Source organism: Pyrus communis, chromosome 5 (assembly GCF_041283825.1).
Source record: "Pyrus communis isolate YQ-2024b chromosome 5, ASM4128382v1, whole genome shotgun sequence".
Taxonomy (NCBI): domain Eukaryota; kingdom Viridiplantae; phylum Streptophyta; class Magnoliopsida; order Rosales; family Rosaceae; genus Pyrus; species Pyrus communis.
The window spans coordinates 319,370-387,155 of record NC_142569.1 but is presented as its reverse complement, the minus strand read 5'-3'; the positions used below and the strand labels follow the sequence as shown (position 1 = coordinate 387,155).

General features: G+C 37.3%; 10 protein-coding genes and 1 non-coding gene across 22 annotated transcripts in view; 4 read left to right on the top strand and 7 right to left on the bottom strand.

The window, feature by feature from the left end:
* The window catches only part of LOC137724435 (inositol monophosphatase 1), a 2,884-nt gene extending 77 nt beyond the window's left edge, over positions 1-2,807 (top strand). The window contains exons 1-12 of the mRNA XM_068463177.2: positions 1-185; positions 301-356; positions 463-513; positions 851-931; positions 1,055-1,158; positions 1,232-1,316; positions 1,486-1,540; positions 1,634-1,677; positions 1,883-1,951; positions 2,029-2,129; positions 2,210-2,266; positions 2,465-2,807. The exon at positions 1-185 is cut by the window's left edge and continues 77 nt beyond it. Coding sequence (XP_068319278.1) covers positions 173-185; positions 301-356; positions 463-513; positions 851-931; positions 1,055-1,158; positions 1,232-1,316; positions 1,486-1,540; positions 1,634-1,677; positions 1,883-1,951; positions 2,029-2,129; positions 2,210-2,266; positions 2,465-2,561 — 813 coding nt within the window. The 5' untranslated portion in view covers positions 1-172 and the 3' untranslated portion in view covers positions 2,562-2,807. The remainder of the gene's footprint in view (positions 186-300; positions 357-462; positions 514-850; positions 932-1,054; positions 1,159-1,231; positions 1,317-1,485; positions 1,541-1,633; positions 1,678-1,882; positions 1,952-2,028; positions 2,130-2,209; positions 2,267-2,464) is intronic.
* Positions 2,808-3,035: 228 nt separating this feature from the next.
* LOC137724434 (cytochrome b561 and DOMON domain-containing protein At5g47530) lies at positions 3,036-6,084 on the bottom strand. The gene is made up of 3 exons (XM_068463176.2): positions 5,210-6,084; positions 3,712-3,966; positions 3,036-3,613 (listed from the first exon to the last, which is right to left on the bottom strand). Exons 1-3 carry the CDS (start codon positions 5,843-5,845, stop codon positions 3,320-3,322), a joined length of 1,185 nt encoding a protein of 394 aa, XP_068319277.1. The 5' UTR covers positions 5,846-6,084; the 3' UTR covers positions 3,036-3,319.
* Positions 6,085-20,893: 14,809 nt separating this feature from the next.
* On the top strand, positions 20,894-23,216 carry LOC137725524 (uncharacterized). Its single transcript, XM_068464243.2, has 2 exons — positions 20,894-22,464; positions 22,805-23,216. The coding sequence occupies exons 1-2, from the start codon at positions 21,157-21,159 to the stop codon at positions 22,865-22,867; spliced, it is 1,371 nt and encodes a 456-aa protein (XP_068320344.1). The 5' UTR covers positions 20,894-21,156; the 3' UTR covers positions 22,868-23,216.
* A 1,220-nt stretch (positions 23,217-24,436) lies between these two features.
* Positions 24,437-28,201, bottom strand: LOC137725523 (inositol transporter 4-like). The gene is made up of 4 exons (XM_068464242.2): positions 26,653-28,201; positions 25,990-26,504; positions 25,195-25,800; positions 24,437-25,103 (listed from the first exon to the last, which is right to left on the bottom strand). The coding sequence occupies exons 1-4, from the start codon at positions 26,786-26,788 to the stop codon at positions 24,624-24,626; spliced, it is 1,737 nt and encodes a 578-aa protein (XP_068320343.1). The 5' UTR covers positions 26,789-28,201; the 3' UTR covers positions 24,437-24,623.
* TRNAL-CAG (transfer RNA leucine (anticodon CAG)) lies at positions 27,843-27,923 on the bottom strand. The gene has a single exon. It is a non-coding gene; the product is annotated as a tRNA-Leu (tRNA).
* An 89-nt stretch (positions 28,202-28,290) lies between the features above and the next one.
* Positions 28,291-31,424, bottom strand: LOC137725522 (inositol transporter 4-like). Of its 2 annotated transcripts, none has more exons than XM_088693533.1 (7): positions 31,085-31,424; positions 30,674-30,839; positions 30,484-30,554; positions 30,031-30,366; positions 29,815-29,922; positions 29,075-29,674; positions 28,291-28,868 (listed from the first exon to the last, which is right to left on the bottom strand). In XM_088693533.1, the coding sequence occupies exons 2-7, from the start codon at positions 30,804-30,806 to the stop codon at positions 28,386-28,388; spliced, it is 1,731 nt and encodes a 576-aa protein (XP_088549659.1). In that variant the 5' UTR covers positions 30,807-30,839; positions 31,085-31,424; the 3' UTR covers positions 28,291-28,385. The 2 variants fall into 2 exon arrangements, with proteins under 2 accessions (XP_088549659.1, XP_068320342.1); XM_068464241.2 differs by having other exon boundaries at positions 30,674-30,866; positions 31,085-31,195.
* A 1,553-nt stretch (positions 31,425-32,977) lies between these two features.
* On the top strand, positions 32,978-36,070 carry LOC137725521 (ras-related protein RABA5a). 10 transcript variants are annotated; one of them, XM_088693529.1, is made up of 8 exons: positions 33,018-33,167; positions 33,360-33,406; positions 33,504-33,569; positions 33,771-33,890; positions 34,127-34,185; positions 34,436-34,565; positions 34,671-35,128; positions 35,455-36,070. In XM_088693529.1, exons 7-8 carry the CDS (start codon positions 34,789-34,791, stop codon positions 35,790-35,792), a joined length of 678 nt encoding a protein of 225 aa, XP_088549655.1. In that variant the 5' UTR covers positions 33,018-33,167; positions 33,360-33,406; positions 33,504-33,569; positions 33,771-33,890; positions 34,127-34,185; positions 34,436-34,565; positions 34,671-34,788; the 3' UTR covers positions 35,793-36,070. The 10 variants fall into 10 exon arrangements, with proteins under 10 accessions (XP_088549654.1, XP_088549652.1, XP_088549655.1 ...); XM_088693528.1 differs by lacking the exon at positions 33,504-33,569 and having other exon boundaries at positions 32,978-33,167; XM_088693526.1 differs by having other exon boundaries at positions 33,015-33,167; positions 34,436-35,128.
* Positions 36,071-37,554: 1,484 nt separating this feature from the next.
* LOC137725520 (F-box/LRR-repeat protein At3g58900) lies at positions 37,555-40,264 on the top strand. Of its 2 annotated transcripts, XM_068464234.2 has the most exons (4): positions 37,558-37,859; positions 38,254-39,326; positions 39,411-39,554; positions 39,774-40,264. In XM_068464234.2, exons 2-4 carry the CDS (start codon positions 38,352-38,354, stop codon positions 40,098-40,100), a joined length of 1,446 nt encoding a protein of 481 aa, XP_068320335.1. In that variant the 5' UTR covers positions 37,558-37,859; positions 38,254-38,351; the 3' UTR covers positions 40,101-40,264. The 2 variants fall into 2 exon arrangements, with proteins under 2 accessions (XP_088549651.1, XP_068320335.1); XM_088693525.1 differs by lacking the exon at positions 39,411-39,554 and having other exon boundaries at positions 37,555-37,859.
* Positions 40,265-42,079: 1,815 nt separating this feature from the next.
* Positions 42,080-48,430, bottom strand: LOC137726869 (pumilio homolog 18-like). Its single transcript, XM_088693524.1, has 11 exons — positions 47,718-48,430; positions 47,495-47,625; positions 47,251-47,373; positions 46,985-47,129; positions 46,786-46,888; positions 45,496-46,044; positions 44,323-44,649; positions 43,406-43,922; positions 43,127-43,289; positions 42,875-43,038; positions 42,080-42,776 (listed from the first exon to the last, which is right to left on the bottom strand). The coding sequence occupies exons 7-11, from the start codon at positions 44,627-44,629 to the stop codon at positions 42,404-42,406; spliced, it is 1,524 nt and encodes a 507-aa protein (XP_088549650.1). The 5' UTR covers positions 44,630-44,649; positions 45,496-46,044; positions 46,786-46,888; positions 46,985-47,129; positions 47,251-47,373; positions 47,495-47,625; positions 47,718-48,430; the 3' UTR covers positions 42,080-42,403.
* Positions 48,431-49,094: 664 nt separating this feature from the next.
* On the bottom strand, positions 49,095-52,213 carry LOC137725296 (scarecrow-like protein 13). Its single transcript, XM_068463935.2, has 2 exons — positions 51,993-52,213; positions 49,095-51,068 (listed from the first exon to the last, which is right to left on the bottom strand). The coding sequence occupies exon 2, from the start codon at positions 50,903-50,905 to the stop codon at positions 49,295-49,297; it is 1,611 nt and encodes a 536-aa protein (XP_068320036.1). The 5' UTR covers positions 50,906-51,068; positions 51,993-52,213; the 3' UTR covers positions 49,095-49,294.
* Positions 52,214-64,213: 12,000 nt separating this feature from the next.
* LOC137725667 (uncharacterized) lies at positions 64,214-64,889 on the bottom strand. Its single transcript, XM_068464436.2, has 2 exons — positions 64,572-64,889; positions 64,214-64,484 (listed from the first exon to the last, which is right to left on the bottom strand). The coding sequence occupies exons 1-2, from the start codon at positions 64,723-64,725 to the stop codon at positions 64,336-64,338; spliced, it is 303 nt and encodes a 100-aa protein (XP_068320537.1). The 5' UTR covers positions 64,726-64,889; the 3' UTR covers positions 64,214-64,335.
* Between the last annotated feature and the right edge of the window lie 2,897 nt (positions 64,890-67,786).

Here is a 67,786-nt window from a genome sequence, read left to right as displayed (position 1 = left end):
GCCTATATATTTAGTTTAATTATTTAATCAGTCTCAGTCCACCTGTTAGCTTCATGTGCTACGTGAAGGCTCCAACACTACAATCTGAACACAAATCCATCGTCGACAGTACTCGTTAGCATCTCCGACTATTACTCAATCTGCATTTCCTTCTCTCATCAGACCGTTAATAATGGCGGCAAATGGTAGATTCTCACCATTTCGTTTAAATTCTAATAAAATCTCCAATTTCTGTCATTTTTTTTTCATATAAAATTAATTTGCAATTTGTTTTGCTTAATTTCTGGTGGTGGGTCGTAGATTCGCTTGCTCAGTTCCTCTCCTCCGCCGTTGATGCAGCCAAGAAAGCCGGCCAGGTTAGTCCCCTCCGCCCCTTTAACTAATTTTTGTTTTTATCTAATTTTTACTCAGCAGTAATTGAAACAAAGTGTGCAATCTGTGTGCTATATGATTTCATTGCAGATGATTCGAAAAGGGTTCTACGAGACCAAGCATGTGGAGTACAAAGGCCAGGTCTTTTGACTTGTTTTTCTTGTTTTTTATTAATTGGTAAATCAAATGGGTGTTTGGCAATTCGATCTTAGAAGTATAATTGCTGATTCAATGTTAGTGTAATTTTTTTTAAGTGAAAGATTTAAAATTTGATTACTTGACAAGCATCGAAGGCATGTTAGTGAAAGAATTTCGAATAACTTTTCGCCTGTGGCAGCTGCAGTTAGAATTCGAATGGAGAAATTTATATTATGTGGTTTGAGATAGCTCAGTGTTGAGTGCAAGATGTAGCAAAACGAAATTTCGTGATCAAAACCTTATTTTTCTGTTAATCTTCCAATTCTATTGGGGAGTGCAGGTGGATCTGGTCACGGAAACTGATAAGGCATGCGAAGATCTCATATTTAATCATCTCAAGCAACTTTACCCCACTCATAAGGTTTAACTCTTCATCCCCATGTATCAGCAAAGTTCCTCATTTTTGCTTAGAATATCATTGTATCTCCTAAGACCAGGTTTTTCTCTACATGCTCTCAATTATTTTAGTTGGTGTTACCTTTAGTTCATCGGGGAAGAGACTACTGCTGCTAATGGTGTAACGGAGCTGACTGATGACCCCACATGGCTAGTTGATCCTGTGGATGGAACCATTAACTTTGTACATGGGTAAAAGTCGCTTCTTGTGTTGTAGATGATTGTTTATTTTCTCTGTGCTGATTGCTTCTCGTTGCTGTTATAGATTCCCCTTTGTCTGTGTGTCAATCGGCCTTACAATTGGAAAGATTCCTACTGTTGGTGTTGTTTACAATCCAATAATTGACGAGGTTAGGATTCTTATCTCCGCTAACGTTTAAACTCCAGTGGTTAACCATGACTCTTGTTCTAATAGATGTTAGAATTGTAAGTTTTACAGCGAATAGCTTCTGAGTTGAAATATGAAAACTTGCTCTCTAAGTAATACTAGCTGAATAAAGCGTGTTAACTTATACGTAGCTCTTTACTGGCATACGTGGAGGAGGTGCATTTCTCAATGGAAATCCTATAAAAGGTGATTATTCTGTTTTTAACCATGTACTTTATTGTTTTCCAAGTGGTTACAGAATTTCCTAGTTAATGCTTAAAAATGTTTGAATTAGTGCAGTATCATCTCAGACCGAACTTGTGAAGTCTCTCCTTGTCACTGAGGTATAGAGCTCTCTGATTGATGGATGGTAGTTTATTATTGTTATACATAAATGGGCTGATTTGTTGTTTTTCTACCCTATCCCTGTGTAAAATAAAGCACACCGCGAGCGTTTTACTTAAATGATGAGACTAGAAATTGGTAAGGATAAATGTGTAAACTTCTTAATCTTAAAAACCATCATATGTTGTTGTACTGGAAGAGCAGGTTGGAGTAGAACGTGATAACGTAACAGTGGATGCAACCACAGGGACAATTAATCGCCTACTTTTTGAGGTAGAAACAGAACTTTCAAATGCTGATCTTCAGTTGTGTTGGCATCCCAATTTTAAATGAATCCCTCTTTTGAGCAGGTGAGATCTATTCGCATTGGAGGCTCCTGTGCACTGGCCCTCTGTGGAATAGCATGTGGGAGGCTTGATCTATTTTACATGCACGGCTATGGGGGTCCTTGGTATGATCTTCTTTCTACCATGCTTGTCAATTTTAGTGGTAGCCGGTAAGTGATTGACATTGGTTTTTCGTGTGCCTCAGGGATGTTGCAGGTGGTGCTGTAATTGTTACAGAAGCTGGAGGGTGTGTTTATGATCCGTAAGTAACTTTATCTTCAGCTTAAGATCATTCAAGAATTAATTTGAGTTGGAAATATAAATAGTTCTCTTTGAAGCGTGCACTACTGACAGATCGATAACATCTGTCTTTTTGTTAACAAAACTTGAAACTTGCATGTGACATCGTATCTATGCATTTTTACTTATGTCGAGAATTGGATGTAATTTTCTGCATCAGATCTGGTGAGGAGCTTGACATGACATCTCGAAGAGTAGCAGCATCAAACCCTCTGCTTAAGGAAGCATTTGTTGAGGTTTTGCGAGAATCGGAATGAGTCAGCTTCTTCACCCTATGAAATCTTTCAAGTTAAACATCCTCTCCATGAAGCATAAAATTGGATTACTGATTTGATTACATGGGTGTTAAGTTAGTATCCTTTACACCATTGAAATCGTATTTAGGGCATTTGAAATGCCAAATTAATTGTCGAACATATTTTGATGATACATCGTTGGCAATGTTTGTATTTGCTGTATGTTCTTAGCTTCAGAAATAAATTAGATGTTTGGAGTATATGAAAGTGAAGTCATGATTGAGAATGCTTTAGCTCAAAAACAGAAAGTTGAATGTAGAAACAGAAGCCGAAGGATATAATTTCCGCACTCTTACCTTTGGTTTTTGTCCCTTGATTCTCCGATTGATTCAATCCAAGGGCTTAGAAAATAGAGACAAGTGCAGATGGTGAAAAGGATAGTGCGAAAATCATTTCCTAAAAATTAAATCAAAGTCGAAGGAGAAAACACAGGTATAAGTGTCTAAGTAACAAATATATTAAATCTCCCTCTGGTAGCATGTCTAACAGAGTTCAGGCAGGGACCGCCCAAGACCTAATTTACCAAAGAATAACCTCTAATCCTGAACTCCCCCAGTACATATGTGTACACAAACACTCACGTCATCGATATACAAAAGGGTGCAACAACAAAAGTATTCAGTCAGAAGGGCCGCGAAAGAGGAGGAAGAAACTCGAAAGAGCCACCAACTACCTCTTAGAAACCATCCTGTGCGCTCTGCTTTTCGTCCCTCTGACCTCTAAGCACCATGGCCGTTGACACCGTTCGAAGCTTGCGTTTCCTTTTCAGACTTCTTCCTCTTCAATACAATATACCATGTGTAAGCTTCCAACAATGCAGCTTGGACACCTAAAGCAATGATCACGCCGATGTATGCTTTCTTCCACTTATCGTCAGGGTTCAAGATGTCGAATCCTTTGAAGATGTTGACGATGCTGAGGATGATAACAGTGTACCCGGTTGCGTGGTGGTATATGTTCCAGTAAAATCTGAACTTGTGATCCTTGTTGGGTCTCAGAAGCAAAGCAAACACCTGCATCGAGATTCAAAGCTATCACTAAGTACATGCTAGGGCGAAGATCAAAGATACATCACACATATTGTTAGGGTTGAGATGAATGTTGAATTTACCTGAAGTGTTCCAAGAGCGAAGAGGGCGATCCCAAGGTTTCTGTGCGTGTCATACTTGATGCCGGCAGAATCGTCGCCGAGTTTAATACCGGTAGCCCATCCTGCGACGCCAACGGCGTATGCCGAGGTCTGGCAAGCGGCATGAAGGTAAAACCATGCAGGGTCCGCGGACTTGAAAACTTTCAAGTACCTTGCTACCATGGCACCAAAAGGCATCAAGATTCCCCAACTCACTGCATTCAGCACTCCGTGACGCTGTAATTTGTTTCAAAAAAGACCAAAAACACTTAGGGGATTTGACTAATTCTGATGAAGTTAATGAGCAACTAAAAAGCAATTGAGAATTTCAAGGAGAGAATCATATTATATAATAAAAAGACCTTAAAGTCAAGACCTTGATTAAAACTCTAATTCCAAACATGTGACTACCAATTCGAAGAAATCTTAGCACAAGAAAGCAGATCCTCCTCAGCTACTAAAATTAAAGATTAATTTAGGTTTCAAAAAAAAAAAAAAAAAATTAAAGATTAATTTATATTTTCGCAGACGCGTACGTAACCACATGCTCTAGAGCGGATTTCGCCACTCGAGTTCTAATATCTCCTCGGTAGTTTAAATTAATTTACAGTTTAATATTTTTCAATAATTTATAGTGTGCTATCCGTCTATACCTTAAAGTCCCCACATAATTCAATTTATAGCTATTTAAGCTATTTGTGCGGGACGTTTTTTTTTTTTTTTTTTTTGTCCGGATTCAAATATCCGGCAAGTTTTTATCTAGGCCTTTTATGTACACCATCATCTTATGTTGTATTTATTCTCTTCTAATAAATGAATATTGTACTCTTAAAAAAAAATATAAACGTAATTAAAAACTATATATTTTTGTATAAAAAAAGATTAATTTATATTTCTGAGTATAGTAAAATATACAAAAATGGAAACTGTAAAATTGTCGCTAATATTTTTGGTGTCAGTCTTTAAACGTTTTTCTTTTTTCTGTTGAAGAGGATATTCATATCTTTAGCGAATGCTTTAGTATAACTATTCCGTTATTAAAAATTTATCTTTAGAAAAAAAAAAAAAATGTGAAAGAGAAAATGGGTCAATAAGGTCACTGGCTGTGAGGGTTAAATTATTTTATATTTAATTACTGTATTGCTTATGACTTTTATTTTGATTAAAATATCAAAAGTTTTAGTAAGAAAAGATTTGTGAATTTGTAGTTGGCCTTCTGCCACAGTGATGATAAAGAGTGTTGTTCTTACATCACTGCAGCGCAAGTTCAAAGTCTATCGCTCTCTAATCAAACACTTAATATAACAAGTCTATGGTTTGACAAAAAAAAAAAAAAAAAAATTGTGAATTAATTGAAAACAACAAAAGATTTGTTCAAATTTGGTAATAAAAACCCAAAAATTAGTTTAAGAAACAAACTTCAGGACATGCAGTTTAAGGGTCAGAATTAAAGACAGAAAAATTGAGTCAATTCACTTACGTTTCTCTTTCTAGTGGTTGAGCTGCTACCACCGGTGGATGCTGTCTGGCCGGAAAGCAAATCCAAAGTCCCCTTGGCGTTAAGATTGGCGGCGACGGTTTCGTGAATGCCGGGAGCGCCGTTCGAAACGGGACCCACTTGCCAGACCTGAAGTATGGTGGTAGAATTGGTAGGAAGAGTCCAGGTTGCAAATATGATCATCTCATCGTTGTTCAGATACTCCGCCGTCAAATCCGTAACCTCGTACGTCAGGTTGCCCTCCGCCAAGTTGGTCGAGTAGCTCTGGATCGGCGACGTGTACACCCTCGGCTTCCCACTGGACTGCGGCCAAGCGACAAGCGCTTGGGCGCCGGGCATGGCGGCCGACGCTTTGCTGAGGTCCGGATTGATGGCCCACGCGACCCAGCTGGAGGCAGAGACGCCGGTGTGCCTGTAGGCCATCTGGAGCTTCCCCGTTGACTGTTCAAAGCTCCAATGGAGGAAGGAGCTGAGATGCGGCAGGCTGGTGCAGTAGGTGAAGACCTTGTTGTTGTTGAATTTGTAGTTCCCGCAGGCTGTCGTTTGGGCGTAGGAAGATGGTGAGAACAAAGAGAGCAGAATGGAGAAGACCACCGCAAGCCTCAGCGTGGAAGCCATGGTTGTGAGAACTGAATAATGCTTTTGAGGGAAAATCTCAACTGGGTTTTATATATTTTGAGAAGGGGAATTCAGATATTGGAAAAAGTTGAGAGCTTGATAGAAGATCGTACTTCTTTTTCGCTAAAAGACGGACAAGGGGCGTGAGAGGAAGTTGGGGGTGTTGAGAGGGAAATGGGGTGTAAATATAAGAGTTGGTGGTGTGCGTGGAGACTTTTAGGGTTGTTGGGTAGTCTGTTGGGAAGGTTCCATTTTTCAGAGTGGTTTGAAACTTCTTATTTTTTGTATTTGTTTTCTTTTTTTTGAAAAATATACTTTCCTTTTGTTTCTCTTTTCGCACCTGCCTTCGCTTTCTTGCCCAACCTTCGTGTTCGATTTCATATTTCAACGTTTCAACAAGAAGAGGGACATGTGGGTGTTTTTGGTGATTTCGATTGATCAAGGAATCACCGATGCAAGACAAGTCGGTCGGCAGTGAGAACAAAAGGCTCTCCCCAAATCCTCCAATCCAATAACGTTTTCGATCTCAAAGTTTCTCTTCGAAACAATGTTTTGGAAACGTTTAATCTCACTAAAAAAGTTTTCTCTCTTTTTTAATTTGGTCAATCTTAAAAAAAACCTTGAACTACATCAAAAATGAAAATTTGTATTAAGAACCATATATGAAAAGGAATTCAATATCCAACCAGAATTGTTGATAGTTTACTATATCAAGAATGAAAATTAATATAAGAATGATATATGAAAAGGAAATCAATATCGAAAATCAAAATCATTGATAATTTACTATATTAAAAAAGAAAATCAATATTAAGAATCATACATGAAAAGAAATCAATATCAAAAACCAAAATCGTCGATAATTTACTATATCAAGAAAGAAAATCAATATTAAGAATCATATATGAAAAGGAAATCAATATCGAAAACCAAAATCGTTGATAATTTTCCATTAACTTTCTTTTAATTGAGCTGCAAGTAACTCAACAAAAAGTTTTGCTGAACTCTAATTAATCCTGTTATGTCATAAATTGATTAATTAATCAAGATATCACCATCAAAACAAAAGTTCATAATTCTTTTCCTAGGATTTTCATTTCACTGGTTTAGGATAGAAACTTAATAGTTAGAAGAGCCGGCTAATTAGAACAAGTGAGTATGTATTCAGTTTTAATAATCCAAATGAGAATTAAAGTAAACATGAAAACGATAATAAATTTTATGTTGTACTAAAACATTGATGCGTGGTATCTCTAATATCACGTGTCAGAATAAATTTTACATCTATTAACCCATATTACAACATGTGAATTGATTTTACAGAACCTAAACCTGACCATTAATTCCAACGTAATTACTCTAATTAGAGCAATTTCTTAGAGTGGTGCACTAAAGACTTTAGACTGACAAAGTCAAAGCGACGGCCAGGGTCGAAGTACCAGTCAAGCTGCAGTGTGTACGTGTTGAACGGGTGTAAAAAACCAGGTCCATTGAGCCGCTCAGGCGTCGTACATTTGTGCTTGCTTGATGCTTCCTCCGACTCCGGTCTCGCACGAAACGATTCGCTGGCACTACTTCCACGGAGGCGTATTGAAAGAAACAAAGGGATCGGTTGGGGTTAGGTATGGTTGAGCAGGTAAACACAAAACCTCGACAATTGAAGCCTGGCCATGCCTGGTCAAATCAAACCAAACCAAAGCCACACGGCACCGTATCATTTTGACACAACGTCCCGTTGGGACCCACAACAGCTGGGCAGCGGCCCCCAAAAGCCGTTTCCCCGTTTCCAGGTGCTCCGCATTGCCGCGGTCTTTGACGTTCGTCGTCCTTGTACGTGTTCCCGGGAACATGGCGAAGGTGGTAACAAAACCCTAATCATACGTACTCTGGAGTTCGATGTGTTCCAAATAATTAAGTTATTAGGTTTTTTTTTTTTTTTAATTTTATTTTATTTTTAGTATAAACGATATATTTTACACAAAGAGAATGAAGAGTTCGGTTAAACCACATAATAGACAACTTAATATGGTATTGAATTCGTCATCCACAAAATTCAAACCTAAAACTATACTTACAAATAAAGAGAAATAGTATCAAACCGTAATACTGATTAGCATTAAATTATTAGGTTAACTTCGATAATTATATGATTAACAGAAAATGATTACATATTTAAGACGATCTCTATAGAATTATTTGTAGTTATATGCAAATACATGTCTTGCATGTGTTCTTTATACAGGCAAGCTTAACTGATAATTTGTGAATACATAACACTTGCATAGCCCTAAGATTTTGGGGCTCGGTTCGAAGACTCAAACAGAGATCCTTCTAAAGTCTAAACTTTTAGTTAGTATATATATTTTTATAATTATTTTATTGTGTGTAAATTAATACAATGGAAAAGAAATAAATAAAACTAGCATGGTGTGGTCTAGGTACCTACATGCATTTACCATGTTTTTTGGGGTTCAAAACACCTTGTTTTTATTTATTTTTTTAACAAACAATATTATCTACATTAAAAATGAGAGAGTGGGCTTAGCCTCACAAAGTGTTTGCAATAATGTAGTTCAAATTCGCTTTTGTCAAGAATTGAACTTAAGACCTCTCACTTGTAAGTGAAGAGAAATACTATTAAAACGTAGTACTACGTGACCGAAACGTCTTGCTTTTAAATACAATTGTTTTTAAAGTAAACATAAAAGAATGTGCCCTAGGAGGTACTCGAACCTAGTTGGAATTACAAAGATAAAAAACGCAAAAACACTTACGCTAAGAACTTAATTTGATTAATTGATGCTCCTTTAGACATATACTTTATTTATACGTAAAATAATATAAAAATAAAAGAAAATTTAACGAAAAGTTTAAAAAAACTTTAGTTTTAATGAAAAATAACAAATAAATGTGTAGTGAATAGTACTATGAAAAAGGTAAAAAAATGATTTTTCGATAAAAATAAACAGTACCGGAAGTGTTTTGTTAAAACTCCCTATAATAATTTGGGAGCTTTCCGAATTAGGAGCTTTGTGCGGTGGCACAACCTCAGAGACGACTCACTTGCGTATAGCGTATAGCATATAGCATATGCATATCCGTGTTGCATGTTGATGTCGAGTATTGTTATTTTGCGTTATCATAATATTGATGCCAATTATTTGAAATTAAATGTAACAATGGTTAATTATCTCAAAATAATAGTGATGAACACCAATTAAGATTTATGGTAAGGGAATAGGAAACAGCGTGTGAACAGAGAAGCCGAGGTACGAAGTGCTTTTAGAGTCTGTAGACTTGTACAAGTCAATGGCCACTGTTGTTGATCCATATATCTTGTTTGTTATTATTTAGCTGACGTATATACATACGTATGCCTGAAGTGATGGTTTATAATAATATATACACACACAGAGGATCAGGAACAGGTATAGTCAACGCATGCATTCACAATTAACGGTGAGTTTCAGCTGAAGGAATCGGCAAGACTTGACAATGCGTCGGTCTATATATTCTGAAGACAATCATATTTGTACAGATGGAGTGAGATTTAAAAAAGAAAGGGGGAAATGGAGTTTCTTCTAATATGTACGGAAATATTGAATTGAATATATGACGATATGAGACTAGTATTCTCTGTAAAGAAGTCAAAAATGAACATATTCTGTTTATGGACTTTGTACATAGCGATAGCGTGTCTCTCTTGCTTTCCTTTTTGTTTTGAATTTGTAATTTTCTAGTATCTTCTCTTATGTAGTTATGAGTCTGCTGCACGATGCGATGACTTTTTCCATCCAGCTAGCCGATTCCAGATTGTACGCAGTAAAATCCACCTGCGGACGGGCAAAAATAAATATTAATTTTAGCCGCCGTTCATGCAGTAGAGAATTTCACAAAGTAGGAACCCTAAATATTAATAACTTGCGTCTTAAGAAGACGGCAAGGAAAAATAGAAGAGATCTTTCGTCGAAGGTGGAAGTGATTTTCACAATCCTTAATGAAAGTATAGCAAGTTATACACTCTTAGTTGTTACAGTATTCAAAATGAGATTAGCACTAGGCTCAAATGAATCATAAAGAATTAGCCCAAATATTGTGTTTAATTGTGATTTTATTTTGAGCTCCGTAATAGATAGAGGAATAAAAAACAAAATAGAAGGGAGGAATAGTTGTTTCTATAAAGGGGAGATGGACATGACATGAGCTAGCTGGGAGTGGAGTCGGCTAGGAAACAAAACTAAAACTCACCTATAGTATTTACTTTCCTGAACTAATTATAGGGATGAAGACCAAAAAAACAAACGGAGAAAGTATGTTCCTTTTGATCGTAACATAAAATAACAATAACGACAAGATCCTTTTGATCGATCAATAGATTCGATAAACACTACTGTAGATAATCTGGGCACCTATGTTCAGTCGCATGTAGGTAATAACAAGGTTGAAAGCCTGTTGCTTCCTTTCTCAATATTTTCTATGTTTTATGAAGATCCGTATCACGCTGGACATATTCAAAAGTAGGTATGTACCCTGGTCTAGTCTGGTGTGTGTTCTAATTTCCAATTACCAAATACAGAGCATGGAATCGAATTACAAAAACGACACAATTTCATACTATATAAAATGCATGCCCAAACAAAATAAATGTTTTTCCGTTACGATCCATTCCTTGGCAGCGTCAGCTGTCATTTTTTATTGGCTATTAATTAAATAGGAAGTTGGTTTTCAAAGCTTTGTTGAACTTTAACCATAGCTTAACGTGCAACATGTACCAAGTTCTTTACCGGCGGGGCCGTCCCTCCTCTCTAATTTATAACTTTAGTCGTATACCGTACTCAGTATTTGATGTTGCTTTTGTATCAAATTTTATATACAACAAGATGTAATACTTATATTGGAAAATGTTTTCCGCACTCATTTTCTCTTTATTCATGTTCTATTCATTTTTGTTTCTTGATTATCTTTTGATTTCTTCAATATAACGGCTAAATGTAAAATAAAAGTATGGAGGTAGAAAAAAATGATGGGTGAATTATATACGTGTAAAATAAGAATATTAATTGTTGAGTCTGCGCAAGATCGAGGAGTTTTCACAACATTATTTTTTTAGTCTTACTCGCTTTAGATTGTGAACTCGCTGAGGGACTACTCAACTAATCTCTCTCTAGTTGGTCAGATTATTGAGGACATCAAAGCGCTGCTTCCTACAATCATTGAGACTTGTTTTTACCCATTCTCGTTGCCAAGCTAATGAAATTGCCTACAGACTTGCTCGATACAGTCTTACAGTTAATCATGATTGTATTTAGATTGAATCCCCTCCGGATTTAATTCTAGATTTTCTCATTGAGGATGCTCCTCTGCCATAATTGGCCTTTGTAATGATCTTTTGCTCATGACGATGAATCAACTATCATTTCATTAAACCACTCAGTGCTACAGTCATGTGATATTCCTCTTCACTTAAAAGTGAGAGATCTTAGGTTCCAATCTCATGGATGATAAATTCAGTACTAAAAAAAAACTATCGTTTCATTAAAAAAAATAAAAGAATATAAGTGGAAACTTACCCATTTTAGTAAATTATATTTTATAGAAGAACTATGAAAAGAAACAATGACGATATTAGTGATGCATGCATAATCTTAGCCATCAATCTTTTTGCCTTGGTGGAGTAGGTGAGATTAAAGACTAGTTAACAGACGATATTATCTTAGCTAAGCTGAGATTAACAGCTTTCTTGTACAATAGAGCTATGACGCATTCAATGAGGAGGATGACTTGAGCCATTGAGCGTATAGGTGAGCAGTCTTAATTTCAACCAAAAACTAAAGAGCTTCGTGAGTTTTCTTACGAAGATTACTCTTTCCATATATAATAATTAAGTACTCAGCAACCTATTAGTAATGTCCATGTATACTTGGAAATCCCTCGAACCAGAGTAGTTTAACACTTTGGCTTAGGATGTTAATGTTTTTATTCAAATTTAATAATATTTGCATTTCGACAAAAAATAAAATAAAATAAAATAATCCATCCAACTAAAAGCTGATTCTCCTCACCTATTGTTTCTAGAGTTCAAATCTTCTGCACTTTGTTTGTATGTAGCCTTCCTAGGCCTCTATGATGACACGATCATAAACTTAATTAATATTAATTATATTATCATAAATTTAATATGTATCAATTAATACTAGAAACTAATGTAATATACAAAATGATGCAGAATGTTTCAGCTTCTGTTTCTATTCTTTCTCAATTATTTAGTTGAAGCCGTCAACGCTTCGGTAAGAATGGCATTCCCATTGGTCTGACTTTTATTTGGAAGCCTATAAAGCCATCATCACGTCAGAATATGGAAGCTGTACACCGTACTCCCCATATCACGTGAAAATTAAGGTTTCGGAATATGAAATTAGGGTTTTTTTGATGTAGAAGCGCTTCTTGGTCATAAGGCTTTTTTGGAGAAGAGCCATACATGTTTTTCTTCATATAGCACTTCCAAGTTTGTTTAAAAAAAAAAAAACACTTGGATTTAAAAAAATATATATTTTTAAGAAAAATATATAAGATTGTTTTGAAATAGTTGAAAGCGATTTTTGACAACGTAAAACGCTTTTGACATAAAAATAAGAAATTGCTACTAGTTCATAAAAACACTTATGAAAAGTGCTACTAGTTCATAAATTGCTTCTTCACGAAGCTTCAACGTGTTTGTACTAACAACCCTTAAAGCAAAAATGCTTGAACACAAATATTTCCTACAAAACAATACGCAAAATCACTTCGAATAGTTTCAGCTCATTAAAAAAAAAAAAAAAAGAAAGAGAGAGAGACGCAAGACCCATTGTGTGCTGCCCTAGGGTTACGCAATACAACGTATTGTCTTCAGCATGGGCTTGATCGAGATAGAATAAGTCATGATGGGCTAAATTGCAGGCCCACGAAATTATAACCCAGTTCATAGATAGGCCCCAGCTCGACCTCTCCCGAGTGCACCCAGTTGGGTCAGTCCGGGCCCATATAAACTCAGAATTCAAAGTTAGCAAGGAACTGTCCAGATCTATTCTGTAAAACCCAAAAGGTCATTTGATTAGACAAGGTGGACCATTTGCCAGCAGTGAGAATCATTATGGCTTCTGTCGAAAGTGATTACTATACATCCACTTTTCAAGAAACCTAATAAACACGATTTCAATTTGCAACATCCCACACAAACAAATTATCAAACCAAAAAGAAAGTAATTTCCACGCATAATTTCTTTCTTAATTTACACACTGATATATTTTTTCCGATTTAATTAAATAAGTCAAATAAAATTAATAGACGAAAAAAAAAAAATGTGTGTAAAAAATTAAAAATTACTTAGAAGAACAAAATAAAAAAAGGACGTGGATTTTCATGTTTCATGTTTAGGACTGTTTGTTTTTGGTGAATAAGGATCAGAGGATCTGATGAATAAAGAAGAAATGTGTTCTTTGGGATTTGCGCATGCGAGGCCAAAAAGTTAGGTACCAAGTGCCAACCAGAAGAGGAGAGAAGAGGAGGGGAGTCGTAGATTCCAAGAACCATGCATAATGCATTTGAAATTTGAAGGCTTGAGCCTCCTATTAATCTATTAAGTTGTAGCTTTCGGACGGGTCAGCCATCCCCATCTGCATGCCCATGGGCCACATCTGTGCCCAGCGGTTCTACGAGCAGCTTTTCTTGTACGGAGGAGGAAAAATTTTCATGCACCCGAGATGCAATCAAAGAATTTCATGTTAATCACAAATTAACACGTGAAATAAATTATAACACATAACATTGACAGTGTAAGTTTCTCTTATGACCTAAAGCCAGACATCGTTGTCTCCTAAAATACATATTTTGAAAGCAAGAAAGGGGCTTTGGTCACGGCCGTAGTCACTGTACCCTCTAAGTTTAATTAACTAGCTATATGCATGGCAGCATGGCATATTATGAATTTATGATGAAAGACAAACGTACGTGATTACTTATCTTTCAGTTTCCTTCAAGTTTCAGCTTTGCCATTCTCAGGAAATGACCAAAACCTATTTACCACGATGATTCGCTTCGCAAGTTATGTCAAGAATTGGCATGCAGTATGCACTACTACTAAACAGTTCCATTTCCAAAAGCACTCTTAATTTTAAACGTATCAAAAACAGGTTGGTGGCTACGTTCGATTAACACCAGCAGTAAGCTTATCAAATACTACTATTGTGTAAAAAAGGAGGAAGACTTCTGACTACTTTATTTATGACACTTCTTATAAAAATACAAAATTCTTTGTATTTTAATTTTACGTGACGATTCTAATTAATGTGAGAATTACCCTAATATGACATTTTTACTGAAAATTTACTTGGTAAAAAGGGGTTGGGGCTGGTAGCCTAGACTCTCTAGTCACTAGAATATTTAAACTATGTTTGGATGGGAGACTTTCAAATCTTCATGTGTCGTTGAGGCCAATTTAGTTAAAAAAAAAAAAACAAACAACAAAATGTGATAAGACGACTAGAAATGCAAATCCAGTGCTTGCAAGTAGTCATTTGTAAATGAGTCTCACATGCTTTTATAATGATCATAAATTGCTTTTTTAATCCTCTGTATCTGACATTTTATAATTCTTTTCTTACTAACTTGGTCTCAATTCTTTACAACTTAGAAAGTCCATCACACAAGTGTCTATATATATATATATATAGGAAAACCTTTAAGGGAAGGGATCTCTATTTTTTTTTAATAAAAATGGAGATTAGTTGTAGAGTCCACACCACATCAAATTTTAACGATTTTAACCTTATATTTTTCAAGTTGCACCTCATAGATCATCCTTGTAAAGTATTAGCCAAATTGAAAATGTTTAAGACATCTAATTGAGTTCAAATAAATTAACGAATACTTTGTTATATAAGAAACAATGAAATTTTATCTTGATAATTAAATAGGCAAATGATTTCGGATTGAATTGAATTTTTGTAAGGATGATTTATGAAATGAAACTTACAAAATAGACGGTTCGGATCATTAAAGTTCGAAATAGAGTGGATCCCACACTTAATCCTTATTTTTGGAAAAAAAAAGAGAATTCTTTTGCATAAAGGACTTGTGTGTGTGTGTGTGTGTAGCCACACAGTTCATCACAGAAATACAGCCATACAGTTTTACAGATTCAGGTAATCTTCAAAAGACACGAATGAAAGATTTGAAGTAGGGAGTGAGAGGACTCATGGGCCATGCATATCATTAAAGATAAACAAAAGTTACAACTTCATCGATTAGTTTGGCAAAGGAAAGCAATATTTGCGGATTCCAGGCGCGTGCTGTGAAAAGTGAATATATACGTAGAGTAATGCTAGTGATATTAAATATGTAAATAAAATTTGCAAACAAAATAATATATCGCTAATAAGAATAAGCATGTTTATCAATGCTTAAGTAATATTCAATCATCAACTTATATGTTATTTAGTTTACAAAATTTTATATACAAATTTTATCTCTCTAACATTACCTATATATCATCGCATGCGGTTAAAAACTTAAATATCACCGACTTCAAGTAATGTTTTCATTCGATAACATCAATCAAACACGTGTATTAATAGTAGTTAAGCTTTCAATTCTTTAACTATTCAAACGTTAATATTTTACATCAAACACAGTTGGTTCATATATATACATGCATTATTAGTATTCACTAAAGATCGATCGTATTCAAAACGTCTTCGTCTTTACGTACACGCACTACACACATAATCTAGCCTCTTAATCGATTTGCATTTATATTGAAAGGGAAATTAAGTATGCATACATACATACATACATATATATGAGGAAAAGTAATATATTTTTTTGCCTTTCAAATCTGTTGTGCTGTTTTGAGATAATTTAGATACAAAACAGCTCGAAAACTCACCGACTCGACATGCATATAAACAGATTTACATATGTGTGTATATACATGATCTGGCTTTAACTAGTACGCAAAGGTCTTGTTTGGTAGAGAGTATTGGCTTGAATATGACTATTATATATTGAAAGCATTTTGAAGGAATAAATCGATGACAATTTTTATATGCTGTCTAAGTTGAAGGCCATTCATGAAGAAAAAATATCCATACTAATTCCCACGAAAAAGGTATAGGACTAAAACATACAACTCTTATTCATAAACCTTCAATTTAAACAAAATAAAAAAAAATTATCTATTTCTTTCTTCAACATGCCTTTAATATAGTAAACAGTTCTACCAAACCGGCCAATTCTATCTAACAAACCAGGCCAAACGGTACGGAAACACAAATCCATAGTTTCGCATGCATGTAAACAAACTTGTCAGTTTCAAATGGATGAGGATGAAGCCTAGTTAACAACCACACACAGTTTCTTCATCAGGGTTGACAATTTTTCATTTTAATTAAATTATAATTTTTTTTTTATAAGATGAATATAGCGAAGGTTAGGGCACACACCAATGCACATTGCTTTTGAAATAAGACACCAAACCAATCAGCCATACACAAGTCACAGCCAGCTAGCTAGAGTTTTCAGTTCTATACATACCATCAAAATCTATAAAAACCCGAGAGTTATCTTCGAAGCCCAAATTTGTACATATAAAACCTAACCCCACAAATTAAGGGCATCTCATCCTATAATGTGAGGGATTTAAATTTGAGGTTGCATTTAAATTTAAGTCTTTTATATATCAATTAATTTTGCGTTGGCGAATTAAAAAACTTTAAAGTTACATGAAGTTATCTTTTGCTAATTAAATTAATTTCAGGATGAAATCTCTTCAATTATTTACGTGTTAGAGTTAAACAATATCCTACATGTGGGGTTCATGAGACTCTAAGCATTAAGAATTAAGGAACCTTATGATAGTTTATAAGAAAGTGATCCTCTTATGTAATGAAATAATTTTAGAATGAAACCTCGACTACCTTCATTATGAACATCCTCATTAATTTTTTATTCCACGTGCTTCGTGCTAGCTCTTTTGAGGAGTTTTCCGAATGCACCATGATATCGTGATCGCATCGTCATGTTCTATACTATACAGAGTTGTAGTAAAACTTTGTAAGTCTTTAACACATGTTTGGGACACTAAAAGTGTTTCCATAATCATGATTAGAGTTATTATGTCAATCGGCCTGGCTTGCAACTCATGGTGAACCACAAACATCAAAACTCATTCGCGAAAAAGCGCACAAATTTGTTGCAAGTCCACGCAGCCATCATGATAACCTCTCGTCTTAAAAACCTAATAAGTAATTTCATTTAACTTAATTATAGTTTTGTATAAGGGTAATATTAGATAAACCATCTATTTAAATTATGTTAATAATAAAATTATGATTACTTAAATATTGATTAACGTAATTACATTTTAGTGACACTCATATAAATTGCAAGTTTGATCTAACTAGCATTGCTCTTTTGTATAATCGTGTGTTCCAAGTAATGCAAAATTATTAAATAAATGATGGATGCATTCATATCATATAATTTCAGTTTAATTAATCTCCAAGTTCCAACATTTACGATATCATTGAAAATTACTAGAAGTTCGTAGTCAAATACGCGTTATCATAAAAGATACTGTATGTGGTGAAGTGAGTTCATCAACTAACTGAAAATCATGAATTAATACTTTTGACTTGATAAACCTAGGACGGATAGTCATCAAAATATAATTTTTGTCAATGTGTCATATTACATGGTCCTAAACAAGAACAATTAAATATAGCAGGCAGACTATTAGAACCTACTTAATTAAAATTTTTGTAACGTGGCATGATCTGATTGATCTACGTCAATAAGTTTTGTACAAATAATCTCTGAAAATTGTGTCGTACAAGGACAAATACCATCTTTTGCAAATTTCAAAACTGCAGTTAGGGTGCTAAACAACTCAGCATGTTGGATTAACAATGAGCTTTATGGAAAATGATCCTTGCGGGATTCTTTTTCTAGGAATCTTAGAGATTTTGTGATTGTGATTGTTCATTGTATATTATGCAGTTAGAAATCATTTGAAAATTTAAAATTTAAAATTAAATATAAATAGTACCTAACGATGTCTGACCGCACGATATACAATGAATGATCATGATCACTGATCTTCACGAAAAGGATCCGACGAGGATCCTTTTCCTGAGCTTATAATGAATACTGAGGAAATAAACAATATCTATTATATGAGTTCCACTTCTATGCTTGTAGTATTAAATGTTACGAGCAGTGAATGATTTGAATTTACAAAACTATGAAGCAATAATCCAAACTAACTTAGATCATATAACAATGCTCGTAAGATGAAAGAATTTTCTCTATTATGTATATATGTTGTTCATAAAACATCTGTATAATTGCATAACATTCATGCGTGCGCACGTTGAGTAAGGATTATAATATATACAGACTACCCTTTGTTGAAGGGTGTGGCGCTACCGAATTATCAACGAAAATTTAAAAAATAAATTGATTGGAGATATACATAAGAAATGGACAGTAGATCAGATGAGACACAAAGAAAAGTTGATTAGGTGCTGAAAAATACAAGACAAACTAAATTATATTATTTAGTTTGATAATTAGGTGAGCCAATTCTTTGGATCTATGCATGGAAGATCATAATCAATATTAAGTTTATATTGGTGAGCAATGTTTTCAATTTGGAATAATTTTTTTTCCTACTGTTAGTTTGTTTTTTTTGTCAAACTAATGTAGTTCGTTACTGTTGTGCATATGTGAGCATGTTTAGCAGGTGAGAGGAAGGAGATAATTTTAGCGTGGCTGGAAAGCACGTTTTGATACAATAAATATTTTCATACAAAGTTGTTGGATATGTTCACCAAAACAAAAAAAAAGTTGTCGGATGTTTGAAGAAAAAAATTTAACTACTTAAAACATAAATCACGTTGATGGCACATTAAACTTTTTTTTTCGAGAGGAAGGTCGTACGTTGGAGAGGTAGGCACCTTTTGAATAACAAATCCATTAATCTTTGTTTGTGGACTAAATTAGTAATTAGAACTTGACCATAGTGATCGGTATAAATAAGTGGGCACTTTTTCACTTTTTCACCTTTTGCCTTTTTTCTTGGATAAAATCCAAACCCTAAAGAGTAGTCGTGATTAAAGCAAAAGGTCTTTCATCTCTGGCTCTGTGTTGGTCGGGCACGTGTGGCTGACCTGGCTGCTTTTAGACTCACCAGTTACTTAAGCTGCAGGCTAAAGTAAACAGATTGTAGTTGACTTTGGCCCACTTCTCAAGACCCTCCCATCTCCAACACCAGTACCACCGTCCTCTTAGCCAAACTACTGATCGTCAGGAGTATCGGACGGCTAGATCAGAAGCATTACAGGCTGATGCAGCTGGCAACACGTATCATTCCCCATCTATTTGAATCTTGTCGAAAACTCCGACTGAAAATATTTATACACCGTATTATGAAAGAGACTTACGTAAAACTGAATAGTCGAGCAATATATGCTTAATCACGTTACACGATATCATATGATTGAGCGGAATATGATCATTTTATATATCCGTTTCATGTAAACTATTTTCATCATTTGTTTTTGTTTCAATCTAATAATTCAAAGATGTACAAGGAGATATGAAATGTTGAAAAATCACTTCTTTTACCTGTTTTGTTTTTTGACCCCAACTCACATGTCTACGTGCCAAGCCTTCCAGTTTTGACCAAAGCTGGAAAGTTCACAAAACGACGGCGTCGTACCTTTCAGGTTATCGCCGACGGATAGGTCCAACCGAACCCATCCCATCAAAAAGAGCCAATTGGATTTGTGACCACTGCCCACAGTCACATCAGCTCCCCACGCCAATTCCAATTTTTTAGTTTCTACCATGAGTTTCTATCGCCAAATGGTGTCGTTATCCTCAACCCTAAATGTGTGGTCTATGACCATTTTGCACAGGATGCTTTGCTTGTGACTCCACCTTCCTTCAAACGCAAAACACCATCCATGTACACAAAGAAAAGTTTTGAGAGTTATTGTCACAAACTTATTGTTGTTCCTTATTCACGAGTTATATCAACAACTTAAAAGTGCTTACGATTTACAACAATAATTGAAAATACTTTATTGAAGACCCATTTCTTAAGGAAACACTTAGTTTTCATCAAATTTTTACGTACTTTTAACAATCAGGTTGATAATAAAATTCTTAGGGGCATGAAAAGTCATGGTCAGCTTATAGGGTGTGGGAGATGTGCGACCGCATAGGGCTCAATGAACCTAAGGGCCTCTAATTGCAGAAAACTACAAAAAGGATAACTTGGAGCTAGAAAGGCCTCTATAAGCATGCTTTGATTTTGGTCGGGGTGTGTCAATTTCAAAATTAGGTGTTATTTTTGTTTCCTATGAAAAAAAGCCTCAAATTATTTGCCCGGCAGAGCTTTCAAAATTTATTGACAGGTTATTAGCTTAGCTCGTTTAGAAGTGTTTTTAAAATGACTGAAAATGTTTTTTGCATAAATATTTTTAAAATCAATCCTTAAAAAATACAAATAAATAAGAGTGTCAAAGTTAGTTTTCATATCATTGTTTGCTCCATAGCATAGCTAGATACATCTAATTTTTTAGAATGATATTTTATTCTATGCGAATATTAAATCGTAATTGTAATTTATGCCAATCAAACCGAAAATCTTTCGTTTACAGTTGCAAACGAATATCATTATATTTTTATAGGTCTCTGACAAAATAGAAAACAAGGGAATATGCACACTTTTTTTCTTTTTAAATTTTTAACTTCAAACATTTAAATGTTTTTTTATATTTTAATTTATTTGGTTTGATGGTTAAAAATTAAAAAAAAATGTATGAGATAAAAATAAAATAAAATAAATGAAAATTATTTGAAAACGTTGAGTTTTAACAATAAAGATAAAATAAAAAGTAAAATAAATGAACTTTCTATGTAAAAATATAATTTTTAATTAAAATAAAGAGAATTGTACGAAAAAAGAAAGTAAAAAAGAGGGGTTCCCAGCAGACACTACAGGCGGTCATATGCAGATGACATATGACAGAGACCCTTGAAAATAAATAAATCCCACTGCCCCTCTTCCATCTTCATCTTCTATCCACTCTCTCCTCCACTCTCTCCCAGACTCCCTCCCTCCCAATTCCACACTTTCCCACACCATGAATTCATTTACTACTCCACACTTGTCCTAATTCAAAACCCCAAATTCAAAATCCCAACAAAGTTCAAATCACTCTGAAAATTTCTGAAATTTGCTGTAAAGCTCCGAGCTTTGAGAATGGTTTCTCTACAAGATTCCCATTCCGGCTCCAGCCACCACTTCCCGCCTCACACACGCAACTTCTACTCTCCTTCCTCCACCAAAATCCACCGTCAAACCGGCCGCTCCATGCGCACCATCCGCTCCAACATCTACCAAGACGACCACTCCCGCACCTCCTTCGCCGCCGAAAGATCGCCTTTTGTCTCCGAGAACCTGACTGATTCGGTCGTCGACATGCGCCTCGGCGAGCTCGCCCTCCGCACCCACAGCTCCGCCAGCAAGTCTGCGTCTTCCGACGAGGAGTACCTCCAGCTCTCCCAAGCCTTCAGTGATTTCTCCGCCTGCAGCAGCGACATATCGGGAGAATTGCAACGGCTCGCAAGCTTGCCGTCGCCGGAAAACGCGCCGACCTCCGAATTATCCGAGGCTGCGCCGGAACCGGAGCCATGCCAGGGGTTTTTGCAGAGGGAGAACTTCTCCACTGAGATCATCGAGAGCATTTCGCCGGAGGATCTTCAGCCGACGGTCAAGATCTGCGTCGACGGCCTCCAATCGACGTCGCTTGCCGTGAAGCAATCTGCAGCGGCCAAGCTCAGGCTTTTAGCGAAGAATCGGGCTGATAATCGCGCCTTGATCGGCGAGTCCGGCGCCGTTCCCGCTCTAATTCCTCTACTGCGGTGCAGCGATCCATGGACGCAGGAGCACGCCGTCACGGCGCTGTTAAACCTCTCGCTGCACGAATCTAACAAGGCCATAATCACCAATGCCGGAGCTATAAAGTCGTTAGTGTACGTCCTCAAGACGGGGACGGAAACCTCGAAGCAAAACGCCGCCTGTGCGCTGCTGAGCTTGGCGCTAATTGAAGAGAACAAGAGCTCAATCGGAGCCTGCGGTGCAATTCCCCCGCTGGTTTCGCTGTTAATAAGTGAATCCATGAGGGGCAAAAAGGACGCTTTGACTACTCTGTACAAGCTCTGCTCGATAAAGCCCAACAAAGAGAGGGCGGTGAGCGCGGGAGCTGTGAAGCCGCTGGTGGCACTGGTGGCGGAGCAGGGAACGGGCTTGGCGGAGAAGGCGATGGTTGTGCTGAGTAGCTTGGCGGGAGTCGAGGAGGGGAAGGAGGCTATTGTGGAGGAAGGCGGGCTGGCGGCGCTTGTGGAGGCGGTTGAAGATGGGTCGGTGAAAGGAAAGGAGTTTGCGGTGTTGACACTGTTGCAGCTGTGCAGTGAGGGTGTGAAGAACAGAGGATTGCTTGTGAGGGAAGGAGGGATTCCGCCATTGGTTGCGCTTTCGCAGACTGGGACTGTTAAAGCTAAGCACAAGGTATCTTGATCATTTCATTACTTGGGTATTTGGTACCACAATCTTTTTATGTGTTAAATTGTGTATAATTGTGTAGACGAAATGGTGCTAATATTGTTTATATTGTAGACCGAAACCCCATCCTGCAGTTTAGATTAGATTAGAATATCGCTCGAATAAAAAAGAGATTGTTCGTTTTAAATTGGCAGCTGAAGCTGTTAGTTGAAGGAAGTATACAATGAAATGCGAATTGTCATGCATATTGTAATTCCAAGTCTGCATGTGGATGTTGCAAGTATGATCATGTTCTTAATGGAGCTCGCTTGGTTGGTTTATAATGGGGGTTTGGTTGTTTTTGCAGGCTGAAACGCTTCTTGGGTACTTGAGAGAACCGAGACAAGAAGCGTCCTCTTCGGCTCTTTAGAGAAGCGAAGGGAGGTACTTTCACTACTTAGAGAGGGAACTATACTATGTGTCTGTGTATGTAGTTTGAGTAGTGTTTGATTGCACTTGTATATAGGAAGTGTTGGTGTTTCATGGTTTGTAACTTTGTACAGTGTGGTTGAGAAGCTAGGAAGAAGAGTATGATATGATTGTAAGAAGGGAGAGAGATTATAGGAAGCTAGTGAGCAAGACACTACGGACTTCTTAGCAGTTTAGATGTATGAATTCAACTAGGGTTTTTTGGATGGGTATTTTCTTTCTTTCTTGCCCTCTTTTTCTGTCATTGACTTGGTTTTTTGTAGGAGTGGAATACTATTACTTGTTTGCCTTGTGGTTGTTTTGTGGTGTTCTGTATGCGTAAACCCGAATTTTGCTAAAAGGGTTTTACCGATTATCCGGTTTTAGTGATCTGCTTGCAAAAGTATCGTCTCTGTTCCTTCGTTATTGATTGTGTTCTAAGTTCTGTATGATGGAAAATTGGAAATTCATATGTTGTTGGAGATACTGTGGGAGGGAGGCTGAACAAAATGTTCTCTACTCCTTCAAAGCTCTGTGTTTAGTTTCTGTTGGTGGTACCTAAATTGGAATCTTGAACTCCGATGCCAAGGTGGCAGTTTTTCAAACCAATCATGCGGCGCCATATGGGAAAACTTAAAGAACGAAGTGACTCGTGATAGGTTAGGCGTTTCTATTTCATACAACTCTCCCTCCAACTTGTGGTGGTGTGTTCTGGACCCCCTATTCGTTGTCCGGTTATTCGTTGCTCATTAGAGAATGCAACTTTAATGCTTTATTCTCCACATCTTTTGTCAAATTTCTCGGCTACCAAACAGCAAGTGATACTACACCGTTTGGGAGCATTATAAAGCAGGTGAGCTGCCTTGGGTTACCCCATCACCTCTCTCTCTCTCCCACCCCCGCACCACCTGTCCAACTACATGCAATTCATCCAAGGCAAAGCCGAAGGCCACCAACCAAAAAGATTTTTCAAAAAATTGTCCCGCTGCTGATGTGTGCACTGCACAGTGTGTACATATATTATCTTTCTTCAAATTGATGATATTATGTGGTTTGTCGATACGTAGTAAAGAAATGGTGCATTAGCTGGCGGAGGAGCAGGTATTGTTTTGTCCCCCTGTCCGTTTGGATTGGATGGTTGCAATTTGCATTTCTTACATTGCAACGTCTGTCGGTGCGCCCTTTTTTGACAACTTTTTTTGAGCGTCACAAGTGCACACGCGTCCAAAAAGTGTGTGCTATTATTTTGCATGACTCATAATTGCATGACTCATAATTGCATGGCTCATCAATTGCATTGTTTTTCTCGTACAACCATGCTTGATTTGTCTGGAATATTACCCGCCTTCTGGGGTAAAATGAAAGGAGTTGGTGGGAATGCTTCTATAGAATGCCCTTTGTGCTCATAATTCGTAGTTGTTCTAAAAAGCAGTTTCAAATGCTTTGTTAATTCAGAAATACGCAATTTTTATGTTAAAACATTGCCAAAATTTTTAGTTATTCTTGAAACACTTTAAGCAAGCTCAAGAAGTAAAACCTAATAGAATATTGATATATAATAGACCATATTATAATGACATGACATGTACATATTAATTGTTTCGTGATATCAAAATACGGGCTCTGACAGTATGGTCATCAAAATATGGTAATTCCTCGCCAAATGTCCTAGGCTTAAAACACAAACGATCTAAAACATTGGTCCCTATTCGACTATACTATTCCTCAACTTTGGCTTTGCCTTTGGTGTCCTTGGGAGCAAATAGCTTAGGTCTGAAGCCTTTCTGCAGCAACTTCTCAACCTCTTCAAACTGCATTCCTTTGGTTTCAGGAACTAGCAAGTAAATGAATATGAGTCCAATAAGAGAAAACCCAGCAAAGAGGAGAAAGGTTCCCGCCGAACCCAGCGCTTTCGTCAGAGTCAAGTATGTCTCGCTCACTATGAGATTGGCCGTCCAGTTTGAAACTGCTGCGATTCCTCCACCCGTCCCTCTGTATCTCAGCGGGTATATTTCCGAGTTCACAATCCATGGCACTGTTCCCATTCCGGGTGCATACGTTATAATATACAATCCCAATAGTATCACCGCAAATATTCCGATTTTACTAGGGCAGCCTTTGCTGTACCATGTCCTGTGTTCTCCACGACATATGTCCCTGATACTATCACTGGCGGCCAAGCAAGCTCCCGGAGCGAGCTGACAACAATTAAGGGGGAAAACAGATTACTTAAGGTTAAATATTTAATTTCTAATGATTAAAGACTCATTAGTTATTTTGTAAACTTACATCCTTGACTTCACTAGCACAGAAGCCACATTCTTGTTTCAAACACGTCATGCAGTTCCATGCTGTAGGATTGACAGCCGATACATAAGTCGGACATGTTGAAGAGTTGCCGAATTTAGCAGATTCCAAATTACTAATCTTCGGAGAATGTTCCGCGGCATAGAAAAAAACCCCGGCTAACACCACAAGGCAAGCGATAATACCAAACATCGAAATGATCATCAGCCTTCTCCTTCCGTATCTATCTACAAAGCACATGCTCATTAGGGTTCCAACAACGTTGAGACCGGAGGTGATGAGAGAGAGTGCCATAGCGGTCTGGTTGGACGCAAAGCCAGCGAATTGAACAATGGTCGGGCTGTAATACATCACGGTATTAATGCCGACAAATTGCTGAGCTACTTGGACCGTGATGCCTGCGTAGAGTCCTCTTCGAACCACGGTGTTGCTCAAGGCACCCTTTAGTTTTTGGATCATGCCATTCCCAGCTGCTGAGTCCTCGGCCTTTTCAAATTCGACAGATTCATGCAAGGCTTTCAATTCATCCTCCACCTCTTCTTCAGGATAGATTTTCGCCAAAATTGCCCTAGCTTCATCCACCTTGTTCTGTTTAACATCAATACCAAGTTATAAGTGACATGTTCCCCCGTCAAATCTTACGTTAGACTGTGAATTTGAACGGTTGATTGGTCATGTCTGTGACATGCACCCTCAGATTCACAGTTTGACAACATAAGCATTTACGTCACATATAGCAATTAAATGACATGTAGCTAGCTACTATGATAATCTCACCTCTCTGTAGAGCCATCTTGGAGACTCTGGAAGCGACAACATCAATATGAACTGAACAAGGGCTGGAACTCCGGCCACTCCAAGCATCCAACGCCAGGTTCCCGGGGCTTTGGTGAAGGCGAGATTGATGAGGTATGACAAGAATTGTCCTCCTGTAATTAACATACCGTTGCAGCTAACAAGTGCTCCTCTGATTCTATGAGGAGAAGCTTCTGAGATGTAAAGGGGTGCAGTCATAGAAGCCATTCCAACTCCCAAACCAACTACAATTCTCCCAACTATGATCACCCACGGAGCTGGAGCCGCTCCCATAACTATTGCACCAATGAAGAAAACCACGTCCGCGATTAAAATTGATTTTTTCCGGCCGAGTGCGTCATTCATCCATCCACCAAGAGCAGCCCCAATGATGGCGCCAGCAACTGCCATGCTCACTATGGTCTCCTGCAGCCATGTTTTTTTGTCAACTTCGCGAAAGTCCTCCCGAATGTATAGCAATGCCCCGGAGATCACACCTGCAGCACCACACCACCAACAACAACACATACAACTAATTAGCACAAAGAAAGTTTGTCATATAAAGTAATTAATTGTTCGTGTTAAGATATTGTTTGGAACCAATTTGCAGATATTTTTTTAGAACAATTTGCATCTATTAGTTACCTGTATCATATCCAAAAAGGAGGCCTCCGATGCCAGCTGTGAGCGCGAGGCGCATAATGTATGGCGTCCTCCATGTTGTCCTCCAACACTCCGTGAACTCAGTTCTGCTAGAAGGTGGGGCTCCCCCCTCCACCATTTTCTTCTTCTTCGTCTTCGTCCAAGCAACTCTACTTTCGCTGAGAACGAAATCAATGTATGCATGCACTCATTTACTTGCCAACGCACTCTTAGTTACATAACGAATGAATGGGCTCAGACATGTTCTTATTTGTCTTCAGTTTTTACCTCACAAAAATAACTATTCAATCTCCGTAACACTAATTTCTATTTGATTCGAAATTGAAAGCAATACATAACATTAACTTTCGAATGTTCCACCATATAGCAAAGTATATATATGCATGAATATATAAACCAAAAATTTTCTATGCAGCACATTCCTTAAGAACACGCGTAAATCCATATTGTAACAACAAAACGTGCCTTCCTAGCGAAGCGGCTAAGTTTTTGGCGTCGTTATGCACTTGTATCCTACGGTCTCTAACAACTTTCTGCATAAGTAACACCTAATAAGTTGTTTCTTCGACAATTACTGAAGTTAAATTTCGCCAACGAGATTGCTGATGTTGAAAGGCTTATAACAACTTTAGTAACGGTCGGACATGGAAGAAAAGGGGTTTGAAGGATGTTGCTAATCTTTATATACTCTTGACCTAGTCTTCTAAAAATGTGGAATTCTGTAGGCTCTACACTTTTTTCTCCATCGCCTCGCTCTTTGTTTTTCTTACACGTCCTAAAACGTAGCCGATTACTGACCACTGACCACTATATATACTGCTTTGACCGGTTTATACGTTTTTGATTCTCCATATGCATGCCAGATGTTATATAAGATAGCCATGTAGTTTTGATAAATATGCAGACGCATGCATGCGCAGCAAACCCTAAATCATACAGACAGATACAAATCAATCTTTTCTACTCACCACTCCCTGTCGTCAAATTTCAAGGATGAATTGCATTCCACCAGACTATAACATGTATTTATTTATTTATTTATTTTTTGCAGTAAGCATGGTCGTTTTGTAAATGTTTAAGCTCATCACAATTAGAAATACTGATTTCTCTTTCTGGTTAAATAGGTAGAAGCTAAAGAACAAAGCAGCTATAAAACAAAAAATAGATACAAATGTCAAGAATGGGATTCGAACCCATGCCCTTTCGGACCAGTACCTGAAACTGGCGCCTTAGACCAACTCGGCCATCTTGACTTTATATGATCTCAAACCAATGCAGGATTAAATCTCAAACCAATACGTTATAATATACAAGTGAATTTTTCTTTTTCATTTTCACGAAAAAATAGATGTGCGGAAATTTGACATACATTATTCAATTTAACAGATAGAAAAATGGGTTCGAATTAAGCTCAAATAAAATTGATTCTTACACTGTAAGTAACAAACACCAAAACTTTGAGTTTTCTTGGTAAAAAAACAGGAAATATAAATAAGCTCCCCTTTAACATGGTGGGATAATTAAAAAAAAAAGAAAAGAAGAAGCAATTGTGCAATCATGAATTATATGGATTACTTGGAGCTGATCAGTTAAAAAAATGAATAAATAAAACAAAAATTATTTACCAAAGGCTTTGTATAGACCGACTTTATTAAGAAAGAGAACAAAAATGTCTCTTTAGAACACCCACGAGTTTCAGAATTCATACAAGAAACTCAGGAAAGTTCAACATTTTTGCCGACTTGCTTGCCCTTTGAAGCAAATGGCTTGGGCCTAAATCCTTTCTGAAGCAACTTCTCAACCTCCTCAAACTGCATTCCTTTCGTTTCAGGAACTAGCATGTAAATCGCTATGAGTCCAATGACAGAAAACCCGGCAAAGAGGAGGAACGTGCCCGCAGAACCTAGAGCATGAGTCAAGGTCAAAAATGTCTCACTCACAATGAGATTGGCACTCCAATTTGCAACTGCAGCCATTCCTCCACATGTTCCTCTATATCTGAGAGGGTATATCTCCGAGTTCACGATCCACGGCACAGTTCCCATTCCAGGGGCATAGACAATGATGTATAATCCCAACAGGATCACTGCGAAGAATCCGACTTTGCTTGGACAACCTTTGGTGTACCACACACGATGTTCTCCCCGACATGAGCTCCTGATATTGTCATTGTAAGCCAAACAAGCGCCCGGGGCAAACTGGCAGTTGCAACAATAGAAAAAAAAAGTAAATTTATAACGTCACTCTTACAATTATATGTCAAGGAAACCGGGAAGAGACAGGGAAGTGAATTCTGCACTTCTCTTGTCTTCCCCTGCAATTCTGACATACGTAAATAGACATTTGTGAGATGGAAAAAGTGTGTTTGGATATCATTTCCCCAAAGTAAATGAGGTGGGCTTACATTGACTTTATCAGCACAGAATCCACACTCTGCTTTCAAACACGTCATGCAGTTCCATGATCCGGGATTAGGATCAGAAACATAAGCAGAGCATGTAGAATTGCCACCGAAATGTGTGGATTCCAAGTTACTGATGCGTGGAGCATGAGATGCTGCCTGGAAAAACACCCCGGATAACACCACCAAGCAAGTGATGATTCCAATCATGGAGATAATCATCAGCCTTCTCCTTCCGTATCTATCTATGAAGCACATGCTGATGACAGTGCCAACCACGTTGAGTCCAGAAGTGACCAGAGAGAGTGCCAACGCCGTCTGGTTGGATGCAAACCCGGCAAACTGAACAATAGTTGGGCTGTAGTACATGACAGTGTTGATACCGACAAATTGCTGTGCCACTTGAACAGTGATGCCTGCATAGAGTCCTCTTCGGACAACGGGGTTGCTGAAGGCACCCTTTAATCTTGCTAGCACACCTTCTCCAGCAGCTGCTCCCTCCTTTTCAGCTTGAACGGATTCATGCAAGGCTTGCATTTCACGCTCAACTTCTTCGGCAGGATAAATTTTCTCTAAGATGGCCCTAGCCTCATCTGCCTTATTCTGTTTAGCAGAAAATTATATGCGCCATGGAAATTGAATGATCATACAAAAATCTAATGGATGTAAAATTTCAGCATGTTGGAATAACTACGACCATGATCATACAAAAAATAGGACACAAGACTTCGATTATAGATCACCTCTCTGTAGAGCCATCTGGGAGACTCTGGGAGTGACAACATCAATACAAATTGTACCAAAGCCGGAACTCCTGCTACGCCGAGCATCCAACGCCATGTTCCTGGAACCTGAAGCAAATTAATTTACAACAACTAATTACGTCAAAATTTAGAGATAAGGAAATTGAAACCATGAAAATGCTATTGGACTAAAGCCTCAAATCTATTAGTTGGTACCTTGGTGAAAGCAAGATTTATAAGGTATGACAAGAACTGTCCTCCAGTGATTAGAAAACCATTTGTACTGACCAGGGCACCTCGGATTCTAGCAGGAGAAGCTTCTGAGATGTAGAGCGGTGATGTCATGGAAGCCATTCCAACTCCAAAACCGACCAGAATTCTCCCGATTATGATCACCCATGGAGCTGGTGCAACAGCCATTACTATTGCTCCAATGAAGAACACAAAATCTGCCGCTAGGATTGATTTTTTCCGGCCTAGGGCATCGTTCATCCATCCACCAATTGCAGCACCAATGATGGCTCCTGCAACTGCCATACTCACTATGGTTTCCTGCTCATCAATGTCAATGAAAAAACCACAAATTTAGCTGACATAAAGATAAAAATGAGCTTAATTATCCAGACTAATTAGTAATTAACATGAGGAGAGCAATGTAGATTAACTCACTTGCAGCCATGTTTTCTTGTCAACATCGTGAAAGTCCTCGCGAATGTACAGTAATGCACCAGAAATCACACCTATAGTACTCCAACAACAGACAGAAGAAAATGAACAAAATTAATCATGCATGGGAATTGTCCTTTGAATTACAAACTAATTTCTGGGTTTTAACTGTGATATGTATGATTTTATGTACCTGTATCGTATCCGAAAAGGAGGCCTCCAATGCCAGCAGAGAGAGCAAGACGCATAATGTAAGGCGTCTTCCATGTTGTCCTCCAACACTCTGTGAACTCTGTCTTGCTAGCAGGCGGGTGTCCTCCCTCCATATCATTCACTATTTCTTCCTACTAACTCTAACCCTGAAACGCTCAGGTTCGAAACCCCATCTCCGCAAATTAGAGTAGTTTAAAATATATCACTTAATTACATTTTCAATCATTAGCCAATCCTCTGTCTCTAAAATCCTCCAAATTTTCTTGCAACGAGTTAATACCATAAAACAAATAAGACATGTTTAATCCTTTCAAATTCTTTGGTCGCTCTTCAACACACAAGCAAAACAACAACAGAATAAGAAGAATGGCGGTGTTGAAAAAGCCATTACCTTATTAGTATGCCTAATGGGGGAGCTCCTTCTGCTGTTCTTCAGCCGCCTACTTTTGGCTTTTGGATGCTGCTTTTTTTTATCTGTATTTTGAATTTTGGTGATGAAAATTAAATAAATTTGGTTTTGTATTGAAATAAAACAATTTTGTAACAGATTCCTTTATTGTTTCAATTTTTGAGAGTTTCTATGCAAATGGAACAGAGACATTTAAGGAAGAGTGAGAGAAATTAGTAGTAAAGGATTCCAAATGGATAAAAGAAAAAAAAAGCATTGAGAAATCAGATTTTTCTGCAATTAATATATTTCCTGCACAAAGTCAGCAGAAAAAGGCTGACTCAAAATTTAGAACAATACTTTGACTACTTAAATATGAGTATGAATTCTTACTTAAAATTTCTTAAAATTGTTTGTTGTCAATTTATAGAATTTCGTGTATATAATCAGAACCGTTCATATTATAAATCACCCTATAAAGATCATCTCTGCAAAAAATCAATTAAAATTAAAGTCGTTTAGTCATCAAACTGTTTAAAAGCAATTGAACGGTATTGGTAAAAGCATTACGAACTGTCTATATATTTGCTACAATACATTGACTAAACGACCTTAGTTTTAATCTATTTTTTGCAAAGATGATCTTTATAGTGTGATTCATAGTATGAACAATTATGATCATAAGTACAAGACTCTGTGATTAAAATACTAAGAGTTTTGAGTAAGAATTCCTACTCATCTTTGAGTAGCCAATTATCGTTCCAAAATTTAAGGCCATTTTCTGTTAGTTTTTTTGTTTTCTCGTTTCTTTTTTCAGTACAATCAATGACTCAATTCGACCTCAAAATTTCAAAGCTGCAATCTTTGGTACCCGATTGAGAATACGATATAGGTATATGATATTTGATTCGATTTGGAAGATGACCTGACTTTTTTCAGTTTGTTCCCTTGTGTGACTATTTCCCCAAGTAGTAAAAGACGCTTCAAAGTTGTGACGAGTCTTTAGTTTTCGCCCAACTATGTATTTTTATGTTTATTTTTTTTTGGCAGGTTCCCAACTATTTTGTTCCAGGTGACTTTGCGGTGACAAGGCACAAGGATAAGGATGCTTGTAGATGGAAATAAGATTAACATGGCAAGAAAAGAAAAAACCGAATGAAATTATTTCATCATATATGTTAGCCGGCGCTAATATGATAGGAATTCGATGTGAAGAACAAAGTGTCGACTTTACCTATTCTTCCTTCATCTTTATTCAGATTTGGGACCGTCAACCTAAGATAAACATACACATGCAAAATTATTATAAATATTGTTATTATTTGTGAAAAAGGTACGTAATAGTATGAACATAAAAAAATGTTCGTCTTACCATGCATCTAGTACGCACAAGAAATAAAAATAGGGCATGAGTAGAGTACCGATAGTTTGGTTTGGTTGACATTCCATAGATTTGTAAAAACATCTGTAAATTTGAGTGCTACATACATTGAAATCATATCTGTAAATTTAACAATCACAAATATAACAAAGAAGTTTTTATCACCTAGTATAACAATCTGTAAATATAACAAAGAAGTTTTCTTTCCTAGAGGTGACGAGCCCGCTAGCCCAAATTCAGCATGAACCCGTCCCGTTTAAAAAAGTAAAAACTAAAAATAATTAAGTTAAAATAACACGAATCACTCGTATAAATAGAGCATAGAAAGGCTGCGTAGAGTTTTGAGTTAAGAAGATTTGAACGCCTCTGATTCAGTCCGCAGATTGGGCCTCTCTGAAAATTTTACTTTATGCAAAATGCCTTTTTTATCTTGGCCCAGCATTGGACCATATAACTGTTTTACCGTTACTGTTTTCACGTTGAACTAAACGCTTAGACGAAAAAGCCCTCATGTGTTTTATCATATTCCGAAATTACCTTGGATATCGTCCTCCTGATCCCCGTCATTTGTCCGATGTGTGCTTCTGACGCTCTCTCTGTGCCCTTTCATCCTCTCACCTCTCTCTCTGCTGGCCCTCCCCTCTGTTATCACCGCCCTTCACCGCCGGTATCCACGGCTGATTGCCCTCCATCTCATCATCCACGGTCTCTCTCTCTCTCTCTCTCTCTCAACCTTGTACATTTTAGAATTGTATTCCTTACGAGTTACGGCTCGTTTGGATCTCCAAATTCCGATTTCGTGTATTTGTGAAATTTTCGATTGATTGTATATCATTTAATTTGTTTTGCGTATTGGGTTGATATTGAAAAGTGTTTTTATGGATCGGATTGTTGCAGGTTTGGACACGTCCAAGCTATTGATCCGTTGTTGACCCCCCAATCTGGTAATTTCTGGATTTTAAATTCATTATTTCTTTGTGTCGTACATATTATTGCCAATAAATGTACTAATTTACTGTGCAAGTTATTATCTTTCAATAGGATTTCGGGCCTGCGTGGTGGATATGACAAGTGATTGTTACTCGGTTTGGTTTTTAGGCTTCCACTGTATGATATTCAATTGGGTAGATTTTTAATAGAGATTCGATCAGTCGAAGCTATGATATTTTTTTTTCCCTCCTTTGACTTTCAGCTATATTCGAGAATTGGGTCCGAGTTATACAGTGATCATGCTGTTTTCTTAAATAGTGCAAATTTACTTTTACTCCCAAAAGGAAAAACTTATGTATATTGCCCCTCTGATTTTAGGATTGTTTTGGAGCGAATGGGGATCATTCGGTTTAGCTCTTGCTCGGGAAGTAGTTGATCAATGTGGTTCTTGGTTGGAGTCCCCCTTTTGTTTAATTGACTTTGAAGATTAACATAATGGTACTAAGTAGTTTACTTCGTGAGTTGGGTCTGTCAGTGTTTAATGGCAATTATTGCAGTATAAAGTTGATATTCTGAATAATGCAGCCTTGTGGACCTTTATGTTTGATCACACCATAATGTTTCACATTGGGAACTTTCTTGAAATCTCAAATTTCATGTTGTTTCATCATCATTACTTTTGCATTCTATTACAAGAATAACTGAATGAGGTAAATCATTGTCATTATTTCTAGGTTTCAGAGGGAAAGCTGGAGTGAGAGGAGGCTAAAATTAAGGCAAAGAAGGCATTGAGGTATTACTTATAGCCTGTGTGAGGATTAAACTTTTTGGAGAATACGGACTTATGTAGATTGCAATCACAAGGACATTTGCTTGCTGATTGGTTAAATTGTTTTTCTTTTACATCTTATGCTCTCGTTCCAGTCCCATAATTAAAATAATAGTTGTAAAAATCTTTACAGTGGAATAACTTGCCTTTTAACATTTCAAATCCAGGTCATTGTTAGAAGTCTGTAACTCCTGATGCTTTCTTGATGCTGCAGGATTTGCACTTTTTTCTGTACGGCTAGATTGTAATTTGAAAAGGAGAAAGCTTCCCAGATAGATTTACATATGTAGAAAGCATCTAAGAGAAGGCATAGAGGCCACAATCTGTAATCCTACGTTAGCTTTGTAAGGAAGTCTCGGATTCTGTAATTGCTGAAAAGCCTTTTTCCCATTATATACCTTTCCTGCCTTACACGGTTCATCTGCCAACTGTTTTTTCTTTTTGTCCAGAGAATCATTTGGAGAGGGAAAAGTAGATATTTTGTAGGTTATTAGTTTCTTAAAGATCCACCCTGGCTACTCATTATTAATATGGTTCATTAGCTTAAAAATCTGTGGAGTTTGGGCAATGGCTTTTTATTCCGAAGAGGAAAAGACCGAGGATTATCTGTTCAAGATTGTTTTAATTGGTGATTCAGCCGTTGGAAAATCCAATTTGCTTGCAAGATTTGCTAGAGATGAGTTCTACCCTAATTCGAAGTCAACTATAGGAGTAGAGTTCCAAACCCAAAAGGTGGATATCAATGGTAAAGAAGTCAAAGCACAGATCTGGGACACAGCCGGTCAAGAGCGGTTCAGGGCTGTCACCTCTGCATATTACAGAGGTGCCGTTGGTGCTCTTTTGGTATATGATATCAGTAGACACCAGACGTTTGATAGCATTGGCAGATGGCTTAACGAACTCCACAGTAAGTTCTTTGACAGTATTCCTAGAGTTTTTACGTATAATTTTCTTTTTGAGTACGTTTTTCTTCTGGGGCTGTTTGTTTGGTCAAGTGGAGACTTTTGTCAACATTATACAATATTTGGCTTACTTTCGAAGTAATCTCAATGAAGAATTCTCAATATTTGGATTGTTTAGTGGACTATCTTAAATGAAGTAATGGCTTTTAAATATTGATTCAATAGTCAATCTGTTCTTCCTAGACCCCTGTGGATTCAAAAGATTTCTTGCATTTGTCTCTAATTAATGTGATGAACTGAGGATTGATCAGGTGGATATACTGTTTAACAGCTCATTCTGACATGAACGTAGTTACGATACTTGTTGGCAACAAGTCCGATCTCAAGGATGCCAGGGAGGTACCCACTTCTGAGGGCAAAGCCTTGGCAGAAGCACAGGGTTTGTTTTTTATGGAAACATCTGCTCTTGATTCGTCCAATGTCTCTGCCGCTTTTCAGATGGTTGTGAAAGAGATCTATAACATACTAAGCCGCAAAGTTATGATATCTCAGGAGCTCAAGAAACAGGACCCCAGTTGGGTAGGGAGTGGAAAGACGGTGGTTTTGCAAGACGGGAGCCAAGAAGCAGCAGTTGCAGAGCCTAAAAAAGGTGGGTGCTGTTCATCTTAGGGATACACAACACGAGGTGTGGACGGATCATTTTGGCGGGTCCTGACAACCCTCTTCTTCTTTTTTTGTTTTGTTCCCACTAATGTTCCTTGCATTCCTTCTCCATGTGCTCTAATTTCTTGAATTTGTTTAAATGTTCACTCAAGAAACATGTTTTCACTCAATCGGTTGAAGATAAGAAATTGAGGTAGAAGATGTAAATGGCCTGAAAGGTGGATTAGAAAAGCTTATACAATGTTCAAAATCCAGTTATCAAAATGCACTGTACTTCTTAGCCAGTTTGTGTTTTTTCATTTATTGGTTCCTTATTCTTAATGCAAGATAAGATGGTGTTTCCCTCCGTTGTGCTTGCCTAGGTTTGTTTTCTTGACCTTAATGGCTCATTTGGTGCCTAGAATTGGAGCAGATTGGATAATTCACTGTATTCAAGGTACGTTGCTGCCTTTAAAATGCAAAATCATTCGCTACCTTAACATTCCTTTACTATAATGATGACTAATGACTTAACCAATCCGATCCTAGGCACCAATTGACCCCCTAAACCTAAACGTCTGCTTTTTTCTTGTGACTTAATGTTGATACAAGATGGGTATTTATCAAATATAGCCAAAATTTAGTCCTTAATTTCAAATGTCAATTTTTATAAATACTTTCAGATATATCCAAAACTCACATAAATAGACACAAACACTCTCAAATTTAAAAACCAAATAAACAAAGGAACCAAAACCCTATTAGATGAAGATTACAAAATCTGACAGCAAAACCCTAAACGTAAGAAATGGTGGAGACCTGTGCATAAGAGAGTGAAGGCATCGGTTACTATTAGGAAACTGTGGAAACTTTTGCAGCCGTAAACGATGGTGAGTGTAGATGGTTAGTTATTCCTTACGTTGAATATTTATTAAAGAATGAACTCCCAATTCTTGTTTATGTTTTCTCTTTGCCAGACGTTGTACCACAACACTTGCAGATAAATTTTTGGAACCCTTTGGACTTTGTACTTGTCTGTGTTTGCTTTAGATGTGTGGTAGACCTCATGGAGTAATTCATAGCCCTCCATGTGTATTATGGTGTCTATGAATTTTGTTAGTGCAAGTTGAGCATGATCATCCCAGTTTTTTCATGCCCTAAGAATAAATCACCACCATAGTCCTTAATTTCATGGATCAGCAACACTTTGATTGTAGCACAAGAAGTCTTTCAGTCAATAACTAATTATTCAAACAAATTGAGGGCATTTGTGTCTATTTAAGTAGAATTTGGAATATATTTAAAAGTTTTTATAAAAATTATCATTTATGAAATTAAGGATCGATTTTTGGCATCTTCATCAAAATTTATTGCTCTTTCGTCTTTTGGACTGAACAAGTACACATTGTAGTGAAATAAGGCAATTGGCATTAATATGTTTGGGTGTATTTTATACATGAAAATTTTGGCCATTATATCCTGATCATTAAATTCTTAACCAAGGATCTGATGGCCGAAAACCCTGCATACTAGCAAATCCGGTGGTGGTACTTCAAATCTTATGACACAATTGATTAGGAATACTAGCACCCTGGTCCGTCCGAATGGCAGGCAGAAATGTTACCAGTCGAGATATCAGTTGAAATGATGTTTTGGTGGACTAAAAATAATTTGGATTGGAGGAAACCATCCCATCCCATCCCATCCCGTGATCCCAGGCCCCACAGCCGCTACTCTTTAACTCACTGCTTAGTTTTTGAAAACTAATAATTAAAAAATAATAATGATAAAAAAATGTTCGAGAAATGTCCCATATAGTACGACGTGGTGATATTTTATTGCCTCGTATCGTACGTACCCGGCCGATCCAGTTTCCACTTCCGAACCCCCACAAACACCATTTTACTCATTTTCTCGGACAGAAGCGGATCAAATATAATCCCTGTGGGTTTTGTTTGTTCAAATTTCTCGCCTCTCCTCTCTTGATAAAATATATATATAAAAAAAAAAAATTATAAAAAAAAATTGAATCTCCGGAATTATGATTCTATGAAGAAAACAACTCCATCCTCTCAACTCATCCGATGCAACAAGGTAAATACAGTCTCTTATTCTTGTTAATTTCCTAAATGTTTAAGTTTACCTGAGGCTGACGGTGACTGACTGGTATGGTGGTCTGATTTGTATGAAGATGCCGTTTTTCTTTTTTCCCAGATATCAAATTAGCATCAAAATTGCACCTTTTTCTCTATAAAAATCGCGGCTGCTTTATGTTTTTCCACGGATCTTTCTTTCTTGTACAAATTACAGTTGCCCCGTTTTCTATCCATGATGTAAAACTGCTTTGTTTTGGTTGATTTCCTTACAGTTAGCAGCCATTGTTCATATTTGTTGATAGTGCTTTTTGTAAACCAACTGATTTTTTTTTTTGCCTTTTGGATCAACGTAAATTACGCTAATTGTATAATCGTATCATGAAATTGAACAGAGATGAAGTTCGATTCTCACTTTTTGTGCTAAAGGGAGCAGCAGCCCTTACTAGAAGCCTTTATAGTTTATAGACAAGGGAGACGCTGGCCAAAAAGAATGATGAATACTAAGGGCGGCGAGTGTAACTTGGTGGACAGAATTAGTAAGTTGCCAGAAGAAATTCTCTTTACTATTGTGTCCCTCTTGCCACTAAAAGAAGCAGGAGCTACCAGTATTCTTTCCAAGCGATGGCAATATGTGTGGGCGTCGACTGTGACTCTCGATTTTGATCCTAAACATGAGCTGGGTGAACATTATTGCCGCCTGCTGCGTGTAGAACCAGAACAAAAAGACCTGCTAAGACAGAGATATGTCGATTGGGTAAACACTGTGGTGGAACAACATAGAGGCCCTGTTATCGAACAATTCCGGGCTTACTTTGACATAGATGGTCATTTTACGAGTTCCATTGATAAGTGGATTCAGTTTGCAATGAATAAGAGAGTTCAAATACTTGAGCTGGTGTTTTGCAATGAATTGAGACGTAACTATAACGATGTCTATCCCTTTCCTGTCCAACTAATAGGTCTCCAAAATGATTCTACCTTGAAGCTAAATCCCACCCATTCTGACATTTCAAGTCTACATTCTTCTGGATACAATGTTGGATTTAAGTTCCTCAGAGTTCTTCATTTCAATTACGTTGACGTGTCGGGAAAAGTTCTTGAATACTTACTGTCAAATTGTCCAGTTCTTGAAAGATTAAAAGTGGAGAGTGCTAACAATAAGTTGGTTAATTTAAGAGTCGTTGGTTCGTCGTTGGCATTGAAATATTTAGATATTCAATTTTGTTTTGCCCTCAGAAGCATTGAGATTCGTGATGCAAACCTTGTTTCATTCATGTATGCGGGACGTCGGGTAAACTTGCTTCTCAGTAACGTACCTTTACTTGTAGAGGTATGCGTGGATGAGCGTATTAAACCTTTCTTGTTTGAGGGTCGTATCTACCATCGATCCATAGAGCTTCCCTTCACCCAACTGTCATGCTGTCTTTCTCAGCTAGAGGTCCTCATGCTAGCCATCGATGGAGCGGTTAGTATATGCAATTATAATGTGCTGGTTTTCTTTTCTTCTGTTTTGGTTATGTAGTTTACTTAATCCTTGTTCGGCTTGCAGATGTACTATCAGAACCATGTATTTCCTATATTATCAAATCTCAAGCATTTGGAATTAATGGTTTGTGCAAATGATTATTGGGTTCTTTGTCATTTAAGTGAGTTCATCAAGGCATCTCCTTACCTGGAGAGACTTGTGTTAAAGGTATATAGTCGTGCTTGGGAGATTACATTATAAAAATTAGGTGCCGTTTAGTAGATAATTGTGCACTTTGTTGTTCTGTTCATCCTTTGTTGATTCCAGTACCAATACCCAAGCAAGAAAAGTGTGAACAGATAATATTTCCATAGCATTTACAGAAGATGATAATTAATCGACTTGATGGTCCTTGTTGTGTGTACAATGATAGTTTTCATTTTGCAGTTCTATTTTCCATCCTCTGAATTAGGAGAAGAGAAAGAGAAAGCTGCCAAATGCTCCCCCCATCCTAACCTCAAGGTGGTGGAAGTAGTAGGGTATCGTGCTCATCCACCTGTTGGTGAACTTGTCATGCACCTTGTGAAGAACGTTGCTGCACTGGAGAAAATAGTTATCGATCCTATCCGGCGTTGGTGGTGTCCTATTAGATCACATCCTAACGAAACGGTTAGGGGAGTTGAAGAGGTCAAAGAGGAAGTGCAAGGAAGAGCTCATGCTATGCAGCACCTTAAAGAAAATGTTCCTTCAACTATTGAATTTGTATGCCTCTAGTATCAGCAGTTGCTGTGCTGAAATTATACAGACATTGTATTCGGTTGGAATTCTCAAAGACTAGCTAGGCTTATATTAATGGTGGTTAAGTGTGGTGTGAGCAATCAAAATTGAACCAAGACTTGGTTTGTCTTTCTTTGCTTATATTTATTAATCTTTTTCCATTCTATGTTTCTGATAAATAAAGTCAGAAATCAGCTCTGAATAAGCAGGAGTTTGTGCAGGGCTGGTCCTGAGACTCTCAAAAATGTGCCATAACTTCATATAAGAAAAATTATTTGTTTTCACACGTAAGATTTCGATAAAATTATAATTAGAAAGACACTTCAAACTTAATAATTTAATCACGGAAAAAAACTAACTTATTTTGTATTGAGAGAAGGGAACCAAAGAACCCGGGGCTTACAAGTAGATACAAAATGAGTTTTGTTTTCTTTCTATCTCGAACCTTTAAAGTGTTTTTGTACAACTCATGAGATGTTTTTTCTTATTTACTAACCTTGGCAATATGGGAATAAAAAAAAAAAAAATTATATCCACACACACCTCAGATTACTTCTTCCACACCTTTTAAAATTTAGGAAAACTAATAAAAATTGATTGAAAACTTTGAGTTTCAACAAAAATAACAAAAATGTGTTGTAAGTGAATAGTATCAGGAGTGATTTTTTAAAGTAAAAATGTCTTTAACATTAAAAATAAATATTATCAAAACTGTCTATACGAGCATATGTTACTAGTAAATTCACCATAATTAAAATACACGACAAAAAGACATATAAAATGTGTGATAAGTAAAATATAATATCACATCTCTTTAATAATCTGTATTTTCCCTATTTTAGAATTTTAAAACCTAAAATTGACTATGAAGAGAAACAAAAACCAAAGTAAAAGGGTAGTTTTGATTAGTAATCTCGAAAGCTAAGAAGATATACTTTACCCAAATCGAGCCGTCGCCCATTGATGTTGTTTTATGATCGCACTGAACGATATTTTTTAGAATTTATTATGTTATCTAAATATTATATGGATTTTATATTCAGACGGCTTCGAGGTTGAACTTTGCATTTTGTTTTATATTCCAAAAACTAAAATTAATTGTAAACATTCAGAATAAAAACAAATGTTGGTCTCATGGCCCGCCAAAACGGTGGAGGCAGTGATACCGCATCACCACAAGGCAACAGGATATGACACCACCGTCGACGGAGGAGCTCCCAAGCCGAAGCCGGAAGGACCATCAACGTCGACGATAATCTTTATGCGACGTTAACTTTACTTTTGGAATGTACAGGCACCGATTTTGCCTGCTCCTTTCAGTAAGAGACGGATCAATGTCCCCCGTCACAACACAACAAACAAAAAAGCATCAAAATTTTGAACAGAAAAGGGAAAATCTAACTGGAAGATCGAAATGCACTAAATAAATTGAAAGAAAGTCGACCCAGACTTCGCAGATAAACCCTAAAAACCCAGAACAGGGGCGCAGACTAGAACCCTAGCACTAGCAGATGAAAATAAGAGACTGATTAATTAAGCACATGGAGAGGAGGCTTTATAATGTCAGCACATTACGTCAATACCGTCCGATGTGTATCGCGCAGCTAGGAATGAGTGATAGTTAATACGGCAGCCCACAAACAAAATTAGGGTTTGGCTCTATTCTGTTTTGGGCCCAAGGGTCTTTGGTACGTAGGCCCCGCAATTGAGAGCATATGTAAGACTTTGCACAACAAGTGCAATAGCAATATGAATCAACAAAGACGAGCATTTCTTTTTTTTTTTTTTTTACTTAAACAAACGATATTATATACATTCAAATGCAAGTAAAGTAGCATTAAACCTCAGCCCACACATGTAGGAGACATCAAACAAACTACCATTCTGCCTGCAGTTTATAGTGGAGTCGATGATCAAGTCCTTGTAATTCAACAACTTCTTGTCATAACTTGCATATAAAATTGGAAAACTATCAATCAAGAGAAACATTAACATATCTTATTAATATTTTGAGGTACATCCATTAGACGCACGGTTCCGAAACCTACCGGACTCAAACGACATACATTGCTGCAGATGCACTAGTATCAGAAGAACACCAACTTAGCAGACACAATACATGAGCACCCAGCCCTCCTATATTTTCCACTCTGATTCAGTGTACAAATTATATTATACTAGATCCACTCATCCCCTCTTTGAGTTCAATTCGCGGCTTTTCAACAGAATAACAAACAAAATATATGCAAATGTTCAACAACATCATCGTCAACCGGCTGTTGATCAACCATTCACAATTACTACTCTAGGGGGATCCCTTTGTCAATGATGCTCAGCACTTTCCTTCCAAACCCAACCATGAGTTCACTTCGATCTTTGTTGAGCTTTTCTAGAAGCATTTGATGAAGGGGGCTATTTTTGCGCTTTGTGGCCTTCAATGCTGTTTGGATCACGTAATTTCCATACTGATCTCGCGCAACTTGCCAGAGTTTGTCATACTTTAGAAGAACATTCACTACAACTTCCATTCCCAAAGAGTTTAAGCACATCTCTACAACGTGACTCCCGCCTTTTTGCAATGAGAGTTGTATGTAAAGATTTCGAAGCTCAAAGCATATCTTTGCAGAGAAGACTGGGTTATATAGCGTGAAGATGTGCTGGACAACATAGTTCCTGAAAAATAACAAAGTTGCTGAACACTTAACCCGAGAAAAGAAATGATGACATTATACAAAATGTAAACAATAAGATGAAAGAGGGATTTTCTGTACCCTGAAGGATCCTGAGAAAGGAATTTTGAGTTGCTCGAGACTTTGTCCATGAGTTTCTCTCTGTATGGAGTTTTACTGTTGGTGATGAACTCATTCAAGTGTATGCATCCCCTTTCGTGCTGAGCCAGTCGGACACAAAGCCTCACAACAGCTTCATATATTTTCTGCAATCAAATCAACCAAATGTTGAACTTTTCAGAAAAGCGCTTAAAATATGTGTCCAAAACAGAAACATAAAGTAACCCTAGCTACCTTATTTTTCTCAATGTCAAGTTGGTTTAAGCACTTCAAGATGACACAGGATCCTGTACGATTGGTCATCAGTTCTTCGACAACACAAGATAGAGCTGATGTCAAAGTGTATATCAGGGACGATTTCTCGAGCACCTTGATCAGCGTTTGAATTGATTTTGAGCTGCAGAAACAAGTTAAGCAACCAGTCCTTCACAACTATGAAGCATAAAACGCAGATATATTTCTCCAAAGCAAACTGTTTTCTTGAGGGTTAAGGAATAAGGATTAGATGGATACCCATAATTGCAGACTGATACGTTGATGAGTGGTTCAGAATTCAAAGTTATCTTAGCCACAATGAGTCTCAACCGACTGTGATTGCATGATTCAACAAGCTTCCGAAAAACATAGTGTCCATGAAAGTCACACATCACCTCGAATAAGGAACCAAAAACCCCTTCGAGTACCATACTCTTTGCTAATGGGTCGCCGGGAGTTATCATTCTCTGTACCAAGGCCTGCGATCCGAGTTGAGTCATAGCGAGTCGAGCTATCTCACTAGGTATTCCTGAACTTTGGGCCCAATTATTATCATTGAAATAATATAATCCAGTCCTTTCAACATTGCCTCTGTAATTTTGTCCTCCATAATTTTGGTTCCAATCGCTATTACCAAAAGGGCTCAGCTGGTGTGCCCAACTGCCCAAAGATGTAGACGTTGCTCCAACACTCCAATTTGCTCTTGTCCCTTGTTCTGTCGCCGGATTGCCAATTAGTTGATGGACATTCAGATTGTTTGAGCCCATAAAGTTTCCTAGAAAATCAAGAACATAAATTACATAGGCTCATAACCTATACACACATAAAATTGAGGTAACACTTTTGATATCAGTATTATTTAGGGTGTAGAGTAGTCTGTCTTCGACTTTAGGGTTTAAGCATAGAAAGGACCATAAAGTCCAAGACTTAAAAAGATCTGTTCTAAACAAGTATCAGATTTTGAAACCAATCCGAGACTAAAACCCTAAAGTTTAATCCCTAAGCAAGGATTCTACCCTTGGAAGATCAAAGTCGAAAAAAAATCCTATCATGTTAAAGAAAATTCTGCAGTTAAATGTTTTCCAAACGCGTCATGTCTTTAAGAAGGACGGTAAAAGTCTTGCATACGAAACTATACATTTCACATGAATTGGGAGAGTAAATACGAAGATTACCTCCAGCGCTCACACTATTGCCTCCCCATATACTCTGTGAATACAATGCCATTGGAGCTCTCGGACAATTTCTGAACCCGCTTTCGTGTCTTGAATAAAAATCAGATTGCGCTTGTTGGATTTTGGTGGGAGTAGCATATGAAGACGAACCCGGAGAACTAGTGCTGCTTTGGTCCACTGTTACCCGAACGTTGCCGAAATAATGGCAGAGGTCGGCTTCTTGCTGTCGTCGAAGAGAGTAAGAAGGAGGCACGCAAGGAGTCTCTGGATTGGGAGGGTCGGAAGCAGAGTAACATGAAGTCGCCATTGTTACAGAGAGAGCAAGAACTTCAAGAACCAGAAGACGAGAAAGAAATCAGAATTCAAAAAAAAAAAGAAGCAGAGTCTTGGTTAAATATGGAGTGCGGTGATCCCAGTTTAGGTAGGATTCTAATCCTTGGTTGATATGGTTTTTATTACACTTATGATTAGGCTTTTTTTAAGATAATATAATTAGGAAATACCGTTAATATTAATTAGAAAAGTGTTGGAGGTAAAATAAAGGGGGAAATAACAAGAGGAATTATTGTTAATTCAAGAAGGATTTGTGTAAAGGACGGACGAAACCTGGGAGGTTTATAGGGAAGCTTGCAGATAAAGTTTTGCGAAAACAAATCGGTGACTTGGAAAACAAGTTCAAAAAGTACACAATATTTCTCATCCTTCCGGTTTGGTCTAGTCCGGTTCAAAACGGTATGGCCGATTGACGTTGTTAGAAAATTATTCTAGTCAATGCGGTTTGAATTAATAACTCAAACAAAATAAAGGGCATGCAATTTACATGCATAGAAATCTGCAAAGTGTGTTTTCAAGACCACACCCCACAGGAGAAGTTCTTGGGTATAAAAAAATGGGTGTGAGAGGCAAGGTGGGGCAAGGTGGGGTAAGGTTAACATGACAAATCAAGGGGTGCAATATGTGGTTTTTATGTGTCGGGGTCCGTATTGACCCGTGGTCCGAGTGTTGGGTCTTACAATTTATTTATCTTATAAAATTAAGTACTATTAACCAAGTAAAAATGATAAACACACATAATTTTTCTTCTTTTGTACATCGTGTTAATTTTATCTAGTTTAATCCGATGACCAAAAATATTGAGGAATGTGTGAGGGACTAAAAAGTGGGGTGTAAAACCTGCTCCGTTAACTGAATTGAGCTCCAATTTTGAAGAAAAACTTCTAGTGCCTAGGATGATATTATGCAGTATACAAAGTCAATCATGCGGTGGAATATGGGCAACATTAGGCCGGTCGCAGTATATGATTGACTTCAAATGCCACCAAGAATGAAATATGCAGTGCAATATGAGAAATCCTTGTTTCATACTTGACCCAACGAGAAAATGCGACAGGTTGGCAATATATATGATGCAGAGAAAACAAATTGTGGAGTGCAACCTGAAACAGAAAAAACACAATGAACAGTAAAACTTGACCAAAATTTCGACAAGAAGCTAGAATTCATTGACAATGCGGTCTACAAGTATAGTCCTAATTCAAGGCCTTCATGAATATTTTCTCTTCCCCTGATCAAAATCTGCCAGCAGCAGCGCAGCAAAACGTAACTCCAGCTCCTGGATTTTCCGACTACGAGTAATTGTTTGAAGAAATAGGCGAGTCTTGCCAACAAGTTTTCTGAATCCAACAAGCTTTCGTCATCGGTTAGCTTCCTCTGTCATACAATCTTGAAATATAAAGGAGAAGTTAAAACAAACGATCAGCACTACATAAAGATTTCCTAACACTAATTTTTCTTGTTTTGCTTCCAAAACATGTTAGATGAAACAAAAGACAAAAGTACAAGCTAGGAAGCCTAAAAATAATGTAGCTTCCAAAACATGTTAGATGAAACTCTCAGAAGTTCGTTGCAATGGACATGGTGCTTCCTAAAGAACTCTAAATAGCTATACCGTGGGTGGTGAAGGCGTTACAATGGGATGATAGGGGTGAAAACTCGAACTAAGTTGCTTGGAAACGACAATCAGCCATTACTATAAAGCATCAATCAACTACAATAAAGGCTCAATTTCTATCGACTTCATTATTTAATGTGTTGATCATCAATGGCTCGCTCCCGGCAAGTCCACTGCCTAGTTATCTCATGTTGACTGAGACAAATGTGCGTGTGGTCTACATGCCTTAAATTTTACATCTTCGACTAAAAAAATGGTAATCAATCTTAATGTCACACTTCAACTGACCCTTTGTTTTTTAAGTAACAAGAGAAGAGATAATAACAACTTGACGATGAAGTAACATATCCTGCAGATGTGCACCAATGATAACAGACACAGAATACATACACCCGTGTTCTTGTTGTGTGAGAATTAATCTCCATTTCATCTTCTAAAGTTAAAGTTAAATCTTTTATCGATGACAAATAGACGTGAATCCAAGAAAAAACAGATTAACAGTTCCAACTTACTGGTCTTCAGTAAAAAACCTGTAGAGAAGAGCTGCATAAAGTCCATTTCTTGTGCATGATTAAAGTTCATGTCCTGACATTAGTACACGAGGGAGTGTTTATCCTGAAACGGGACACCAACATCTCACGGGGCACATCAATGAGGAATTCTCTGGTACACAATTAAAAAAAAAAAAAAAAGGCAGATGAAAACACCAACCATTGCTTTACGCACATGGAAAATGCAGCTGAGAATTACCATCCACGTTAGGTCGTTCTGCTTCTCCTCTAACATCAATAGTTTGTCCAAATTTAGGCTTATCATCACTGATCACTCGAATCTCTTCCACAGACATTCTGTTCGACTGGACCAGAGGTGCAATACTCAGTAACAAGTACATGGACAAAGCAAACGTTGCGTGTTCCTAACATGCATTAGGCTACTAAAAATGAATGACTGACTTTCATCTACTTTTTCTTTAGTACCTTTCGGGCCATTAACAGAAGCCTCATTTGTAGAAGTATTTATTGACCGCGCAAGACGTTTAACACGACTGAAACGCAGTCCATTTGGAAGCTTCCCAGATCCAAAATCTCCAATTCGGAAACCTATTTGATATTAAAACTAAAGCTCATAAACAATTAAGTTCTTGCTTAACTACAATCATGAATTACATTTAACACTATCAAGCTTACAAGAAGAATTACTAGCATCACCCTTTGGAATCACCTGTGCTACGATTTGGTGATTACCAATAACCTCGCCATCTAAATTATTCAACCAACGCGCAAGCCGCCTTATATGACTCAAACGCAACCGCTTTGGGAAATTAGCCGATTTAGAAGCTACAGCCTCCAAACCTGTAAGACATTTCACGCAACATGACAAACTTTTGAGTCCCCAATAACTTTGAACATGCGAAATGACAATGCAGTTATACAAACACACTTACATTCGGAGTGCTGCAGACGTTCCGCGGTTGTTTTTTCGAGCTGAGTAACTTCCCAAACGTCATTGTTCCCTCCTGATGCTGCCGCTTCACGTTCATTGCTTATTTGCTGTACATGTGATGGGAAATCCCCTGCTTTAGCATTTTCAACTCTTAGTCGTCGAAGTTGATAGTTCCTACGACAGCGTGCCAGATGCCGTTCTCTCTGCTCAACGGTCATAGACTGCCTCCTCTGCCTGTCCCTTACGCGACGTAGTTCTCGCTCTTGCTCTCTTTGCATTCCGCGCAACTCCGACCTATCTTACGACAACTCCTCCATTGTTGTTCAAATCCGTCGGTAACGGACTCCCCAATTCTTCAAGCAAATTTTGTTACTTGTTCTGAAATCCACAAGAAAACCAAATCTGCACGATTCATTCTTACCCCTCAATTATTTTCCATAATTTTTCTTCGTTTAATATGAATGACAATTAAACTATAGACCTAAAGTTCTACCTTGAGCGAAACTGATATGTGTGCGAGAAAAGCGTTGTGAGGGAGTACCTGGAGTTTCATCGTGATCAGAATTCAGAAAGCAGCAATTCATGCATTTGCTTTTATCATGCATGGAGTTCGAATCGCAGTGCGGGTGTTTTTCTTTTATTTTATTTTTTATTTTTTACAAAATGTTTTCGGTTTTCACGGGGTTAATTGCCGTATTTTCCGGGAAGTTATCAAGTAAGTGGTCGAGTTTCACCGTGTGATCATGATCCGACCCATTTCGTTTCTAAAGCATGAACCCGAGTCTCGACCACTAGGACTTATTTCTCTAGTTTTGACTCCGCATAAATGACGAGTTCAGAGGCATAACTTTTACAGTTAGTTTATTGTTTAGTTTAGTTCGATTTCGCCTCTTAAAGTAAAACAGACTCATTGATAGATGTGGTCTCAAATTTAAATCACATATTCCTCATAGTTTAGATGATTTTAAAGTAGAATTGATTCAAACAACAATAAAACATAAATCCTGCTGCAAGGAGCATATAGCTGTTGTGGTTACTCATTTTCGGGAATTCAGTGTTCAAAATCTCTCTAGCCTACAACAATTGACAACGTATGGGGTAGCTTAACCACATGACACAATCTCAATTCCCACGTGTGGTGAAACTCAAGTCAAACACATTGAGTGACATCCAGCTCCTAATAAGCACGTGGATAACTTTTCGATGTGCTATACAGACAAGCAGCTTCGTCCTTTCCAAGTTTTAAAAGCCTTGGTAGGGAATGCCCAAACATCTCACTTGAGGTCAGCACTGCTCCTGAGTTTAACTACTGAGATATTTAACTACAAGTCAAGATAAAGGTACTTTTTGTTTGGTGAAAAGCCAAAGACAAAAAGGGTAAAACAGCAGTAAAAGCGAGAGCTATTCTCTTTCTTTGCAAGGCCGACATTTTTACATCACTAAATTTCGAGATTCGGGTTTGGGACTACAGCTAGGAACTCTTCCTACCAAAATTTACACAATCAACCTGCCATGCTCTAAGCGTCATAAAACAACACGAAATTAGAAATTTTACAGGTTTTGCAGTCACCCTCTGGTTCACCTCCATGCAGAAGACGTTGCCATAGCTCTTTGCATCCAACTAAGGTAGAGAGCCCCATTTGCCTCTTGAATTCTAAAATTCCCGTGATATTCCTTCAACAGAACCCTGATAGCCTCCGTCACTTTAGGACTCAGCGGGTATGGAGTAAATCCATCCATCACTAGCCTTGACCTCCACTTCCCGAAAAGTTCATGGCGTTCCACCCTCTCGGCTCCTTCACAAGCAACCATGTTCACGATGTCTCTAGCCACACAGTGCATCTCTGCGCTGATCCGCTCTTTGTCATCTCTTGGGCGAGCCACATCAATTGATTCAAACATTGCTGTATAATAATCTACCATTTCAACAAACCTTGAGTAGAATGGGGAAGTGTTGGTGTTGGATTCTTGTTCCACAAGTGTCATAACTTTGGGCGATAAACTCTTAACCAGCCTTAACAAACGATCTCTGTGATTTTCAGTGCTCACACTCTCATCTGGCATGTGGTGCAACACGTATGGAAAATTAACGGCTATGGCTTCACCAGGTTGAATCCTGAGATTATGAAGTTCAACCTCAGAACCACACATTGCAGCAGCATTAAACTCAAATGGCACATTGCATGATGCAGCAAGCTCTGAAAGCCTCTTACCCACGATCTGAAGTCCCCCACCACGAGCATGCTTTGATTGGGTATCATCAACGCCTGTGATTCGGATACGTGGGGGGCCACCAGGCTGACAAGCTAGATCTTGGATGAGGGGAATCCACTGGCTGCCCTGTGCAATCTGAAAATCAATTATGTGGATTCTTGGCTCATTCTCCAACGCTTCCCGAATGACAACGTTTGCAGACAGGTAAGCAAACCTCCAATATGGGCAGATCCGATAGAGGACAGACATGTATGACATAAGTTGCGAGCTCGTTGGAACTTCACATTTTAGGGTTTTGTAGATTGAACTCCCTGATCCTTCCAACCTTGCTCTGAGACCTTCCAACATGTAAGCCCCCAATCTCTGCATTGGCTCCCCAGAGACTGACACCATTTGCCCCAAAACTTCCATCAAGCTTATTGCATTGTCAAATTCGGTTTCGGATATCGCACGTGCACAGTCAATGAGAACATTTTTTAGGTTTAACTTAGGTATCGTTTCGGCTATTTGACTATGGCTCCACCTTGCCATACCACTCCTGTGGGAACAAAAGTGGCTGTCAACAATATCCGAATCAGGTCCTAGCAATGAAACTTCCATTTCCCTGAGCTTGGACTTGAAGTCATCATCCACAATTATGGAGCACCCACTTATTGGTGATCCATAGTTGTTGCCAGAGGAATGGTGCTGATCAGAAAAGCACGAGTGAGAACCTTGCGGAGAAAATGGACTCCTGTTAGACAAGCCACTAATAGCAGATGGGGAATCGCAGGTTAGAAAGGCAGTGGCTGGAGATGAATCCAGGGTAAAGAACTGCTCCTTGTCATCCTTGTAGTTTTGAAAGGAAAGATTGTTTCCTTGGCTACCAGTATCCGGATACATGCTGTTTTCCAAAATTTGGAAACCACAGCGATCAATCTGCTGCACAGGCTGATGATACAACGCCACACCTCGGTGCTGCTGAGATGCTTTCATATAAAGAAATGAAATGTTGAACCAATCCAGAGAAGGATTCTCACCTAATATATGTTCCTAAAACTTTACTCGATCGCCCGTCAATTAGATCTTAAACTGAATCTCAATAAAAGTGACAAACTGCTTCAACTGTGGAAGAAAAATCACAAGAGAACCACCAAATCTGCACATAGGAAACAAGTTTATGTTAACCAAACAACCAATAAAAGCCACCTTTACATCAGAAGCTTGATCACAAGAAATTTTTAATCTTAGATGAAAGATTAAGGTCACGAGAAGCGAGATTGATCACCAATCAGAACCTCACAACAACAAAATTGAATACAATACAAGCAAAATATGATCCTTCAAACCACTAAAACAATAAAATTCGCCCCTCTATTTAGAAACTCGGAAAGTCAGAACCTGAAAACTCACCTACCAAACACGTAACTCCGCCATAGATAACTTGGGATTCTATATATTTTATCTACCCAAAGAAGAAAAAGCACTCGGCAGGTGAAACCTAACCAGCACAGCCCCCACTACTTACCTACTAATTTCTCCTCCAACATCCCCAGACAATAACAGCAAAACGTGTAATTTTTTAAGCACACGAATGTTGAAACGCGTTTTTCTGTCTAATTATTATTTAATTCCACCCCTCCATCTTTTCTTATGAATTCTAATAAAAGTAACTAATTAATTACCGCAAAAAAAAAAGTACTTTAACATCTAAATTCCGGAATTGTTTGATTTCTTCAAATAAATTGGTCTCAGATCAACAAAAAATGGCATTAAAACAACATAATTTCACAAATTATTGAACATAAAACAATTCAGATATACAATAGCGATAAAAACATGGCAAAAAATATTAATTCCCATATGCAGACGCCAAATTAGAATTCGAGTCAGTGAAAACAATCCACCTTCAAAAAAATCCAACAGAAACTCATGTTCCCAGTTCATGAAATCATCCAAAAAAACAAGGTTAAATCTTTACTTTAAAATCCTCAAAACAACAAACACCCCAAGTCACAACAAACCTTCTTAATCCGAACCCAGGATTAAAAAAAAATACTAATCGAAATTAACGAAAGCTTACCTTAATCACAGAGAAGACAAGTCGGCTGAATTAGCGAGCTCAGGTCAGCTGGGATTGGTGGGTTGGCAAAACCTTAACTTTCAGATTCCCTCTTCTTCAGGAGTCAGGAGTCAGGAGCCCGAAGCCAGAAGCCAGAGAGTAATCCTTCTGTCATGTCTAGAACTATGTGTTGCGACTTAGTAGGTTTTTATAGTTGTACCTGAGAAAATGCCACCGCTGTTACAGAGAATTACAATGTCGCCCCCTTAGTATTCAAATTTTGGAGGACCGTAGACACGCAAAGAGTTGTGGTCCGAAATGACGAAATTAACCTTATTCCAATGAACGACGTCACGACGTGTGATCAGCAATCATGACTACTGACTGTACTTTACTTTTCGTTGAGAGTCAAAGCGTTCTTGTTCATTTATTTAAAAGAAAACTAATGAAAATGATTTGAAAATTTTGAATTTTAACGATAAGATTAAAACAAAGGGTAAAGTGAATAGTGACATGTTTGACTTTTTAGTGTAAAAATGTGATTTTCCGTTAAAATGAACAGTACTGCGAACTTTTCATTCAAACTCCCTTTATTCAATGCGTTCTTGTTCTTCTTCTTTGGTCGCCATATATATATATATACATATATAATCCATGCATACGCGCTTCATCAATTCATATATTCACAGGTCAATTATTATGATCTTGGATTACTCTAATCCCATCATATTCTTTCTTCATTTCATAAACTTAAATCATTGATCGAACAAGCGGTTTAACCATCTTAAAAATGATCTTAGGGAAATGATCCTATATAATTTGGTCTCCTTCGTTTGGTCTTGTTGTTAATTATGAATCAACTATATCAACAATTGGAAATTAAACATCTTAAAGACATAACTTGGTTTCAACAATATATGTCAAAAATATAAATGTAAATTAATATGAAACAAGAAAGATAATTAGCAAGGGTTTTAGTCCATCATGAAAGTTGAAAGAAGACGAGAGAGGGTGCTTTGAATTTTTCTACCATGTACCAGAGCATAGTCTACATTAGAATTTTAAACAGGTAAATTCTTCGTAACATGAAATGAATAAATTTAGTTATTGACTGTTTGGCAAACTAAAAACATACATATAACCAAAGTTTAATTAAGTAATAGTTTGTTGTAGTCAAGCTTCGGTTAAATCAAAATTCAACCAGCTTAAGTGTTTGACCCTCTCATACATAGGGTCACTACTCGGTTCTTTCCTCTAATATTAACTGAGACAAGTGGGCTTTACTCTGTTATTCAAAGAAATAATATACAGGCTATTTGAGTCCGATATCTGTCTAATATTTGTTTATATATATATATATATATATATATATATATATAGAGAGAGAGAGAGAGTTGGAAAATAACACAGTTTAGTAAAGATAGACTAACAATTACCAATTTACCACGTTAGTGGCTAATCTAACAAAATTCATTATTTGACAAAAAAAAAAACAATTACCACGTAAATAAAAAATCAAATAATTTGGTCGTTGATGATTAAATTATTATTTGGTATTTATTTACATACTTATTTTCTATTGATGACACATTATTTAGTTTATAAATTTAGTTTACGTAATAATTAATATTACTCTTCAGTTGCCGAGCTACTTATCACTCACTCTCGACTGCAAACGGTCAGTCGTTTCGCCGTTCAAAGTAAATTGAGACAAAATGTCAAAAACCATGCGCGTTTCCAGTTGATTCGCTTGGTACGGATTGGAAAATTTTTGCACTCGGGAACCTGGGGACAAAGTGTAAAATGGTATTCTCGTAATATAGTGGGCGGAGAAGGGCCTTCTTTTAAGCAGGGCCTGGAGGCTGCCACGCGGCCACGCCTCACGTTCTTGGAGCTTCCCCCAAAATTTAGAAATTATTAAAATATGCGATAACGTGGAAATCAGCGTCTTCTTCGCTCCGGGGAACACAAGATCTGGTGCTAAACGTGAAGCCTCCAAAACCCTAATTATAATTTTTCAAGAAAAACAAATTAAATACACAATTAGGCTTGGATTTTCTTAACGCTTGCAAGTCTTGACTCTTGTATATATAAATAATTCAAATTTAATTAATTTGGAACACAAAAATAACCCTAGACAGGGCTGAGACATATGCAGCAGCAAACAAAATTTAAGTGATTAAATCAAACTAATTACGAAAAAACAAAAGCAAGTATAGTCGTCAAGATAATGCTTTTTATCGAACCCAGTTGATGAAACCTATATGATTAGGAATATCTATATAAGACTACCTAATTATGGGAGTTGCATAAAAATATACACAACTTGTATTCTTCATGAAATAATATGAGAATATATATATATAGCTACATGGTATTGGTGGTTAAAAAAATCCATTATGCATGGCTCTTAAGCGCATTTTTATTTTTAATTATTTAAAGTTTGGAATGCACACTAATTTTTTTTGTAAATTCTCAGTAACATATATATCCCTATGTAAATGTCGTCTTTACATAAACTTTTCAAACTTCTCAATGAATAATCATTTCAACTTAATCAACTACCCTTATGTGAGAATATGTGAATGCTAAATTAAAATACGTCAGTGCTACAAATTCACTTATGTTATCACACTTAATATTTTTATAAAATATAATTCTATTATATCCTCATATATAATAGGATAATATGTGGGTCCTGAACGTTCAAAACCCAGGATATTGATTGTTCTACGTGGCCTAACTAGATAATTAATTAACGACACTTATCCATCATTTAACTCTCTAATCAAATGTCTTCTGCTCTCCCCCATCAACCACTTGCACCACCGTCCACTCCCACCAGCCAAACGTCCTTCATTGGAGTTCTTCTCAAACCTTGAATCGGACCATTCATACCTAATTAATTACAAAGTATCCGTTGATAACATCCACGTCTCTTTCTCCTATCTTTCTCTTCCGTCGACCCCTTACTCAATCTACCCTCTTTTTGGTGACGCAACCATGGCAACAAGGAGAGGAAGGTGGCGCGAGTCGTGGCCAGTGACTCAGTGAATGGGTAGTGCAAAGGTCCTTCTATGGCGGAGGAATATTGTTCTATATAAATAATAACATGTGCTTCGATAACTTTTCCAAACTAGTACATAATTAGAATGGTAATGAACATCATATACTCTAATGAAATCTTAGATAAATTTTTTATGGCGCTTCAAATAAGATAATGCTAGACATATCAAAAATTTAAACCAAATTTGTAAACTAAATGATGTGTCCACAATAGAAAATAAACACATGAATCAACGTTTAAGTAATGATTCAATCATCAACAATCACATTATTTGATTTGCAAATTTAATTTTAAATTTTTTGATCTCCTTAACATTATCCCTTCAAATATCATATTGCAGAATTGACAGTTTTACTTCATTCGTGTAAATGATTGTAATCGGGGGGACCAATCATTACATCACGTTAAGATTCTAAATTTGGATTTTGAGTCGTAAGATAAGGATGTGCCAACGACCATGGCCTTCTTTACCCTACCATGTGATTGTGGTGATGATATGCATGCGTACGTACCTACGTGTAACGCGCTCTAAGACAATTGACATAACTTTTTTTTTTTTTAATATAAAAAAAAAAAAAAAAAAAACTATTCTGTTTGTCCAACATGTTCATGGTCATTGACAGTACTAGTAGTGGCCATACAGAAAAATATCGGCATATATTCTTTCCTCGTTTTGCAAGCTACTGTTTATATCTGTTCATTATTATTATTTTTTGGTTTATTTAAACTTAATTTAAGATTAAAAAATAAACAACGGTGTGTAAGTTACATTCGGAGATAACATAATTGACGAGATTCATTTTAGCTGATAGAAATCATATGCAAGGATTAACATAATAGAATTAATGTGCCATTTAAGATAATCTCACTCAGCTAGCTAACTCTTGCCTTCATTAATAATATAAGAATTGTGTTACCATTAGTTGCATAACTCTCCGGGAGAAATTCTTAAATACAACACATAATTGTTCAATCCACGAAAAAGGCACCCAAACTCTAACTTGTTTTGGTCACTCAACACTCATACAGTCCCGCCCCTAATATTAGTGCTTTATATGAACGTCGGAAGTCGGAACACACAAGACTTCCTCCCTCGCCCCTTATATCTAGTGCTTTATATGAACGTCGGAATACACACAAGACTTTCTCCTTATATAATAACTAAGACCCACGCAACTGATAATATTAATATGATAAATGCTAAGAAGATTTTCTTAAAATAGAATTCTTCTTGGACTTTTTGCCATCTCAGAGTTTAGCATCTATTTTCATGCCAAAATTATGAGATGTTTATGGAAAGTCTCACTTAAAAAAAAAAAAAAAAAAAAAAAATCTCCTTAGCACTTTGATATTCTAATAATATGGCTAATGTTGCAGATATAAAAGATGACATAAAAGGCACCAAGGATCATCGAAGCTAATTAGCGCTTTAATGTTGTTTACATGTTTTAAAGGGGAATTTTACGGAATTGGATCCTCTACGAGGCAAAGTCTTTGGATCCTCTTAATCCATTAATACGGGACCGTTGAATTTTGATCAAATGACTAAATTTATTATAACTTTTAAAGAAGTTCCCTGTTTGTAGCCGTTTAATCAAAATCCAACTGTCCTTATTATTGGGTCAGAAGAATCCGAAGATTTTGCCTCGGAGAGAATTCAATTTCGAATTTTACTCCCACCCCACCCCATCCCACGTAATTGATCTGATAGATAGGTCATATCATAGGTGGTGCTAATTTGTGGGGGAAGTGAGATGTGCTAAATGATGATGGTAAAGATCGATCGATGTTGATTATAAAATCTTAAAGGAGAATCTTGGAGTTTGGTTTGGCTTGCTTTCCTTTCCTTCCAAAGGAAAAGATAGATCTGTTTTTATAATTATTATGTGGCATATATGGCTTACATTGCACCCACTTTCTTATCTTATTACATCACCATGACATTACATTACATTACATGAAAGTAAGTGCCGGTCAAAGTTAATTTTCATCAATGAAATGATGCTATCAATATCATCCCACGTGATTATCTCCACCACTTCACCATGAAAGTAACTTGGAGAATCGGACGGACATGAACAACTTTTATAGCTTATACCCGATACAGTCAGTAATATATATATATATATATATATATATATATATATATATCTCATTCTAATCTTCATATACATAAATACTAAGGAAATTGTAATGAAATCTTTTTATAAACTCTTACCCTTTTTAGTTTAATGTTTATTTTCGTTTCAATATTATGAAACATTTGATCAAAAATATTAAGTTCTAATTTTGAAAGAGCCTCTTAAAATTTCTCTCCTTTATATACATATACATATATATATATATAATGTGACAACCCGTTCCAAATTTTACGTTTTGTTTTATTTTAAAAGCGTGAATTTACGAAATTGCCCTAGAGGTAAGGGCTTTAACTTATGTTGACCATCGTCTAGAGAGACGTATGACTTATTCTTTTAACATATTCTCGTAATACTCGTGGATGTGAACGCATAGGCGAAAGTCGTTTGCAAGTCCGGATTATAACGGTATAGTTACGGACGTTCGAAATTGGTTATTGAAGGTTTAGTGTTTATTTAAATTAAATCCCCACTTTGTGGGGGAAGCCCAATCAGAATTGGAGGAAAGAAAGAAAAAAAAAATGAGGGAAAAAGGAAGTGGCTTTCCGTCCACCTGCACCCACCGCGAGTCCATTTTCCAAGGCCGATTTCGGCCAACTCCGGTGGAGTTTTTTGATGCCACCACCACCATTTTGAAGCTCTCATTCTCCTCTACAAAACCCACCCAAGAACCACCTTGATTAACCATTGGATGTGACGGTTTGAGGTCACGAAAGTTGACGAAAATCAATAGTGCTCCGCCCACCCTTTACGATTTTCCGGCAAATCGGCAAAGCGATGGCCGATGCCACCACTTGGGCTTTGTAGCCCATCATCCCAGGAGCAAAACCCAACCAACCTTGACCCCCTTTGGACCACCGTAGACGACAAATCGACGTCGGAAAGTTTTAGGCACCCGCCGGCTTTGTGGGCAAAATTGACCATCTTCCATCCACTTTTGGACTTCGTGGCAGGGACCAATCATTCAAGACGTCTCAATGTGTGCGCTAGAAAATCATAGCGTGGACTCCAGGTGAATGGATCTTTTCCTTTTTATCGTACATATTGTTGAAAGTTCTGTCGACACTTTTAAATTGATTAGGTATATTACTTTCATATATAATTATTGTGAATACTTGAAGTACTATATGAACTACGAATGGCTTGATCCCTGTTTAGGGTACGTAGGCAGTCTAACGAGATGTTAGATGCAGCCATAATATATTTGAGACAAAAGCCTTATTTGAGAAATTGTGTAATGCGAAGGAAATTGGTAAAGACAAGTTTTAGTTTTGTGAATTAGTTAGTTAATTAGTGTTAATTGGGTTGTCATGGATAATTATCCCTGAAAATAAGTAGTTCGGGAGTAGGGCGTTATTGATTGTACACTTCACACCGTATTGTTTATAATTGAAAATGCTACGACATGGTTGAGTATTAGATTGCATTATGGTATATCCATATGTATATTACTTGCATGTAATTATTGGGAATGCTTTCAAGTGCAAAGGTGAACTCAGGACATCCAAGTAAGTTTAGGTGAGTTTATGGTATTAGTTGAATCGATTGTGTTATAGCATGACTACAATTATGTGTTAGGCAACTTCGATACTGTCGTACTAGTTGCCATGAGTTGCACATATTATATTGAGATGCATTGAGAGCTCATAAACCTGCACCCCGGTGTTAGTGCTCCCGCCCGTGGCCAGGGCACAGTCCTTCACGTGATGTTCACCTCCCGCACCTTACGCTCACCTTGGATCCAAGGTAGGTGCACAGTCCTGTCGTACAGACCACTTTAGGTGGTTCCGACTCGTAGGTGACCCCCAATTATTCGCACAGCCTTCACGTGATCGTAGCACTTGAGCGTATTTATTTACACCCAGTCTTGTCGTACATACCACTTTAGGTGGTTCCGACTCGTGTGCAGGTATACTTATTGAGCTATTTGCTAGCCATGATTGATGAGATATGGATAAGTCGTACATGTCACTATAGGTGACTCCGACTTATATGTTAGCTAGGATTGATGAGATATGGATAAGTCGTACATGTCACTATAGGTGACTCCGACTTATATTCTAGCCAGGATTGATGAGATATGGATAAGTCATGCAGGTCACTATAGGTGACTCCGACTTATATGCTAGCCAGGATTGATGAGATATGGATAAGTCGTACATGTCACTATAGGTGACTCCGACTTATATGCTAGTCATGATTGATGAGATATGGATAAGTTGTACATGTCATTTTAGATGACTCTGACTGATATATCACTTTGTATTGATTAAATTCATTTGGCCTACTTATTAATGTATGATAGAGTTGATGGCAAACCGTGGTTTTAGTCATTTCTGAGTATGGTTTGGATATATGTATATATGTTGTACTGTCCTATAGAAAACGATAAGGGAATTACAGTGAGGGGTTATTACTGTTAGAAAGGTAATAGTTTTGGGAAGCTTGGTTTTACTGCTTACTCACACTTTCTGTTTTGTACCCCTTCAGGTTTTAACTGTTGAGTTTGTATCGACGAGGATATATAGCTAATCTTAGTATTGGTGGCTACTTTTAAGGGTATGATTCTTACCCACACTACTGTACCTTACTTATGCTCTGACATCGCGTGTGAAATGGGTTCGCTCCCACTCGTAGCGCACTCTGGTATTTAGACACTTTTAGATTCAAATTTATTCACTTTTTATACACTATCACATTTTATGGCTTCGTCACCTTCCAGGTGTCGGCCAGAACAGCTCGATTCAGGGTCCAAGTGGACTTTCTGGGTTGGGGTGTGTCATATAATGTTGATTGTTGTTGCTGAGAAATTTCAGTCATTAGCAGCTCTTATAGTGACATAAATTCTTTAACTCGCTTTACCATATCACAATCACTAAAACCAGACTTACAATAAAAAATTAATTCTAATTTTTCTTGTTACAATATGTTAACTTACAACAAGAAATATGAATTGAAATCATTTTAATTCTTAATTTTTTTACATTGCTAAAATATACGTACACAAATAATTTCACTTCTTACCTTTTTAATGTGTTTACTAACACACATGAAATTAGAAAAGTATAAATTTCTCCTTAAAATTCATAATCAAATACTTAAAGATCATATATCAACTAGGAGCTAATTGATCCGTAGTTGATTCACTAAACTTCTTTATATTACTTCTCTCATATTTCTAAGTTCTCCAAATCATTTCTTCTCCAATTTTTGTTAAATACACATATTCTTAGAGTATACAAATATATATTATGGTGCACAATGTTTATCTTCTCCCGTGTTGCATGGTTGGACGAACCTCCATGTGTAGGACACTCGCACCTAAAATTGAGGATCCCACCATTAACACAAGTGACCTTACAATACAACTCAGAGACGACCAAAAATAAAATCGAAAGTAAACGCATGAGACGACGAGATGAAATTAATAAGGTTGATGTGTTCTCTATTCTATTTCAGTATTTCTCTATATATGCTGTAGCTGTATAATATATGCGAATTAAATTTCCGATATTGCTGTTGTGTGTCATTGTTACGTATATTTTGCCATATACTTACACGTTTCCACCCACCGCCAACAATAATATAATATATATATATATATTAAATTTCAAATAAACAACGTCACATGAATGGGGCCTACACATGTCATCATCGACGTCAGGTAATTGCCCTAGTGACGACCAGTTCAACTGAGAGCAGCTCCATTGTTGTGGATAGCCCGGTGGATCGGGGAGGTTTTCAATCCAATTACCTTCCCTCCTTACTTCAGCTCATGCGGACAATTGGGTTGAGGGGGGGCCCGAGTGGGAGGGCAAGCTTGAATGGTAGGCTCGAGTGCCTTAGGGCAATCTAATGCAAGGCTGACGTCAAGATGATGTCAGCCACATTATAAAATTAATAAAAAATATAAAAAATTAATAAAAAATGTAAACAATTAATTAAAAATCCGAAATTTTTTTTTAAAAAAAAAAAAGATTTAATTTTTCTATAAATATCTTATCATTATCTTTCATCTTACACCACAATTTTATATTTTCTTGAATACTTTGAGTTGTAATTTCTTATGTAATGAAACGTGGTACAACAAAACTAATTAAAAATCATATTCGAAATTTGAAATAAAATTATTTTTTTATTATTTTAAAAAATAAAAAATTACTAATATTTTATTGCATATTGCCATGACTATTCAGTTTAGGAGTGGAGATACAAAAGACAATTACTGTTTATTAAAAGTAGTTATTATTCACTGGAGGGAGTCAATAGGCAGTTATCCTCGGAGGCTTTTCCTACACTAGAGCTGCTCTTAATTGTATGCATGCTTGAGAGATTAATTATTTGATTGATTACTATTTATTATGATTAAGAAAGAAAATGAAAAAAACTCGTTGGCATTGGCTTATTGGGAGGGAAAAAAAAAAGGTATGTCAAAGTCATGGATTGAGATCCTTCCGAATTTTTGTGTTAACAGTGCGCCTTATACAAATTCAAAAATTTTAAAGGCCCGTACGCTTTCTCTTGAACTGTTCAAATCTTTCGGTCTACGAATTTCAGACATAGAGATTCAGAGTGAATTAAAATCTCAAAATTATAATGAACGTATAAATCAAATGAGAATGAAAGTGCAAGCATAATAAAAACAAAAAATAAAGTCGAGAAGAATAAAAAAGTGTGCACATCACGATTAACATTCAACAGGGAGCGATTATGTCTAGTAAATTAAGAATTTGTCCAATCTCAAAGTGGTCGTGACTCATGACGCACTATAGTAACATTCGGAAAAGGGAATTGGGTCCCCGTCTGACGCAAAATGCAAATATGTCATCTTAATTTAAAAGCAGGAGATTACCCTTTTGTAATTTGCAATCTTGTACGTTAGTCGGTGGAGCATATCTTTACTTTGCGCAAAGGGAGGATACAGGAATTAAGCAAAGCGAGGCCAAAAGCCTGCCATGCCTGGTGCGGGTGCTGCTGGGAAGTGGGATGAGATCAGCATTATCTTTAATCACAATTTATAATACCAATTAAGAAAATAAGACAGGGACACATCAAATAAAATAATGATCGATCAAATTAATTAACTGGCACTTATAAACTCTTGATTTACATCATTATTCAATTCGGCATGCAGCCATATGCTTTGAATTTGATGACTTGAAGTTGAAGGTTGAATCCTTCGAGGTTGGATTGGATGGATAAGTGCCGCCCACCGGATCCGAGGTGGGTCCAGACTCCAGCAGCGTTTCAAAACACAATTGAATTGAGATTTGAGATGTCAAATTTTCTTGGGGAAGTCTCAACACATCAAAATAAATCAAATTGCTAATTTTTCGGTTGGGGGATTGCGCAAATAATTCTTAATTCTAATCATCAGAGGCAAGGACTCTCTACTTGACGCCGCCCGGTGGTGGTGAGAATGGCGGAGAAAGGAAAATAAAAACTGGATATGGGGGCGGAGCGGCATCGCGTTACTGACCTTACTTTGCGGGTGATGATAATGATTTGTTAAATGATGATGGAGGAGGAGGAGGAGGAGGAGGAGGAGGAGGCGGCAGAGCCCTAGGGTTACCCATAGGTGGTGGGACGGCGGGTGAGAGGTCTGTTCACCACACTGCCACTCGTGTCCCTACTGAAAATTTCGGCTGTTACACTCGAAAACGTTAATTCTTTGAGGTTTGAACTCAATGTTGCCAGAAAACCCAAAATCACTGCTTCTTCAGGTGTCCAACTTGATGAATCTGAACCCCAAGGAGCTGCTACATACCCAACTGAATGCAACAAAGGTGCCTTAAAACCTACCTATAATTGTACTTAAACTTGCAAAGCCTAATCTCTATTTTTCTTTCGTTTTGCATAAAGTCAATAGCGCGTAAAAGTGTTTGCATTTTTAACTTTACAAAGCCTAATCTCCACCATTGATATTAAACTTGTACAAAATCCGCTAAACACACTTATTTTGTACACATTTTATCAACACAAATAACTACAAGTGACAAATCTAAGAAAAAAGACATAATGTGTGCTACAAGTTAACAATCGAACAACAGTATCTGCATTAGAAACGACGGCCTAACTTGTTATCATTAATCTTCAACACTTCACATGACAGTGTGTTAACCAAAGAGTAGATTTTTCAAGAAGGGGTAAAATAGCAAATATTATTGCATAAAAAAACCCCAAATGAGCTGGTCATTTCCCCCTCCCCCTCTTCCCCCATAAAAGCTCACTGCATATGTTATGACACAGCTCATTATCTATCCAAATCAGAAAATCATGCAGCAATCTTGTGGAGTCCTAACTTTACTCTATAACCCTTAGCAGTTTCGCAAAACCATCCTCACCCTGTTTTCTGTCTCCTCTCGAAGACTAGACATAGGTTCACAAGTTTCATAAACTAAAATCTATATCCGTAAGTAAAATCACATAACTAGCACTGTCAGAGTTTGACTGATCTCCAATGAATATGATGTTTTCATTATTGGAAGTTATATCCTTCTCATATGCCAATCACAAAAGCATATCAAGAGACATACTTTCTTACTACACAACCGCTAACATATAAATGTTCAATTCTAGTTTGACAACTATCACCAATTCGAGGCTATCATGAAAGAGCAAAAGACATAAATGATCAGGCTCCCGAACTTGTATACTACATTGCTGACTAAATATGGAGTGAGGGGAAGGGAAAGGGATGCTGGGGTTTAGAGTTCAAACCCCTAAAAGATCATCAGTGCGTGCATACAACGGTTCACAAGAAGTGCAAACCGGAGAATCTCTAATCAACAATCAAATAAAAGTAAGACAGTTCTGGAAACAACATGTTAAGCTTCACCCAATACAGTATAAATTCCCATGCTTCTAAATCATAGTGCTAACATCTTGTTAATTGGAACAAATCACAAATAAAATCAACTTGTTCAGAGCTAAAACTGCAACATAATCGACTACTTCGTGTAGCATCAGATCAGCAAAAGCAGCACGTTATTCAGTTGTATGACATTTCAAAACACACTTAAACGACAGCATTGACATCGAATCCAAAAACTGCAACTTTAGATTTCAGATCAAGTATCACATGAATGAATTCAGCACAAAAAGGACAATCTGATTATTAGAGAGAAACCCTAGAAATGTGGACACTGAATTTGCATTTTCATTTCTTGTAACGAGCTACCTCATCGTCGTTGGGGAAAAAGCCCATGAGGCGTCCCGCCGAGTTCTGATAAGCGTACATGAATCCGCCCATTACCCCAATCAGACCTCCGGTCACCATTGACGGCCCTCTAATCCCCGGCTTAATCCCTGTCAAATTCACACAAATTAGAATTCATCAATCAAGATTACTGCTTTAACTGAAGACAACGTGAAAATCGGAGGGCATGCGGATACCGGAGAGGTAGCCGACGGTGACGGATACGCCGGTGATGGTGGCGAAGCGGAAGTAATCGAGGGTGCCGAAGTTGCCGACAACGGTGGTGAATGGAGGGTTCCGATCTATGACCGGGTACTCGGGCTTCGTCGACGCTGTGATGTCTGTGTTCATCTTTGTTCTCTCCTTCCACTTCTACTTCGAAAACGACGCCGTGACACCCTTCAGGCTCTGGTTTTGTTGAGCTCAGCAGTTAAGCTTTCTCTTCTCGCCCGCTGGACGCAGTCACGCAGATGACGACTCCATTCGGTATTGTGTAGCGTGGGTCTGTCTTCTTCATTGCCTTTTGGGCCATCAAAAGTACTTTTATTCAAAATGGGCTTTTTTGAAAGCCCAAATTTAAATTGTGTAACATTTTGCGACACTTTCACGAAAGGAAAACAATGAGTCAATATTTTACACTTGATAAGTTGTCAATAACAAACGTGATTTTACATTATAAGTTAGGCATAATTGTAAGACTTGTGAATGTTTGAAATATAAATCCGTGTGTATGAATAAGCGGAAAAAAAATGAGATTATGAAAATCATTTAGAAAATTTAAGATGGAAATCCGAGTTCAATTTGTGAAAATAGTGACGTTGTGGAGCGTCTCGCTTTGTTTGTCGAAGAAAGCGAAGAAAGGGTTGGGGCATTTTTTGATAAATAATCGAAGGTGTGCGGCTGCTGGAGAAGAAAGGGTTGGCCCATTTTTTGATAAATAATTTTCTTTTGCACAATATTTATCACCCCATCACTTAACAGTCAATTTAACATATTATATAATTCATGTATGATATTGAAATAAAAGAATAAAAATGTATAAAATAAAATATTTTAAAGATGTAGTATGAGATTGCAATTGTACCGAAACTTGAGAGTTTAAATTGAAATTACCGTTTAAAAATATAAGAAACTTTTGATATTCTTTAGTTAGGTCAAATAAAAAATAATATATAAAGTATTCTCATTTAACTGACTGGGATCATCTCCGGATCCCTTTCCTGGAAATCCTCGGGATCCTCTAATCCTGAGCGTTCAACAAACAATTAACGGTCCAGATTCAAGTCTGGGTTGTGGTGACAGCAAAAGCGGATTGTCTGTGCTGGTATGGACGGATTTGTTAGGCTTACAAAAGAAAAGATATGGAGGCAGAGGCTTACAGAACGTGAGAGCTATCTCCAGAGTTCATGATATGAACTGGAAATTCCAGTGGCTCTATAATACCTGATTTCCCAAATTTAATCCATAATTTTACTTTCAATTTATCGAGTGGTTGCATTGGATTGCCGATATGGTCGGACGGTGATGCGGCGATGTGAGGCAGCAGGTAAATGCTACAGCGATGTTGGGCAACAGGTGGATGCAGGCAATTCTGGTGCTCCGACGACGTCGGTTTCTGTCGGATCTAGTTCAAATCCGAGAAGTCGACTGTGGAGTCGAGGTTCAAGCATGATGACAGTTACGGTGGTGGGATTCGACGGGCTGCCCACAAGATGAAAGCGTATTTGTTTGTACTTGAATCTTGATCGTTCATTATTTGTTGAACGCTCAGGATTAGAGGATCCCAGGAAAGGGATCCGGAGATGACCCCAACCCTTCTCGAATGAGCAGTCGTGGATTATCCTCAGAGCAACTCCAGCGTTGGAGCCCTTCCCCTAGGCTATGCACTATTCAATCCACCTAATGAACAGTAACTGCCCTTAATGAATAGTAATAGCCCTGGCAATAGCATTTGCATCTCCACCGTTACACTTCAATAGCTTTAGCAATAGGTAATAAAATATTAGTATTTTTTTTTTATTTATAAAATAATACAAAATAATTTTAATTGTAATATCGGATAAGATTTTTAATCGTTCTCGTTGCGCCACGTGTCATTATCCGAAGTATTATTAAATAATACAAAATAATTTTATTTGTAATTTCGGATAAGATTTTTAATCGTTGTCGTTGCGCCACTTATCATAAAATCTGAAAAGACAATTATTGGGGATGGATTTCCGATAAATTTTTTAATCGTACTCGTTATGCCACGTGTCATTATCTGAAAATACAATTATTGGTGATCGATTTCTGATAAAATTAGTAACCAATCACGTCGCGCCACATGTCATAATCTATTCACAATCTTTTAGGATAGATTTCCATCAGATTTTTAACGAATGACGACATGCCACGTGTCATAATCTGTTCACAATCTTTGAGGATAGATTTCCATCAGATTTGTAACGAATGATGGCATGCCACGTGGCATTATATACAACTTAATCCTTTCTGAATCCTCCATATAATTCACCATCCATCCTCACAAATCTCACACCAATTTTCTCAAGATCTCTATCATTATTCATAGTTTCTGCTTCCTTCTTCACAAAAATCTGTATTATTATTCATAGTTTCTGTTTCTTTCTTACAATGTCTTCTTCTTCCTCAAGGATGATGTGGGTACTCGATCAGGAAGAGGAAGAATTGTTTAACGAATCAGAAGCAATGTTCAATCACCAGGGGGCAAGAAATGAAAGGGAAGAGGATGAGGAGCGTAAAAGGAGAGATGACGAAGTAAGAATGGGTAGAGCCTCACATTCCCGTCGAGTCGTCCAAGCTACGGTTCAGATCTGCAGGCCCAGCCGTTCCGGAAACCTTGATAAGATCAGGCAACGACGAAGCAGCCAACGACTGGATATCGATTCTTTGGTTCTTTTCCCACCAATTTTCTCAAGATAATTGGTATGAATAAGACTCCACATTTCTCGTAACTGCATCTTATTACCCGTAAACGAACTATGAGTAACTTCAACCCAGCTAGTACACAACGCAACATCTTCAATAAGCGACCAATTCGTACCTACACCAGTGGTCATTTTGTTGAAAAAAAATGGATTCAAACTTTGAGACAAAGAAAGGAATGTGATTGAAAGTAGTTGAGAAAATATGAAATTGTTGTGTAAGGTAGATGATAATGAGAAGGTATTTATAGAAAAGTAAAAACAATTTTTTTTACAATTTTTTTCAGATTTTTCAGATTTTTTTCAAATTTTTTAGATTTTTTCAGACTTTTCAGATTTTTTTTTGAATTTTTTTGAATTTTTAAAATTTTTTTATTCAATTAATTAATCTCTGCCGTTGGATATAAAAAAATTTGAATTCCAACACTCCAGATTGTGCCACGTGTCACAATGGTAACTTTTCTTAA

Excerpts from the sequence above, each read along its gene's own strand:
- LOC137724434 (XM_068463176.2), bottom strand. The coding sequence starts at position 5,845 with ATGGCTTCCACGCTGAGGCTTGCGGTGGTCTTCTCCATTCTGCTCTCT. Across the intron at positions 3,967-5,209 it reads CAACCACTAGAAAGAGAAAC|CGTCACGGAGTGCTGAATGC; the intron begins GTAAGTGAATTG and ends AACAAATTACAG. Across the intron at positions 3,614-3,711 it reads TCGCTCTTGGAACACTTCAG|GTGTTTGCTTTGCTTCTGAG; the intron begins GTAAATTCAACA and ends ATCTCGATGCAG.
- LOC137725524 (XM_068464243.2), top strand. The coding sequence starts at position 21,157 with ATGGTTTCTCTACAAGATTCCCATTCCGGCTCCAGCCACCACTTCCCG. Across the intron at positions 22,465-22,804 it reads CTGTTAAAGCTAAGCACAAG|GCTGAAACGCTTCTTGGGTA; the intron begins GTATCTTGATCA and ends TTGTTTTTGCAG.
- LOC137725523 (XM_068464242.2), bottom strand. The coding sequence starts at position 26,788 with ATGGTGGAGGGGGGAGCCCCACCTTCTAGCAGAACTGAGTTCACGGAG. Across the intron at positions 25,801-25,989 it reads CAAGATGGCTCTACAGAGAG|AACAAGGTGGATGAAGCTAG; the intron begins GTGAGATTATCA and ends GATGTTAAACAG. Across the intron at positions 25,104-25,194 it reads GTGCTAGTGAAGTCAAGGAT|CTCGCTCCGGGAGCTTGCTT; the intron begins GTAAGTTTACAA and ends AATTGTTGTCAG.
- LOC137725522 (XM_088693533.1), bottom strand. The coding sequence starts at position 30,806 with ATGGAGGGAGGACACCCGCCTGCTAGCAAGACAGAGTTCACAGAGTGT. Across the intron at positions 29,923-30,030 it reads TAAATCTTGCTTTCACCAAG|GTTCCAGGAACATGGCGTTG; the intron begins GTACCAACTAAT and ends AATTTGCTTCAG. Across the intron at positions 28,869-29,074 it reads TCTGTGCTGATAAAGTCAAT|TTTGCCCCGGGCGCTTGTTT; the intron begins GTAAGCCCACCT and ends TGCAACTGCCAG.
- LOC137725521 (XM_088693528.1), top strand. The coding sequence starts at position 34,789 with ATGGCTTTTTATTCCGAAGAGGAAAAGACCGAGGATTATCTGTTCAAG. Across the intron at positions 35,129-35,454 it reads ATGGCTTAACGAACTCCACA|CTCATTCTGACATGAACGTA; the intron begins GTAAGTTCTTTG and ends ACTGTTTAACAG.
- LOC137725520 (XM_068464234.2), top strand. The coding sequence starts at position 38,352 with ATGATGAATACTAAGGGCGGCGAGTGTAACTTGGTGGACAGAATTAGT. Across the intron at positions 39,327-39,410 it reads TGCTAGCCATCGATGGAGCG|ATGTACTATCAGAACCATGT; the intron begins GTTAGTATATGC and ends TTCGGCTTGCAG. Across the intron at positions 39,555-39,773 it reads TGGAGAGACTTGTGTTAAAG|TTCTATTTTCCATCCTCTGA; the intron begins GTATATAGTCGT and ends TTCATTTTGCAG.
- LOC137726869 (XM_088693524.1), bottom strand. The coding sequence starts at position 44,629 with ATGGCGACTTCATGTTACTCTGCTTCCGACCCTCCCAATCCAGAGACT. Across the intron at positions 43,290-43,405 it reads GTATCAGTCTGCAATTATGG|CTCAAAATCAATTCAAACGC; the intron begins GTATCCATCTAA and ends TTGTTTCTGCAG. Across the intron at positions 43,039-43,126 it reads TTGACATTGAGAAAAATAAG|AAAATATATGAAGCTGTTGT; the intron begins GTAGCTAGGGTT and ends ATTTGATTGCAG.
- LOC137725296 (XM_068463935.2), bottom strand. The coding sequence starts at position 50,905 with ATGAAAGCATCTCAGCAGCACCGAGGTGTGGCGTTGTATCATCAGCCT.
- LOC137725667 (XM_068464436.2), bottom strand. The coding sequence starts at position 64,725 with ATGAACACAGACATCACAGCGTCGACGAAGCCCGAGTACCCGGTCATA. Across the intron at positions 64,485-64,571 it reads CACCGTCGGCTACCTCTCCG|GGATTAAGCCGGGGATTAGA; the intron begins GTATCCGCATGC and ends TGAATTTGACAG.